This window comes from Dunckerocampus dactyliophorus, chromosome 5 (assembly GCF_027744805.1).
Source record: "Dunckerocampus dactyliophorus isolate RoL2022-P2 chromosome 5, RoL_Ddac_1.1, whole genome shotgun sequence".
Taxonomy (NCBI): Eukaryota; Metazoa; Chordata; class Actinopteri; order Syngnathiformes; family Syngnathidae; genus Dunckerocampus; species Dunckerocampus dactyliophorus.
Window position 1 is genome coordinate 31498302 of NC_072823.1, and position 72089 is coordinate 31570390.

General features: G+C 44.4%; 2 protein-coding genes and 1 pseudogene across 2 annotated transcripts in view; 1 reads left to right on the forward strand and 2 right to left on the reverse strand.

Moving 5' to 3' along the window:
* Positions 1-2307: 2307 nt before the first annotated feature.
* LOC129181149 (acyl-coenzyme A thioesterase 2, mitochondrial-like) lies at positions 2308-13962 on the reverse strand. Its single transcript, XM_054775908.1, has 10 exons — positions 13767-13962; positions 13607-13706; positions 13344-13534; positions 13116-13285; positions 12931-13050; positions 12754-12836; positions 12496-12589; positions 12339-12419; positions 5873-6014; positions 2308-2414 (listed from the first exon to the last, which is right to left on the reverse strand). The coding sequence occupies exons 1-10, from the start codon at positions 13960-13962 to the stop codon at positions 2308-2310; spliced, it is 1284 nt and encodes a 427-aa protein (XP_054631883.1).
* A 41877-nt stretch (positions 13963-55839) lies between these two features.
* LOC129181153 (acyl-coenzyme A thioesterase 2, mitochondrial-like) lies at positions 55840-59319 on the forward strand (annotated as a pseudogene).
* A 7035-nt stretch (positions 59320-66354) lies between these two features.
* LOC129181154 (peroxisomal succinyl-coenzyme A thioesterase-like) overlaps positions 66355-72089 on the reverse strand; it is an 8059-nt gene continuing 2324 nt past the window's right edge. Inside the window, exons 7-10 of the mRNA XM_054775919.1 lie at positions 69668-69761; positions 69511-69591; positions 67552-67693; positions 66355-66497 (exon numbers count right to left, since the gene is read on the reverse strand). Of these exons, the coding sequence (XP_054631894.1) occupies positions 66355-66497; positions 67552-67693; positions 69511-69591; positions 69668-69761 (460 nt within the window). The remainder of the gene's footprint in view (positions 66498-67551; positions 67694-69510; positions 69592-69667; positions 69762-72089) is intronic.

Below are 72089 nucleotides of genomic sequence, written 5' to 3' on the forward strand. Positions count from 1 at the left end.
TTACAAATTATATATACTCTTTAGTACAGCGTGTAGCAGTGTAGTACAGCGATTTACATCTAGGACATTTTTTATTGGTCTGACACTTGCTAGCCATCTTTTTGGTGTTCGGATGGCATTTTTTCTCGCGATGATGTTCGTAGCATTGTCTATTTGTACAGAATCGATTGCAATCAGCACAGTAGTTTTTTTTAAATTGGAGCCTGTTTACAATCTGTGCAACAGATGTTGCAGCTTTTTTCACAGAAATGCTTATATTGACACTGATAACCTGTGTGACAATGTTTACAGAAAAACTTCACACCTACAAATCCCTTAATATTATTTATCCCATAAAAATGATTATTGTGTAAAAGCAGGTAGTGTATTGTGTCCCGTTCGGGTGTTCCTGTTTGAAATGTAACCAGGTTGTTTCTTTTTCTCTGTCAGACGACTGGTAAAAGATAACAATTTAACACGTTGACAGCTCTTCATCGCATGTGACCATTGTATCAGCAGTCAGACCTGCTCTGGTATGGATGCCACAGCCTGCATTTATGGCTTCCATAATCGTCAACTTTGGATTTGTCAGTAATGCCAGATTTACAGCAAAACATGTTTGATCAGGATTGGGGAGTACAAATAAATGTTGTGCTTTTTTCTTCACAATTTCGCTCGCAAGACATGACTCAATTCGTCTCTTACCGCCTCCCCGCGTAGCCTTCACTAAATTGACAATTAGCTCGAGCGATCCATCGATGAACAGACATATTACTCTGGACTAATCTGTCTAAAAGTTCCTGGAATTCTGACACTGTCCCCTCTCCATAACTCATTGAGACATCATCTTGCAAACGATCAGCACGCAAATTAACTTGGATAACGTCCTTTGGTTGGACATTAGCTCTTTGAATCATGCTTGAAATCCTTTCGCGAAAACCATTTGTGACATTCAAATAAAATTCACGAAAATTAGGAATTACAGATGGTGTTGGAAAGCGAAGGAAAGAGCGAGTCTCAACATTATTAAAGCTTTCACGGTTTGTGACATGCATGTCATCACTAGTGCTAGGTGCTGGAAAATTAACAGCGGCACTATTTGTGTTGTTTATCCACGTAGATGTAGATTGACCCTCATCCGCCTCTTTCAGTAGAATCATGTCGAGGCTGAAGTGGATTATTTCGGGGAGAACCCTGATTAGCCACGTCTGCAGCTCTTTCTCGGTTTATCTCAGAGATCAACTGGAGAAGATGTTCTCTAATTTCAGGGGAATTGATGTGATCTGGTTCAGCCGTTTGTCTTTATCACCTGATCAAAAATTAGTCTTCAAATTGCAACCTGCGATGTACTCTTTGTGACAGTGTTCTTTGTTCACGAGTGTCACGCCTAGGGTTAGCTGGATGTGAATTGACCAGTGGCCTGCTGGAGGTCATTTTGTAGGGGTCTGGTGGTGCTCATCCTGTTCCTCCTTACAAAAAGGAGCAGATACCGATCCTGCTGATGGTTGAAGGACCTTCTACGGCCCTGTCCAGCTCTCCTGGAGTAACTACCTGTCTCCTGGAATTTCCTCCATGCATCCAGGTACCGCAGTGATGCCCTGGTCCAGATCTGGGAGGAGATCCCCCAGGACACCATCCGTAGTCTCATTAGGAGCATGCCCCCACGTTGTCAGGCATGCGTACAAGCACGTGGAGGCCACACAAACTACTGAGAATCATTTTGAGTTGCTACAATGACATTTTAGCAAAATGGACCAGTGTGCTGCATCATTTTTTCACTTTCATTTTTGGGGTGTCTTTGATTTCCCCCCACTATAGGGTGATCATTTTCATTTCTATCAAATTATGTGGCATCATTTTGTTATTAATACATCACCTACTTATTATCAGGAAAGATATTCAACATAATTTTCCTCCCAGTTTAGATCTGATGTGTTTTCGAAGTTTTCCTTTAATTTTTTGAGCAGTATACATACTGCAAACACCCACACACACGCACACACACACCAGTCCCCAGAATCCTCCCATTACCCCTCCCCTTCCGCACCCTCTAAGACCCATCTTCTCACAGTTTATAAAAATGATCTCATCACGTGTCAAGTCATCAATCAATTTTTGACAGTTAGTATTATTTTTAATGATTAAATTTATATGACATCATCACATTTTGACGTCATAACAGAGACCTGTGTGGAGTCATTCTTCCTTTGATTTATTTATTTGTTTCACACCAATATCGGATTGCTTGATACGTTAATTAGCTGCTTATCCTTGTGCTGCTTCAGGTGCTGATCCAAACTTAGTTGTGAGTCGGGTCACAACGGGTCACTAGCAGGCGACGTACAGATGGTGGTGCAAGAAGGCCAGCATCTTCTTCCAGGAGTCTTCCTGAGCATACGCATGGGCCACGCATTGTCCTCCCCACAGAGCTGTGACTGCAAACACACGTCATGAACACACTACTTTCATGCACATGATGAGTGAACAATGGCAGTTATACCGAGAAGGGGAGCGTTCTGGAGCTGAATCTTGTCTAATATTTACAGTCACTTTTATTGAAAATGTTGATCCAAAGTCAGAGAAGAACATCAACATATAGCTTGCATGACTTTGGGTTGATGGGGAAGACATTTTTATATGCAAAGGTATCTCTACTGTATACTTGCTAATAAATGACCATGCGGTCACAGAGAGTTACATTTTTCCTTTCCACTTTCTCATGCACTCAAAACAATTGTTAAAGGTAAAAAACAACTTGTTATATATAACGACTGCGGGGGTTTGGTACATTTTGTTTTACAGTTGAGGGCGGGCTTCTGGGTGACCTGATCTTCAGTGGCCAAATCTGGTTCTTGGGACTTGCAACATCACTTCTCTGGTGGGGAAGGACCCTGAGCTTTTGCAACAAGTGGAGACATATGACAAAAACATAGTCGGACACCCCTGAACACACAGAACGGGTGGAAGCAAACTCCTTGAGGGGGGCTGGACCTTCCTCTGCAGTTGCTGCAGAGGAGAGGTGCCCGGCTGGTGTGTAATAGTATTAATAGCCTCCCAGTTTGGTGTTGGAGTCATCCCCAGTGAATGAGAGGGTCGATTCCCTACGCTTTTGTGTAGGGGAAAAGGTCCTGCCTGTGGTTTGTGCGTACAATGAGGCAGAGCATCCATTAGAGGGGTGCTGGACAGCATCCCCATTGGAGACTCTGTAGTTCTACTGGGAGATTTCAATACCCAGTGACAGTGTGACCTGGAGGGGCGTGATTGGGAAGAACATCCTCCCAGATTGGAACCCTTGTGGTGTTATGTTACTGGACTTCTGTGCAAACCGTAGTTGGTCCATAACAAACACAATGTTTTAACATTAGGATGTCCATAAGTGCACATGGCACCAAGACACCCTAGGCCGCAGATCTGTGGTTGACTTTGTATTTGTCTTATCATAGCCGGATCCACGTGTTTTGGATCCTTGATTTGAAGAGAGGAGCCAAGCTGTCAACTGACCACCACCTGGTGAAGAGGATGCTGGACATACCCGGCATACCCAAACATAGAGCTTCACCTGCATCCCGGGGGAGGATGAGGATATTGAGTCAGAATGGGCTGTATTCCGTGCCTCCATTGCTGAGGCAGCCGATTGGTGGTGGTTGGTGCCTGCCATGGGGGCAAACACCGGAGGTTAGAGCTGCTGACAAGCTGAAGGAGTCTTTCTGAGCGTAAATGGCTTGTGGGACTTCAGAAGCAGCTGACAGGTACCGGCAGAGCAAGCGACATGCGGCTTCAGTGGTGGTCGAAGCAGAGGAGTTTGATGCGGCCATGGAGCATGATTTTTGGTTGGCCTTGAGGTTCTAGCACACCGTCTGACAGCGTCAGAAAAACCGTCAGAAGAGGGAATCGGTGTCCAGTCCAAACTGTTTATGGTGGGGACATAGGACTGCTTACCTCAACTGAGGATGTAGTCAGACAGTGGAAGAAATACTTTGAGGCTCTTCTCAATCCCACCGTAACACCTTCCATAGAGGAAGCAGAGTATGAGGACACAAACGTGGACATGTCCATCACTATAGCTGAGGTATCTGAGGTAGTCAAAAAACTCCTCAGTGGCAAAGCACCGGGGTTAGATGAGTGGTTTCAACTGCAGGGGATCATACTCCTCAGCCTCCCTAGGAAAGTCTATTCCAGAATGCTGCAGAGAAGGTTATGACTGAACCTCATCTACAGGAGGTGCAATGTGGTTTTCGTCCTGGTCATGGACCACTCGAACACTGGACCAGCTCGACACCCTTGTAAGGGTACTGGAAGATGGGAGTTTGCCCAACCAGTCCATATAGGCATTATGGACTTGGAACAGCTATTTGATTTTTGCCCCTTGCAGTGTCCTGTGGGGGGTGCTCCGGGAGTATGGCTGGTGGCACGCTATTACATGCCATTCGGTCCTTGTACATCTAGAACAGGAGCCTGGTTCGCATTGTCAGCAGTAAGTCCAGCCTATTCCTGGTGAACGTTGGCCTCTGCCAAGGCTGCCCTTTGTCACAGATTCTTTTCATAATTTTTATGAACAGAATTTCTCGGCGCAGCAAGGGGTTGAAGTCGTCCAGTTTAGGGGCCTTAGGATCTTGTCTTTGCTATCACAAATGATGTGGTCTGAATGGCTGTGACCATTAGCGTTTATTGAGGCGGAGTGGAGTGTGAAGCTTCTGGATGAGACTCAGCACCTCCAAATCTGAGGCCATGGTTCTCAGTCGTAAAAGGGTGGCTTGCATCCTTCGGGTTAGGAGGTAGAGACGAATCTTGGGGTCGTGTGCACAGGTGAGAGAAGGCTGGAGCTCGACAGGCGCAGTATCTGTAGTAACAAGATGGTTGTACCGGACTGACATGGTAAAGAGAGAGCCGAGCCAGAAGGCAAAGCTCTCGATTTACCGGTTGTTCTATGCTCCCACCCTCACCTATGGTCATGAGCTTTGGCTCGTGACCAGAAGAATGAGACTGTGGATACAAGCATCCGAAATGAGCTTCCTTCTTGGGTGGCTGGACACATCTAAGAGAGAGAGGCGTTCAGAACAGAGCTGCTACATAGTTGTGGAGAGCAGCCATTTGAGGTGGCTTGGGCGTCTAGTCCGGATGCTTCCTTGACGCCTCCCTGGTGAGGTGTTCCGAGCATGCCCAGCATGGAGGAGGCCCCGAGGCAGACCTAAGACACGCTGAAGGGATTATGTCTCACAGCTGGCCTGGGAACGACCTCGGTGTTCTCTCTATGGAACTACAAGAGGTGGCCTGAGACCTGGAAGTCTGGGCTTCCTTAGTGAGACTTCTGCCCCCGCGACCAGATAAGTGGAATGAAATGGATGGAAGGAAATAACAGCATCTATCCAATTGTCACCTTCGTCAATTAACAACGGGCATCTGTGTGCTCTAGCTAAATAAACACCCGCCTTTAATTACATTTGCGATAGAATTTTTGAAAGTGTCTTGTCATACAACTTGTCATTGAGCACTTTTTGTTGATACTTCGAAATTACAGTGAATGATTGGGTGTGTTGTAATGCTCTCACACCACCTGCCAAACTATTAATGTAATTGTGTTTGTGAGTTAATTCCAGTGTCCACACGTTTATTCAGATCCTCACCAAAATGAACGAGCTTGTTCTTCTGTCAAGTGCCACGCATCTTCAAAGTTTAGTAGAAATTTGATTTGCATTTTGGCATTCACCATTGGTGTTTAGGTGTCTTCTTCAGGCTTCTGGTTGGCTAAAAATGACTAACAATTATAGTCTATATAGGGCCACCTGTGGCTGTGGCGTGACCTTGACAGCCTGTCAGTGTGTTTGCAAGTGACCCCATTCTCTCAAAATGAATCGTTTTCTAAATTAGTGACGTGGTGTCCTCGACCACGTACCCTTCCGCAGGCTGGCGACAGAGAGGAAGAAGCTCGCTTTGCTGTGTGGTGAGTACGGAGGCTCAATCAGGTGACCAGCGTCAGGGTAAGACAGGATGGTCAGCAGGTGGCTGTTCCCCGCCTGCTCCATCATCTCCTTCATCTGGAAGAAAGAGCACTCTTATTATGTATGCATGATGTGTTTATCAAGCCATGACATGAGTCTTGTAATCATGTGTAGTGCACATCAGGAGATCATGCCCTAATGAGAACCGTGTTGACTTTACCAAGCATCTCCTATTCGTCACTTTTGTAGTTTATTTAGGGGTGACTGGAGAGTGTGTTCCAACTATCACGGGATCACACTCCTCAGCCTTGCCGGTAAGGTCTATTCAAGGGTTCTAGAGAGGCGGATCCGCCGGTTAGTTGAACATTGAATTCGGGAGGTGCAGTGTGGTTTTCACTATGGTCGTGGAACTGTGGACCAACTCGACACTCTCAGCTGGCTACTTGAGGGTGTTCGTTCTCTGTATGACCGATGTCAGAGTTTGGTCCGCATTGCTGGTAATAAGTCGGACCCGTTTCCAGTGAGGCTTGGTCTCCACCAGAGCTGCCCTTTGTCACAGATTCTGTTCATTACTTTTATGGACAGAATTCCTAGGTGCAGCCAGGATGTTGGCGGGTTGTGGTTTGGTGGCTGCAGGATTGCGTCTCTGCTTTTTGCAGATGATGTGGTCCTGCTGGCTTCATCAAGCCGTGAACTTCAACTTTCACTGGATCGGTTTGCAGCCGAGTGTGGTGCGGCTGGGATGAGAATCAGCACCTCCAAGTTCGAGTCCATGGTTCTCACCCGGAAAAGGGTGGAGTGTCATCTCCGAGTCAGGGATGAGATTCTGTTCCAAGTGGAGGAGATTTAATACCTTGGGATCTACTTCACGAGTGAGGGAAGAATGCAACACGAGATCAACAGGCAGATTGGTGCGGCGCCTGCAGTGATGTGGACTCTGCATCAGTCGCTTATGGTGAAGAGGGAGCTGAGCCGAAAGGCAAAGCTCTCAATTTACTGGTGAATCTACGTTCCTACCAGGAGAAGCCAGGGTTTCCCCTAGGATTTTTTGAAACGGTGGTGGTGGGCTGTGTTGGAAGGCGGACAACATTTTGTACTATTTGACACAAACCTACATTTAATTTGGTGTCTGTTTTAGAGTAAAATGAACACATGGGAAATTATTGTGTTATAAAACCTACTAAGAGGTGAATCAAATATTCTTTGGTGAACTACTGAACATCAGCTGGTGAGCTACCTGTCGGAGACTCCTGTGATCGCGTAACTGTTTAAAGTTGCCCGGTAGACTACGTTTTTTCTGTTGAACAACTTTGACACACAACTAGTGTTTTGAAGACAAGCCATAAGTATTATAATGATAATAAGAGAGCAAGATTGTTAAGTGACACTTTTAAAAAAGTAAGTTGTGTTGATGATCGATGACTGATGTATCCCATGAAAGCAATAACCACTTGGAGCTCCGAGCTAGTTAGATGCCGCCAGTCAGGCTTGTAAACAAAAATGCCAGAAAGTGGAATGAGATTGAAACGTGAGCCATCACAATGGCTGGCATAGACAGGCTTAGCATGTGACAAGCTGTCGTTAATTGGCTACACATTTTACAGGCTATTGTTCATTCTCCCGATAATAACAAACAAAGTGAAAGTCAACACAAAACTTGTCGCATATCTGGTCACATGCGCAATTTCCAGCAAGGCAGATAGGAAATTCCAGTGCATGCTTATCAAAATGAAGTGCAGTGAAACATTTTTATATTTAAAATTGTTTTATTATCCCATTCCGTTCCATTTTCCTCAGCTTATCCGGGTCCGGGTCGCAGGGGCAGCAGTCTTAATAGGGAAGCCCAGACTTCCCGGTCCCCGACCACCTCCTCCAGTTCCACCGGGAGGAGACCAAGGCGTTCCAAGGCTAGCTGTGAGACATAATCCCTCCAGCGTGTCCTAGGGGCCTTCTCCCGGTTGGGCATGCCCGAAACACCTCACCAGGGAGGCGTCCGGGAGGCATCCGGACTAGATGACCAAGCCACCTCAACTGGCTCTTCTTGATGTGAAGGAGCAGAGGCTCTACTCTGAGCTCCTCCCGGATGACCGATCCCCTCACCCTATCTCTTAGGGTGAGTCCCACCACCCTACGAAGAAAACTCATTTCAGCCGCTTGTATCCACGATCTTGATCTTTCAGTCATGACCCAAAGCTCATGACCATAGGTGAGGCTGGGAAAATAGGTAAATTGAGAGCTTTGCCTTCTGGCTCAGCTCTCTCTTCACCACGACGGTCCAGTACAGCGACCACATTGTTGCAGACGCTGCACCGATCCGCCTATCGACCTCAAGCTCCAACCTTCCCTCACTCGTAAACAAGATCCCGCGATACTTGAACTCCTCCACCTGGGGTAGGACCTCATTCCCAACCCGGAGGGAGCAATCCACCCATTTCCGACTGAGAACCATGGCCTCAGATTTGGAGGTGCTGAGTCTCATCCCAAAAGCTTCACACTCAGATGCAAACTAGCCCACTAAACCTTGCAGGTCACAGCCCGATGAGGTCATCAGGACCACATCGTCCGCAAATAGCAGAGATGAGATCCTAAGGCCCCCGAACTGGACTCCCTCGACACCTTGGCTGCGCCTAGAAATTCTGTCCATGAAAATTATGAACAGAATCAGTGACAAAGGGCAGCCTTGGCGGAGGCCAACGTTCACCGGAAACAGGTGCCAGGGGACCACCACCCCAGTCTGCCAATCCAGAGGTACTGTTCCCGACTTCCACGCAATGTTGAAGAGATGTGTCAGCCAAGACAGTCCCCCAACATCCAGAGCCTTGAGGAATTCAGGGCCAAACTTGTCCACCCCTGGAGCTTTGCCACTGGGGAGCGTTTTGACTACCCCAGATAACTCAGCCACGGTGATGGAACTGTCCGCGTTCGTGTCCTCAGCCTCTGCGTCCTCAATGGCAGGTGTGTTAGTGGGATTGAGAAAGACCTCAAAGTATTCCTTCCACCGCTCACCTATATCCTCAGTCGAGGTCAGCGGGTCCCCGTCCCCACTGTAAACAGTGTGGACCGGGCACTGCTTTCTGAGGCGCCGGACGGTTTGTCAGAACCTCTTCGAGGCCGACCAAAAGTCGTGTTCCGTGGCCTCACCGAACTCCTCCCACCAGAACTACCTGTTTTACTGTGCATATGACAATAAAACTCTTGAATCTTCTTCAGCTTGATGACAGCCCTGACCTCTGGTGTCCACCATCGGGTTCGGGGCTTGCTGCCACGACTGGAACCGACCACCTTGCAGCCGCAGCTCCGATCGGCTGCCTCAGCAATGGAGGCACGCAATTGAGCCCATTTGGACTCAATATCCTCGTCCTCCCCTGGGATGCAGGCGAGGCTCTCTGGTGAGAGCTGGAGACTCGACGAACAGGAGACTCTGCCAAACTTTCCCAGCACACCCTCACTACACGTTTGGGTATCCCGGGGCTGTCCGGCATCCTCCCCCGCCATCTAATCCAACTCATCACCAGGTGGTGATCAGTTGAAAGCTCATCCCCTCTCTTTACCCGCGTGTCCAGAACATGCGGACGCAGGTCTGATGATACGACGCCAAAATCGATCATAGACCTGCGGCCTGGGGTGTCCTGGTGCCATGCGCACTTATGGACATCCTTATGTTCGAACATGGTGTTTGTGATGGACAAACTGTGGTTTGCACAGAAGTCCAACAACAACACAACGCATAGGTTCCGATCGGGGAGGCCGTTCCGCCCAATTATGCCCCTCCAGGTCACACTGTCATTGCCCACATGGGCGTTGAAGTCTCCCAGCAAAACGATGGAGTCACCAGTTGGGGTGCTCTCCAGCACCCCTCTGATGGACTCCAAGAAGGCTGGGTACTCTGAACTGCCGTTTGGCGGATACGCACAAACAACAGTCAGGACCCTTTCCCCAACCCGAAGGTGTAGGGAAATGACCCTCTCGTTGTTGGGATGACTCCACAACAGAGGCACCAAGCCGAGGGCTATTAATAAGCCCACTACAGCTCGCCGTCTCTCCCCAGCAGCAACTCCAGAGTAGAACAAGGTCCAGCCCCTCTTGAAGAGTTTGGATCCAGAACCCAAACCATGGGTCGAGGTGAGTGCAACTATATCTAGTCGGAATGTCTCAACCTCTCTCACAAGTTCAGGCTCCTTCCCTGCCAGAGAAGTGACATTCCATGTCTCAAGAACCAGATTTGGCCGCCGAAGACTAGGTCGCCTCGGCGCCAGCCCTTGACTGCCACCCAAAGCACAATTCACCGGACCCTTATGCTTGCCCCCGCAGGTGGTGGGTCTATGGGGGGGAGATCCCATGTGGCTTGTTCGGGCTGAACTCGGCCGGGCCGCACAGGTGAGAAGCCAACCACCAGGCGCTCGCCTGCGAGCCCCGCCCCCAGGCCTGGCTCCAGGGTGAGGCCCCGGTATCCCACGTCGAGGTGCATATATTCATGGAATATATTACTTACTTATTGTTTTGAAGTGTTAAAAAAAACAACCTAATTTTTAAAGTGTGGCGGCTTTTATTTTGTAGTGGCGCACCACCACGATCAATTACATGTAGCGGAAACCCTGGAAGCACTGTCATCTGGGAGAAACTCGGAGACTGCAGCTCGTTTCTATTGACAGGAGTCATATAAGTTTGTTCAGGCATCTGGCCAGGATGCCTCCTGGACACCTCCCTGGGTAGGTGTTCAGAGCACCTCCGACCGGGTTGAAGGTCTCGGAGAAGACCCAGGACATGTTGGAGGAGACATGTTGTCTCTCAACTGGCCTGGGAATGCCTAGGGATCCACCGGAAGGAGCTGGATGAAGTAGCCGGGGCTTCCTTGCTTAGGCTGCTACCTCCGCGACCCGACCTCGGATAAGCGGAAGAAGATGGCTGGATGGATATTGTTATTATTACAGCATTTCCCATACAGTTACCATACACATTTATTTGTGGTGGACCGGAAAGATAGATTTGCGATATCTCGCTCAAAAACACATTATAATGGGACCATCCATGAATGTAGCTTCTTTTTCCAAGTCTGTACACTAGATGGCATCCTTACTCTGCTTCTTAATGCACCTCATACATGCCTGGTCTGCCAGAGAATAAGACGTGGCAGGAGGGATCAGTGTTTCCAACTTACCCACTTTGTCTCAATATTTAGCAAATATTCAGACCCTCTAGATCAGGGGTGGCCATTCCGTCAATCGCGAGCTACCGGTACGTACATCGCCAAGGTAGTTTGGGTCGATCGTGTAAATGGCACTTTGTAGTTGTCATATGACATCAGCTCCCCTCCTGATTCGTGCTTGCTCCCCCGCAGCGTTTCAAGCTACGTACACACGAAGATCCAACTTTCATCTTTATGATTGTGATTATGGTTGAACTAACTCTGCGGCAAGATGTCTATATCTATAACTAAAGTTATCTCTTCACTTGTAGCGGCTAGTTACGTAGAAAAAAGTATATTGTTAACTGGCTTTGCTTGGCGTCATGAACTCTACTACAGAAATCAGTGTTTTCTACACGTTGGCTTCTTAAACTATTATTTAATGATGAAATTAAAAATGTGCCCATTGGTGAAACCTTTTCAACATGTTGCCTTGACTTGGGCTACATTGTCTTTTGTATCATCATTTTAAATTCTTGCATATGGCTAATGTTTGTTTAATAACTGGATCTAATACATGAACTGTGTGCCCTAATGAACGTTACATAGCTAATGTGACTGACATATTACCCGTACTCACTCACTAGGACACAACTATTTATGAGTTATGTGGAATGATCTTTATTTCCATATTGAAGTGAATTATGATAGCAGCTACATTGATGACCTGTAAACTTTGAAAATGTGAATGTGAAATAGTAATCATGAATATTTACAATAGAATTTCAGAGTTTACTGGTTACATTTTGTATGTGTTCTATGTTTTATAGAAAGAGGTAGATCATGTTGACTTGTACTTGCATGCTGAGAAAGTGCATGCACTCCTGATATACATGTATAACCTAAATAAATACTGTACATACTCATTCATACTATATACTTTCAATATTTATAGTAGCAGGTAGATCTTTGTGACTTGGTCATTTTAAAAGTAGCTCACAGGCTAAAAAAATGTGATGACCCCTGCTCTCGATTCTGTTTTTCAAAGAAATGACGAGCACCAAATCTATCAACCGTTTCTCATCTTGTTGGATACTTTTGAAGACACTGACATGAAAGCACACATTGCTCTTCTCAACAATCAGCAGGTGCCATTAAAAACCCTCGCAGGCACAAAAAGAAGCGTCAGAAGAGTACAGTGGGAAATGCCATGTGAGCAGTATTATTTCAGTGGTCTGTGATCTGGATGGCATGGCGTACGTGCCAAGACGTGCTGCGCGAGGGAGGTGACTCACGTCTATAGCAGACTCGGAGGCGGGCCAATTGTGATCATCCTCGCCCACCACTAGCAACAGAGGACACTGCACACGTCCCACCTGCAAAGAGACACCGTGATGGACAACAGGAAAGAGTCACCAGAGAACCAGATCCAGGACCAGACGCAAGACTCACGTCCACTTTGAGGGTGGGGTCGCTGGTGATGGGCACCAACATAGTTTTTGTGATGGTCTCGTTCTTCTCATTTACTTGAATCTTATCTGACTGCCTAATTGGACACCAAGGACACACTTACATCATATTGTTACCTCTATACAGGGTCAACCATCTTTGGAGGAATAACCTCTGTATTGGAAGTGACTGCTGTCTTTATACATGTTAACTAATACTCATTCATATTTAGTCACCACCCTGAGTACAGGATAATCTTACTGACGAAAGAAAGCTATTATTTCCTCCTGTTTTTTGTTGACCTCCTGCACGTGACTTCCATTGATGCACACTGCACACGTGGGCTGAAACGCAAACACACACACACACACACACACGCACACGCACAATAAGTTAAAATGCAGATAGTATGTGACACAGGTGTGGTTCATGTGTTACCTTTACAACGTGTGAATAAGCTGCCATCCTGAGCGTGATGCTGCAGCCTAAGGAGAGGCCCAACATGGCGATGCGGTCGGCGAGCACCTGCGGGTGCTGCTGCAGGAACCTGAAGGCCTTCTGCACCCCCGCAGTGTCAGTTAGCATGAATACAACAAACGCTGATGAACACAACCTTAAAGTACCTCAAAGTACGACTCGCCCACCATCTTGTCCGTCTCCTGGCTGATTTTAGGGGTCAGGTAGTCAAGAGTCAGTGAGGTGAAACCGTGGGAGGCGAGCAGCGCGGCTCGATACTCCACTAGTTGGCCTCCACCCCCCCAGAGGTCAAGGATAGCGGGGAAAGGTCCGGGTCCTTGTGACATTTTGTCATAATCATCACGTAAGTTTTTTTTGTGTGGTCTGGACTGTACCTGAGGGCAGGAAGAGGGTCGCGGAAAGTCCGTCCTCTGTGACGGGGATCCTACGGACGCCAGGCGCCATGTACCAGCGTTCAACCACCTGAGAGGCCAGTGCCACCTGGTCCATGAAGCCCTCAGTTCGGTAACCCAGATGCACTGAGATGGTGAACTCCATGGGGGTCTGTACGTTCATCTTCCTCATCCTGATGATGAGGATGAAGCAAGCATGTTGACCAGGATGCTCATCACTGATGCAACCTATGCAGCTGGTCTACCTGAGTCCAGGTTTGCTGCCTGGAACTGGTCTGAGGCTCCACAGGAGACCCATCTGTTCCACCCCGGAGTACGTCCCCCCCATGCTGGCATCCTGGGAGACTGCAAAGACAAAGACGGTGTTTCGGAAAGTGTCCAAAGTGTGTCTCTTGGAGGGCGTACCATTAACAGATCCGCCGGCATCGGACACGTAGTGAGCGAACGCCTCCCAGCCGTGTCCGCCCTCGCAGCGGTGGAAGGCGTGGACGGTGAGCTGGAGACCAGGAGGCGCATTCTGGACCACGATGACAAACTTCTCGTCCACCAGACCTCTGGACGGATGGACCGACAGCTTGACTGCACGACGCTTCACCTCCATGCTGACCTGCACGTATGTGCACAACCCATGTTATGCCACATCATTTTTACATTTAATGCCATTAGCCCATTTTCCACCAAAAGTTCAGGAACTTTTTATTCCTGCCACCTATGAGCCCTTTTTCCACCACAGGAACTTGATGAGGAACCTTGCAATTTACCTTGGTAGTTTGAAACACTCCCGTTTCCAGCAAAATCTACCAGGCTAAAAAAGTTTCTCCAAACCAATAGGTATGTTTTGCAAATTCCTGGAACTACGGAGAGGCGGGCTGTGCTGATTGGTTGAACACACTGATAGTGTTTCTGCTCAGCTGCCATGTTTCAAACTGTGTGCATTTGCAAACGTTTTCACTTTAGGTACCAGGAACTAAATGTTCCTTAATGTTTGGTGGGAAGGGGGCTACTCTTCCTGGACCTTATATGTTGATGTGGCCCCGTGTGGTTGGCGTTTCCACCACATTTCAAAGTTCAGGGTAATTTATTCAAATCAGACTGACGACAAATCAAAACTAAAGTTTGAGTTTAAATAAGATAAGGTCATAGACTGATCAGGTCAGAGAGCATGTCATAATGGAATGGTTCCGTTATTAGTTAATCACCTCTGTTTGTGTAGGGGAGCAAGTGAGTATTAGAAGCTTGCACCAAATAATGGAACATGTACTTAGGTCATGTATAATGTGACACAAGTGAGAGTAAACCGAAACTTCCACATATTGACTTTTTTAAGCAAATTGGGGTGCCTGTATTTAAGCTGTTTTTCCAGGTTCCTGGTTTATTCCTTTTTCCTTTTTGAAAACTCACTTTTTCCTTCAGTTTGAAAACTTCTGAGGCACCAGTTGCGTGTCCCTCTGTGACCATGTGCGTATCCTGCCAACATCAGTTTCATCAAGAAGCCATACGCCTCGCAGAGGGAAAAGGTTATATTTCATTCTGACGATACCTAAACAAGCAGACAACATTGTATGCATTTTATGCATGTTGACATCGACTTGGTATCAAAGTACTGATTCTTGTGACAACCCTATTGTAGTATGAGCATTAGTGATAAGACAAAGGTGTCCTGCTGCTGGCCCAGCATTTTCTTCAGAGAGCATCCTGAAAACCCTCTGGTATCAAATAGCCATGTTGGTTTCATTCACCTACTCTAAATAATTTCACTTTTACAACAGTTCCTCGTTTGTTGTACTTGAAAAGATCTTTTCATATGATCAATTTGAACATTTAGGACCACAAATGAAAATATCCCTCAGGCTTTCGGAGGCTCCTTTTATTATTTTCTACATGTACTTGCAGTACAATGTGTTTTTTACACTTGTATGACAGGTGAGAATGTTAAAATGCAGCTTACACCATTACCTTTACACTTAACTCATTGACTGCCAGGCATGTTCAGAGCAGAGAGCTCCATACTTCCAGGGCATTTTTGCTAAACTTTCAAGACCCACAGAATATTGAGTTTTAGGACTACATAAATATTGAAACTACTTATGTAAAGAAACTTTAGACTCTCTTCTTTCATCAGAAAAAAAAAAAAACGTTTGTTTCTAGCCTTTTTGGGTCTTTAGGTTATGACGATAGAACATAGGGTAGTTTCAGCAAAAACACCTGATTTTGACCAAAAAACAGAGTAAACGAGCTTTTTCTGCAGAGAAGCAAATTTAAGCAGAGTGATGGTGGGGTCTGCTGGATGTAGGGATGAATCCTTGCTGCTGACCGATCCAGACAGCAGCCACTCGTCAGAAGAATCAGGGTCAGCTTCTGAGTAACCCGACTCTGAACTGCTTCAGGTCGGTGTCAGGCTACAGTGTTGCACCACATATCTCAGCAACTCTAACCACTAGCTTGTTGCTTCGGCTGTCATTGTCAACTGCATTAGTGTCTACGTCACCTACACTCAACAAAAATATAAATGCAACACTTTTGTTTTTGCTCCCATTTTTTATGAGAAGAACTCAAAGATCTACTTTTTCCACATACACAATATAACCGTTTCTCTCAAATATTGTTCACAAATCTGTCTAAATCTGTGATAGTGAGAGCATTTGTCCTTTGCTGAGATAATCCATCCACCTCACAGGTGTGCCACATTAAGATGCTGATTAGACACCATAATTGTGCGCAGGTGTGCCTTAGACTGCCCACAATAAAAGGCCACTCTCTCAACCCACAATCCATCTTCTTCATAGACAATCAGTCACTGTCGGTTGGAGGAAAAGAGAACTGTTTCCCCCTACTGGGACAGAACTACATTGCCTACAAGTCAGAAATTCACACACAAGAGGAATAAGACTTTAATGTGTAGCTCCCGCGAAAAAAAGCAAAAGACGTCCATAGAGTTAATAAAGTGTTAAAATGACTTTAGTCAAAAGTAAATGAGTCTACACATCATCGAGGGTGGTTTTATGCGGATATGAGGAGCGTCAATTAGCTGAGAGAATATTTAAGTTCAACTCAAGAGGCCAGCTGGCACGAGCTTTCAGACAACACAGAGTGATGAAGTCATCTTATCGGTAGTCAAGTAGTAAGCTGAGGCTCACCTGTAGTCTGTGTCGGAAGCAATTTTCCTTGGAAAAAAGACGCAAAAGAAGAAGTACACTGCAGTGATGACCGGTTCAGTTAGCTTGAGCATAGTTTGAAAGCATACAGTATTTACCTTCCTTCCACTAATTGTCTGCTTCTTTTTTTTTTTTTTTGCTTCCTCTATTTGCTTCCTCTATTTTGACACATATCCTCAAGCAACTGAGTCATTTGTGTGTGACCTGGGGCAGCTTCATATACTGTGCAGGAACAAAAGAGGGATTAGAATTTATCTACTTCCAACATAGATATAAGAAAGGAAAAGATTGAGCAATTTCTCCAATTTTAATAATGTTTTTTGAGAGTGGAGGGTGGGGTGACGTATACACTCTGTCATGGTCTGTGTTTGTTTTGCACTCTGCTGCCGCCTCTGTTTTGTCCTTGCAGTGTCATGGCTGCACTGATGAGTAATCAGGGACACCTGTGATCAATCTTCTGCTCTCCATATATACCTCCGCCTAGCCACGACCTAGTTGCCAGTTATTCCCTTGCCAACCCTGCTTCCTGTTCCTCATCCCTTGGCTCCCAACTGGTCCCCTTTGCTCGTGTATTTTCTGCCATTGTGATTTGTTACTTGTTAAGGATTCTCTTACCAATGTATGTATATGCTCAATATGTTGTTATCTGAAGTTGATCAAACATTAACTGTGACTTTTGTTTGTTCAATGGTGTTGTGAAGTGGACTGAGAAAAAGCAGTTGAGTGGACCTAAGTGCTTCCCCCCTTGCACCTTGGGTGTGAGATAAGACCATGGTTCAAGATTCAAGATTCAAGAGAGTTTTATTGTCATGTGCATAGTAAAACAGCAGTTGACCCCCGTGCATGGGCTTAGGGAAGAAATGGGCCATATAAAGGTCATGGGGCACATTCCACCAGCGTGTAAAGTCAGCTGTTTTCTCTGTCAGTCCACTTCTTGAACTGATCGTGACTGATAACGTAACTGAACACACTACATCCATTCCTGTGGTACCACCCACCTATGACAATAAAAGAAGCGCGAAGAGAGTGTCCCACTAGAGAGTGTTGCAGTGTGGCATGGACGCTCTCTCCTCACGCGCGAGAAAATCTAAAATCTTGTTTTCTGTGTCATTTTGTTAGTTCCTTGGTGGTTGGGGGCAAGTTCCCCTGACATTACTGCCTCTACCTGTTCTGCACCTTTTTTCCTGCAGCTCCTTTCAATCTTTAAGTACGTTTTTTCCTGCCTTGCAGTGTTTTTCGTTCTTTGTAGTTTTTGGCTCATGCCCTGTGTTCCTTAGTTATCTTTTTGTCGTTACCTTTTTCCTGCCTCGCAGTGTTTTTTGTTCCTTATAGTTTTTTGGCTCAAGCCCTGTGTTCCTTACTGTAGTTATCTTTTTGTAATTATTTTTGTATTGTTGCTATTTATTACTTTGTTTAATAAATAGTATTCTTACTTGTGCTGTGTCAGTCTGCATAACGGGTTCCAACCTTTTTGGCGTAAGCCACATCGTGACAGAATAACTGGCCAATTATGGAACCCACAGAATTAGAGCACCTGCGCTCCGCCCTTTCTCATCAAGGACAGCTGGTGGGTAATCATGAGAAGTCCTTACGCGAGATGATGGACGCCATTACGGCTCTCGCTACAAGTGTCGGCTCTATTGACCAGCGTTTGGAACAAGCACTCGCTGTGGGACCTCTTAGCTCCTCTGCACCTGCTGTTCCTGTCGTTAGTGAACCTAGCATACCCCACCCTCCTCGTTTTTCGGGTGAGTCCATGTCCTGCAACCAGTTTCTACACCAATGCTCACTGGTTTTTCACCAACAACCGTCCACATACGCTACTGACTCTGCCAGGGTAGCGTTTGTTATGAGCCTATTGACCGACGAAGCTGCCGCCTGGGCTGTGGCAATCAGCAACGCTAAACCCGCCGCGCGTTTGTCTTACCCCTATTTTCGTCTGAAATGCGGAAGATTTTTGATCACCCTGTGAGGGGAAGTGAAGCAGGGGATCGCTTGCTCGACATGAGGCAAAAGGGACGTTCTGTAGCCACCTTTTCAGTAAGCTTCCAGGTTTTGGCCGCCGAGAGCGGGTATGATGACGCCGCGTTGCGCGGAATTTTTCGCAAGGCTTTGCAACCGCGACTCAAGGATGAGCTAGCGGTACGTGAGACTCCTAAAACTTTTGACGAAGTCATCGATCTCACAATTCGCCTGGATAATCGTTTGAGGGAGCGTGACCGGGAGTTGCTCGAGGGAGACAAGCCAGCTGGGGATTCACGCACCTCACGCAGCAGGATCTATACGCCACTACATGACCCCGGCAAGCGCAAATTGGATACTTCACCGATCTCACGCCGGCTCCAACAATGGAGAGGTGCCAATGCAGCTGGGAGGACGATGCCTCACATCTGCTGAGAGGGCTTGCCGTCGCCGCTTCCACCTCTGTCTCTACTGCGGGGAACCGAACCACCATATAGCCAGATGCCCGGTGCGCCCAACCTGCCGCCCCACACCCTGCTCTGACGGCGAGGAACAACCTGTGAAGACCACGACTTCTTTCGGGGCTAAAGAAGGCAAACCTTCCACGGAGTGTGAGTATGAAAGGACTCACACGGACTGTCAGTATGACAAACAAAGACTACAAATTGAGGGTATAATCTCTGTAACACAATATAATTGCTTTGGTGGACTCTGGTGCTGATGATAGCTTTATCGACACTAATCTAGCCAAGGAATTGAACATTAAATTCATTGAGCTACATGTTCCTAAGGAAGTGCACTGGCTTGAGGGACTTCAACTCGCCACCGTCACTCACCAGACTGAGTCCATTTCGTTGCAATTATCGGGCAATCACGTAGAGGAGATCAGATTCTTTATCATCCCTTCACAAGCCGCTCCCGTAGTTCTTGGCCTCACGTGGCTCAAACTCCATAATCCATCAATTGACTGGAATAATAACCGCATATCTAATTGGAGCAACTTTTGCCATAGCAACTACCTACGTGCCGCCATGATCAAAACTTCCGTCATGGCTAAAAGCTTGGAAGAAATCGATCTGTCTAATATACCCTCCTGCTACCATGATCTCAAACCAGTCTTTAGCAAAGACCTAGCCCAGGCTCTACCTCCGCACCGACCCTACGATTGTGCCATTAATCTCCTGCCTAACGCCACTCTCCCTAGTTCCCGATTATACAACATTTCCGGTCCCGAGTTCGCTTCCCTTAAAGAATACATTTCTTCATCTCTCGCAGCAGGTCTCATCCGCCCATCCACGTCACCACTGGGGGCGGGATTTTTTTTGTTGAAAAAAAAGATAAATCTCTCCGTCCCTGTATTGACTATCAGGGACTCAATGACATCATCGTACGTAACAGTTACCCGCTCCCATTGATGGATTCAGCCTTCTCCACACTGCACAATGCTAAGTTTTTCACCAAACTTGATCTTAGATGTGCTTATCACCTGGTACGGATTCGGGAGGGAGAAGAGTGGAAAACAGCTTTCAATACGCCCCTGGGGCACTTCGAATACCTTGTTATGCCTTTTGGATTAACCAACACTCCAGCTGTCTTCCAAAATCTCATTAATGATGTTCTTAGCGACCTTATCAATAAGAATTGCTTTGGGTACCTCGATGATATTTTGATTTTCTCTCATGATTTGCAGGAACACGTACGACTGCGATTATTGGAAAATAGACTTTACGTCAAAGTTGAGAAGTGTGAATTCCACGCCAATTCTGTGTCTTTTTTGGGTTACATTGTGGAGAGCGGCAAACTTCGAGCCGATCCCGCCAAGGTTCAGGCGGTGGTCGATTGGCCATCTCCGACAGCAAGGAAGCCTTTACAGAGGTTCTTGGGGTTCGCCAACTTCTATAGGAGGTTTATCCGGAATTTCAGTTCTATTGCCGAACCTCTGACAAGGCTAACATGGGTTAATAAACCATTTGTATGGTCCGCTGAGGCCAAAAGAGCGTTTTGTAGACTTAAGCAGCTATTTACTTCAGCCCCTATACTGTCTCACCCTGACCCCTCTGCTCAATTTTTCGTTGAGGTTGACGCCTCGGATACAGGAGTGGGAGCGGTCCTGTCCCAGAGATCCCCGGCCGACCAGAGGCTCCACCCGTGTGCATTCTTCTCGCGTCGCCTTACCAAAGCAGAGGGAAACTACAACGTGGGGAATAGAGAGCTGCTGGCCATCGTTCTTGCGCTGAGGGAATGGAGGCATTGGCTGTAGGGCGCAGCCAAACCGTTAACCTTTTTCACTGACCACAAGAATCTAGCTTATATCAGATCAGCACACAGACTGAATTCACGCCAAGCACGCTGGTCGCTCTTCCTCTTCCTGTAGGTGATAGTGAAGTCAAATCTGGTTAGATTTGACTTCACTATCACCTACAGGCCGGGGTCCCGCAACGTCAAACCTGATGCTCTCTCCAGGATCTACGGCCCGGCGGAGGCAGACAAGACCTTGGACACCATCGTGCCCGTGGCTCGGGTGTTGGGGGCTCTCCGGTGGGAGGTGGAGAGAAAGGTTTCGGAGGCCAACTCCGGGACTACCATTCCTGACGTTTGCCCGGAGGATAAGTTGTTCGTGCCCGACGGTCTCAGGTCAGAGGTGTTACAATGGGGACATAATTCTAAGTTGGCTTGCCATCCAGGAGTTGGATGCACCAGATTTATCCTGGCACAAAGATTTTGGTGGCCCTCCATGTTTTCAGACGTCAAAGCCTTCGTCGCCGCCTGCTCAGTCTGCGCCAGAAGCAAGAGTTCCCACTAGTCGCCGGCAGGTCTGCTCCAACCTCTCCCAGTCCCATCCCGCCCTTGGTCCCACATTGCACTGGACTTCATCACAGGCCTGCCGGCATCCCGAGGACACACGGTCATACTTAATATCGTGGACAGATTCTCTAAAATGGCACACTTTATTGCTCTTTCCAGGTGGCCATCCTCTATGGAAACTGCCCGCCTGCTGGTCAAACATGTATTTCGTCCTGTTCTGCACCTTTTTTTCCTGCAGCTCCTTTCGTTCTGTGAGTACCTTTTTTCCTGCCTTGCAGTGTTTTTCGTTCTTTGTAGTTTTTGGCTCATGCCCTGTGTTCCTTAGTTATCTTTTTGTCGTTACCTTTTTCCTGCCTCGCAGTGTTTTTCGTTCCTGATAGTTTTTTGGCTCAAGCCCTGTGTTCCTTAGTTATCTTTTTGTAGTTATTTTTGTATTGTTGCCATTTATTACTTTGTTTAATAAATAGTATTCTTACTAGCGCTGTGTCAGTCTGCATAACGGGTTCCAACCTTTTTGGCGTAAGCCAAATCGTGACACACTCCTGATGGAAATCTTAGGACCAGTTGAAAAATTTATTAAATTTGCATTTTGCACACGTGCGTGTGTTTTCTCCGGGTACTCCGGTTTCCTCCCACATCCAAAAACATGCAGATTAGGTTACTCTAAATTGTCCATAGGTATGAATGTGAGTGTGAATGTTTGTCTGTACCGTAAATCACGGTGTATAAACTGCACATTTTTTCCACCGGTAAGAAGCAAAAAATCGGGGTGCGGTTTATACACGATGACAGGTCTATGACCAGACTCGGTACGGGGAGAAATTGACCAGAAGCCCATTTTAGAATAGCCGTCTGTGGGTCAGACAGTTGCTTTGACTTGAGCGCCCTCTGCTGTACAGTTGCTGAAAATGCTTGTGTATGCAATTTCTTTCTAACTTACCGGTATCTGACGGCTGTCTTTATTTTCACACAGTAAAACGATCTCTATATACACTGAAGCTAGACTAAGCTTCCATTAAAACATTGCAGATGATGTAAAATACAATACAAGGTTGGAGTTTATTCAAATTCACACTGAAGCAATGCAGCGTTATTTGTTACGTACAATACATGGATAACAGAGAAATTTAGAGTAACTAAGTGACAAAATGTGATGACGTCATATAAATTTAATCATTAAAAATAATCGTCAGAAACTAACTGTCAAAATATGATTGATGACTTGACACATCAGATGACATCATTTGGGAGGGGCGTGGTGAGGGGGTGTGGGGAAAAGGAAGAGGCGTGACTTTGTTATTTACATTAGAATGTGGCTATTATTCTAGAGGAGGGTTGATGGGCGTGGTTAAGGTGGTGAGGGGGTGTGGAAATATATGAGATGTCTTATATAACGAGGAGTGTTTCAGTCAGACTATGAGTGACTGCTGGAGAAAAAAAAAAAAATGGCGGTGTTCAGGAAAAAGAGTCTGCATCTTGACGGGGGACGTCTGGTGGTTAGTGAGTTTAGAGGTATGGGAGTAGTTCCCTTTGTGGATCTATACAGTTATGAATATATGGAACCAGAGGTTACGCAGCTGAGAATTTATTCTACTGAATTTGAAAAACTGAAGAGCTCCATTCAAGATTTCATCGATTACATGCAGCATGTGCATGATGAAGGGGAAGTAGGACTTACGAGAATGCCGCCAAGTGTAGCGGTGAGAACGGATTCGCTACAGCGTGAAGGGGAGGGATCTTTTTTCGTCGATTGTTCGAGATCACACATCTGGCTGCTGGTGAGATATGGCTCCTCTGATGCTAATAGTGTCAGACCAAGAACTGTTATGGAGAAAGAGCGGCATTTCCCAATTCACCTGGCGTTCAAGGTGGAAGACTTCCCAAAGCTGGGTGATCTCTTGAAAGAAATGAGTTTGTTTTTCACTCAAGATAGTGTGAAGCGGAGGCATGACCTGCTGGAGAAGAGGTTAACCACTCGAGCTGAAGGCGGTGTTGGAAGACAGAGGCTGGCTAGTGTTAAAAGGCGGATAAATCTGAACCCCGTTTTTGACAGAGAACTGGAGGCTGATGGATTGGCCGGGAGAGGCTATGTTTCTGAATTGGAGACTGATTCCGCGTAATCACGCATGCGGGTCTCCGCCTTCTACACAGACCTCCCAGTCCTGCTTCTCTGACCCCTCCCACCAGAACCCTCCTACCAGACCCGCCTCCCACTAGGCCCTCCATCTACAAGACACGCCTCTCAGACCGGCCTACCAGACACACCCACTCGTTTTAAAATATAAATACAGAAGAAGTGGGAATAGAGAAAGTACTTTACTTCATCATGGCTGATTTTTCCTCGGACAACGCTCTGACCTCTCTTGCTGGAAACAACGTCGGCAGCAGCAGCACCAGCTGCAGCAGCTATGAAATCCGGGATGAAGAGCTTCTCAACTGGCTGTCAAACATTTCTCAGACATCTTCAGGACACGCTGAGATGTATAGGCCACTTTTCCACCGCTATCATGAGAATGATTCGACCCTTGTCACGACGTGTGAAGCGCAAGAGTACCAGACCGATCCCTACGCGTGCATGGTGAAGGGGGACATGGCGCTCACCCCTGGTCGGATCACTGGAGGATCCATAGCCAGCTCCGGTTCTCCACCCAAGGTGACTGAGCGAGAGGTGCCAGAAGGCTCACCGATGTATACAGTCGGTTGTTTTTCCCAATCCCTCGACAATGGACAGAGCCATGGCGAGCTACCATGCGGACCTCCATCCTACTGTCCATACTGGGGGGATAATGACAGCGGGGAAGAGGCAGCGCCTGCTCCAGTCTACTCCGTAGGAGCACACAAAGCGGTCCTGACGCCTCCAGACTCGCCCGCGCCTCAGTCTCCGATAGCGGCGAGTGGCGGATTTCTAGACACTGTAAAGGCGTGCGTGGCTAGTGCCGTGCAAGTGGTGGTGCAGGAGCAGATAAAAAAAGACTGTTACGGCTGTGAAGTCGATCACCCTTCTCAACGTCAGCATCCCTGTCTCTATCCTCCAGAACCTGGATATTTCAACACTAACTTTAAACTGTTAACAGAGAATCTGATGACATGGGAATTTCTTCCAGCTCTCAAGTATACACTGGAATTACTTGGGTTAGACATACTGGATGCTAGAGTGGAAGGAGCAGCGGAGGCTTTTCTTTACGATCTGAAGCCTGAAGAAAACATTCTGGAGAAAGTTGCAGAGATCAGGCGCGCCTACATAGAAGACGACACGGATAGGGAAGACCTGCTGCAGCGTTTCCTCGGTTTCTGGAATCCTTGATTCATCAAAATGGGAAATTATTATTTTAAACCACCCCCTAAACCAGTTGACAGTTTTCTTTTAAAACATGCAATTGCTAATCGGATCAATGATGCATCGTTATATCTGGCAAGCGGGGATGTCGATACAAAAGACTTGGAGCGTTTTGAAAGAGTGATGGCCATTGTAAGGGATAAGGGTCCTTTAGACCACTGGGAGAATCTGGTGTATCTCGGGTCAGACTTAAACAGCGATGGTTTTGAAGCAACATTACGGGGCATTATCGGGAATATTTCTGTGTGTAGTCTCAACTCTAGTCTCATGCACGTCTTGTATACCTATGTAGTCGATGTAGCGGTGTGTAAACTGAAGAATGGAGATAAAGTTGATGTTGATCAGTTGCTAAATGTATTACATGCTTTACACGCTTCAATTTTGAAAAAAAAAAAATAATTTAATATAAAACATGTATTGTAATCACTAACTGTGTAATCACTAATCATGTGTGGTCATCAATAAAGTCGAAGTCAAAACATTGTCGTATGATCTTTTCTGTTCACTAGTAGACATGGCTTCAAAGAAGACAGAACGCATGCTGAAGAGTATATATTATGATCCTGCAAGAGCTGGATCTTATGGTGGGGTTGAAAGACTTCAAAAGGCTGTCGAAGAGCAGACGGGAAAAAAAGTTAGCGGGGATGAAGTGCGAGACTGGTTGTCAGCTCAGGATGCATATACCTTACACAAAACGGCACGAAAAACTTATGCTAGAAATCGTGTTTTTGTTCCTCGTCCTTTGTATCAATTTCAAGCCGATCTTTGTGATATGAGTGCTCTGTCTAAAGACAATGATCGGTTTAAATTCCTGCTTACAGTAATAGATGTATTTTCCAAGAAAGCTTATGCACGACCACTGAAAAACAAGACAGCCTTTGAAGTTGCAAAGGCTTTTGCTTCAATTTTAGACCAGAGTGGTATTCCGGCTAAAATTCAAACGGATTCAGGGAAAGAATTTTTTAATCGACTCTTTGAAAAACTAATGAAGAAGTACAACATTCAACACTTTGCAACAGGAAGTGAACTGAAAGCATCAGTGGTGGAAAGATTTCACCGTACGTTGAAGGGAAAAATGTGGCGGTACTTCACTGCAAAAAACACTCGTAGGTATATAGACGTAATTCAAGATTTACTTGATAGCTATAACAACAGTTATCATAGTGGAATAAAAATGAAACCTGCGGAGGTAACCCCTAGCAAGACCTCGCAAGTGTTTGAAAATTTATATGGGACACTATCTCTGAGCGCAAAACCATCCGTATTTAAATTCAAAGAAGGAGACATTGTACGGATTTCAAAATACCGTGGAGTATTTGATAAAATGTATGAACAGTCATTCAGCGATGAATATTTTATAGTGAACGAACGTATCCCCAGAGTCCCCCCTGTTTATAAGTTAAGGGATATAAGAGGTGAAATTCTGAATGGGACATTCTATGAACCAGAACTGCAGAAAGTGATAATTGGTTCTGACACTCTTTTCCGCATAGAAGAAATTTTAGACCGGAAAATTAAAAATGGTCAGAAGATGGTTTTAGTCCGGTGGCAAGGATGGCCTCGTCAGTTCGACTCTTGGCTAGCTGCTAACGAGGTCGTTGAGCTCAGGAAGAAGAGAAACAAGAAAGACCAGGAAACAGCACAATGACAGGACGAGAGTCTTTCTACGTGACACTACCGTCGAATGCCTGTAATGACATTTTCCCGAGCAATACCAGCTCGAACTATATGACAACATTGTCACAACCTATAGAGCTGGATGGAGCTTACGAGGTCGCTTTAGCTGAAATTATGTATTGTCATACATGGAATAATATACGTGGGGGTGAGAATGGTTATGAATTATTGGATCATTCGAAGCCAGCGAATCCTCCAATGTATATGAAAATTCCTAGGGGACATTATGACAGCATTGATCTAATACTGAGGGAGATAAATGCTTTATTTAAGTCAGTAAACATTGATCTAATTTTTCATTACAATTCTATAAACAGAAGAATTTATATATTAGGGAGTGCTAAATATTCTATCAAGTTCGAAGCGCCGCTGTCCTACATGCTGGGTTTTGAACCCGGTCAATGGATTAAAACAGAAGGAAATCCCGTGAGTAAATATCCCTGCGATATTAACGGCGGTCAATATAATTTTTTCGTCTATACCAATATTGTGGAAGCACAACATATCGGAGACTATGTTGTTCCCCTTCTAAGAATTGTTAAAAAGGAAGGATCTTACGGTGATCTGATCACTTTCTCCTACAACCGCTTACACTACGTTCCTGTCAATAAACAGCGCATACAGGACATCCAGATTGAATTAAAAACAGATTTAAATACCCCGATTCGATTCACATACGGGAAGACCATCTGCAAACTACACTTTAGACCGGTATCAAAGATCTTGATCTGAATTCAACAGAATAACGCAGAATGAATTCGCAAAGATTTGTGGATTATTATGTGAATCAGGCTGGAGGCGGATCACTCAACGGATTTGTTGGTGCCCCGGTTCTTTACGGCAGGGGATTTGGTTCTATGCTGAGTAGGGCATTCAGATTCGTCTTGCCTCTTCTTAAACGTGGAGCTAATATTGCCAGGCCGCATTTGAAATCTGCTGTGAGAGGGATAGCATCTGATGTTGTTGGAGCTGTAACCAGCCATATTGCCAATCGTCGACGTGACGAAACTCAGGACGGATCGGGACTACTACGAATAGCACGTGGAAGAGGAAAAAGAGCTCTAGCAGCATTATCACACGCTATACCAAAAAAGAAACGTAAAACCTCATCGAAAATACACCGGAAAGTTAAAAGTCAACGAGGCGGAGGGGATATATTTTAACCATGTCTCTTACACATCACCTCTCGTCAGAGTGCACCAAATCAGAGCTCGACCTCTTTGCTCCTCCGATGACACAGCTATCTATAGATCAGACCAATTATGTAGAGATCCATCCTTTGAACTCTATTGCTGATCAAGAAGTGTTAGATTTCCTGATACCTGGAAACGGGAGTTTCTATCTAGATCTAAACTCAACACTACTCTATTTACGCCTCAAGATTACAAACGCCGATGGGACTAATCTCGGAAATGCTGATAACTGTGGAATAATACAGTACCCTCTAAATACTATATTTTCACAGGTAGATGTCAGTCTGAACGATGTTCTCATTAGCTCTTCATCCGCAACTCATCCTTACAGATCTATTATTGAAACCCTCCTCAACTTTTCACGACAAACATTGGAGAGTCAGTTTTCAGCAGGTCTGTGGTACAAAGACGATGGCGATGATTTAGATTCAATTGACACGACACCTGGGGGCCCCAACAAAGGCCTTATCAAGCGTACAAGCTTCACTCGTGGTTCGCGACCATTCGAGTTAATTGGTCCCCTGCACAGTGACATTTTTTTTTCCGAAAGACTCCTGCTAAACAATGTGGATGTGCGATTGAAACTTGTAAAGGCTAAAAGTGCTTTTACACTGATGTCCGCTGCAGCTGACGAGTTCAATTTAAACATTCTGAGTGCTAGCATTTTTGTGAAAAAGGTGCAAGTCTCGCCGGATGTCATGCTAGGACATTCAGCCGCTTTAATGAAATCCAACGCAATTTACCCGATAAGTCGTGTTGTTGTTAAAAATTTTAGCATTCCAGCACAGTCACGTGTATGTTCACAGGACAACTTGTATCTGGGTAGACTTCCAAAATATATAGTCGTCGGAATTGTCGACCACAGAGCATTTGTCGGAGCAAGGGAGCTGAACCCATTTAAGTTCCAACATGCAAATCTTGAATACCTCTCTCTCAGTGTAAATTCACGCTTTATCCCGGCGAAACCTTACCAACCCAACTTTAATACACATCAGAGTGTTCGCGAATTTTACAATCTCTATCTGGGAACAAACAGACACCTCAGAGACGCTCCCCTGAGTATTGACCGCGAAAACTTTGAAAATGGTTACTCACTGTTTCTGTTCAATCTGTCAAGAGACGATGAAATGGACGCTGAAGCTCTCTCTCCTGCGCTACATGGAACATGCCGTTTGGATTTAAGATTCAGAATGGCGTTACCGAGAACTATGACATTGATTGTGTACGCTTGTTACGACAGTGTCATAGAGATAAACTCGAAGCGTCAGGTTCTGATCGACTACTAAAACTGGAGAAATGAACAACCATCAAATAGATTCTATCCTGAGACCGATCTTGGGCGAGACGTTTGGAGGGGTTTGGCCTAGTGATTTACTGCCAACTAAGATTGATAAACGACCGTGCTATCTCGTCGTTAACACCCATGACCAAACCCGTGAGGGTGAACACTGGGTGGGGATGATTATTGAAGCTGAACAAGACAAATCATGCTTCTTCGACAGCTATGGCCACGAACCGGATTTTATATTTTATCCTGAAAGTTTTATAACTTTCCTCACTAGAAATTCTCATGAAATACGCTACAACAAACTCCAAGTACAAGATGACAACTCTTGTACTTGTGGCGCCCATGTTATTTTTTTCCTCTGTCAACGCTTTAAAGGACTCTCTTTTCAAGAAGTAATGAGGCTGTATTCTGATAATTTAAAAAAGAATGATGCTCTTGTCACCAAGTTTGTCAAGAAAAATGTTAAATGTATTTCACATGTGAAGACCGCTAAAACCTGTAATCAGAAAGCATGCTCTTTAAAACTATTTAATGAGTGTTATATCTGTTCTGAATAAATGCTCTTACTCCGATGTATAATTCCCAATAAATTTTTATTGGTAAAAAAAAACATACAGTCTGCATGAATTCATTTGTATCGAGTGAAATCTAACCAGTTGGAGGGGATCGGTGTAGACAATCGCCATTCAGACGCTGTAGGTGTATACAGTTGATGAACGAGATTCGGGCTGTCATAATCTCTGTCTAACGGTGATGCCGCCCCAGATTTTTTCCCCCCGCGTTTTCTCTTACTCCGTCGTATCTGAGGGCGAGGTTCACTCGTGGTATTGGAGGGTTTAAGTCGTAATTGCTCGCGTGCGTGAGTGTTCATAACAGTTGTGATTGGAATATTTAATTCAGAAATAGTTTTTAAAAATGTATCCCATCCGCGAGGTACGGTCCGTCCGTGGAATCGACGGTTTGTCAGAGTTTTCATTAAATCAAAAATATGAGACCCTTTAATGAGGTTGTCCTGCACAATTATCTCGCCTGAACGGTTCCATCTTAGAAGGTCTGAATTACGAAGCTTCTGTAGAATATATGCCGCATTTTTCCGATTGCGTGATCCTATGTTGTCTAAAATCTCTTTTTCAATGTTGTCAGGACGTTCTTCCTCTTCAACCTTGACATAGTCACCTACATCTTCACCTCCTTTCTCTGTGGGTGTAGTAGGTAGTTTCAAAAGTATTTCACGACTGCGACTCTCCTCCTTTCTGAGTAAGGCCAGATATTTTTCAAGTAGATCGTTATAATGTAGTGACTTGCTGTATGCCGGTCCAGGTTGTTTTAACAGACGTTCCATTTTCTCTTCCAAAACATGCTGAGCTTTCTCGCTGATGTTTTCTGCATGCGTCTTCTTCTGGGTTAAAGTCTCTAGTTGATGGGGGGAAATCATGTACATTTTACTAAATGACGCCATGACGATGGTCTGTGTCTATCTCCCACCGGTAAACAAACTGGTTAGGAGTGGGATTGCTGCTCCTAATAACGCCCCAAGGAAACCACCGGACTGTGTCAACACCTTACGCTTATGTTTTATGGCAGTTTTACGGTTAGCAAAGAGTTTGATGATTTTTTTCTGCTTTTTTAACCTACTGTACTGCTCGGAGGATAGTGGGATGTTCCCCTTCAAAACATTCAAAGCTATCTCACAGACTGCCAGGACGAGATCTTTCGATGCATGGCTTAGAAGGCCCTGTCTCTCTTTTGGTTTTAGACTGAGCAGGGCTTTTAAAATGGGGAGGTTTCTTTTAATCCGCTTTGACATGGTTTAAATCACTTTTTATACTGATACACTACAGGCCACTCGTGTGGAAGTATGCCGCTTCTCAGTCGGAAATGTTCTGGACAGTCGGGTCTTAAGTCCACGATTAAATATGAGTAGGGGTCTTTAGTCGCGTCATTAAAACTCTGAAGAAAATATTCTCTTCGTCCGGGGAACATTTGCTGAGCCAGAATTCTAATCTGCAGTTTATCACGAGGCGATTTGAAAAGGACCATATAATTAGTGTTTAAACTAATAGTTCTGCTATGTTTTCCTTGATGAAACAAGTTTTGAACTAGAAAGATTACAGATAATTTTCGATGATGTCTATACATTGTAAATGCCTTCATTAATTCATCATGATTCGCCCCAACGTCCATGCAATCATCGACAACTAAAAGACTGTGCTGATTTGATGGAAAAATATTTTCATCCGTCAAAGAGTCAGGGATTCCTTCAATAAATTTAATCTTTACATCTCTAGCCAATTCATCATACATGGGTTGGTAGGATGAATAGCTCCAGATGATTCGATCGGGAACTCTGGAAAAAGTATCCTTCATATTTTGGAGTACATGTTTCACAAAGAACGACTTCCCACTTCCACTTGCCCCTACAAGGAGAGCTGTGAATGGAAGTTTGAAACGAGGATCAAAATATACTTCTTCCATGTTACGCATCTGCTGTTTCTGTAAACTGGCAACCTAAATAACCAGAACACTGATTTTATTCACAGACATCAAGATGTAAACACAAACAAATGAAGAAGGGTTTATTGATATAGCATATGTGCATATATGATTTACTACAGATTACATCATGACTAAAAATACAGAATACATCTTCAAGAAAAACACAGAATACATGATAAAAAATATAAAAAACAGAATAGAATTACAAAACAATGATATAATTCTAAAAAGGTCTGGGTAGAAAAGTCATCAGGTCAAACCGTCATAAATCTACACAGTCCTTTTCAGAAATTGCTGCCGTTTCATCCTGGAACTAATAACCAAATGGTAATGTTTTTCCATCTGCAAGGAGTCGTCTTTTATCATAGACAACTGCGAAGTTGATTATGCGTTGTTTATTAGTGAGTTCAAAGGCTTTCATATTGCGAGTAATTTTATTGTAATGTGTAGAGATTTCACGCCGATTGTCCGGCTCTCTGAGATATCCCTCTACCAGATCTGTGAGGCTGTCAAAGTTAATTTTTTTACAGTTTTCATAATTTTGTGTAATCCCTTTAGCACGTAAAGTCACCTTACCCTGTTGTGTGAGATAGGCATACGATTTGGGACCCGCAGCGCTCCAATTGCATATGTAGTCTCCATGATCTAATTCTGATGTCAAATCTCCGAGATAATTACCGAGTGGAGGGTTATATTGATCAGAGGGGCTGCTTGTGTAAACGATAGAATCAGTGTCACAGTACAGAACACGATCTTGGAGCAAATCTAATTGCTTGTAAAGTTCAAGTCGTGCATAAGAAGTTGTGAACGCCGCTAGAAAAATATTTGCGTCGCCTGGGGGTAAGACACACCTAGAATTATGGCGCCATTGAACAAGTGCAATATCGTCATTTATGAAGTGAAACTGTGAAATGTCGTACTTGCTAGAAAAGAGAAATTCAAAAAAGCGTTGCGGTGTGCTCACCAGACTGGTTGAGAGCTGGTTTGATCTTTGTGCTAGTTTTCCCCAGAGAGAATTTAGCAGTAGTTTGGCAATCTGTCTTTTTGCGGGGTTGTAGACAATTTTCTCCGGATCGAGATCGATACCTTGCTTCTCTTTATAGTCACGGATGTAACCCTGTTTAGTCTGAAGAGTTTCAACTCCGCTAGGGTAGCCCGACGCCTCTTGCTTCTGTTTAAGGAAAGTGTAGATATAGTCTTTAAACAGCACATCTGATTTCTCTTCGAAGTTCCATATTTCGTAAATTTCAGCCAGAAAATACCCCTTTCGCACTGCCTCGATTACTTCTATCGTTACCCACACCCCTTGGAGGGCCCGTTCTTCATCATTGTGTGTACAGTCAGTAGTTTGATTGTTCACGAGTGCACATAATCGACACAGTGTGAAAATTAATTTCCCTTTGTCGTTTCTAATAGGCAGTACAGGGAAAAACAGTTGACGTGGAGGGTAAACTTTAGCATGTATTAATCCAAAGTAATTTTCAATGCTGTCAAAATCCTTTCGAATTATTTTCGGATGCCCTAATGGGTAGTGAAAATGTGCATTTACAAACGGATACAACGATGTGAAATCAACGTAATTTACACGCTCACCTGGGCTGACAACATGGCGGAGACGGATAGCAGCCGTACGGCCTCCATATAAGGCTGCTCTGGGATCTAACGGAATTGGTTCTTGAAACCTCTCTAAGAAAGATTTAACATTCGGGTCTGTTTTTTTCTGTACACTCCATTCGTGTTCCCACTTGATCACCACAGTTTGCACCTTGTAATCGTTTTGTAATCGATCCAGCCTTTTCAAAGTCTCAGAGTACACCTCACTAAAACAAGTCTTTGACAATGGAGAAACATCACTTCCCATATAACACTTTGGACAGCCATGAAAATAACAGCCTAGAAATTCAAAGACAACTTTCCCTCCATTTAACTCTCCATATCCATCAACTGAATAACGCCCAAATTTAACTTCACCTCCGTTCAAAGCATGTCTTATTGAAATCCCCCGTGAGAAGGCCTCATACTCAAGCCACTGTATAGACGCATGTGAGAAAGCCTTGCTGTTTGTTTTGTAATTGTTAGGACAGGGAATCGCGATTGTATTGGGTTTTAAAAATTTTGTTTGAAAGACATTCAAAGCTGCTGAAGCAATGGTCACACTGTCAAAAGGATCACAGTCGGTTGTTTTTATGAATTCATTACGGAAATTGCTTGCACCCTCGGCTAAGATTTCAACATCGTTTTCACAGTAAGATACTAACTCTGCATCATAGTCAAACTCTTGATCTTTGACAGTCTGATACCAGTTAAGGAAATCCTCTCTTTGTTTTGGACTCATTTCGTCAGGTGAGTACATCTCGGCCGGTGGATAGCTTCCTCTATAGCCATTTTTTGAAAGATCGGTAAATCTGTGTGGGAAGTAGCCTTTTTTAAGCTGTGTCTTACATCCCAACGCCTTGGAAAAGTCTCTGAGTGGGATAGGAATAAATGAGAACGAGTCAATAAATTTAAGTTGAAAGTCATTATCCAGGATCAGGATTATTTTACTCCCTTGTGCTATCACAGACGGTGACAAACCTTGAGTTACATAAGCATTCAAGATGATATGATGATCAAAACCTTTGCCAAAATGGGAAATGAAAGTTGTCTGTTTATGTTTTTTCTGTCGGAAATGGAGAAGAAATTTTAAAGCGCATGAATGCCCCTTCCAGACACGGCGCTCACCATTAAGTGACTGAGCCACCACAAGCACCGGAAGATGGGTTCCAGTGGTTTGAGAAGTCTCAAAATCAAAAAATACAATCTTTTTTTCATGTATTTCTTTTTCAGATTTGATTGGTTTTGTACGCATGTAACAGACATGTTTATCTTCGCCGCTTTCAATCATAGAGTTATTAGCTGATGTCTGCTCTAACTCATTGTTACGAGACGACAATGTTGTTTTAGGTTGTTTACAAATTGTGCACATCTTGATAGCACAAGTATGCTCTTTAGGATCTCTGATAGATGTGTAGTACAATGATTTACATCTAGGACATGTTTTATTGGTCTGACACATGCTGGCCATCTTTTTGATTTTCGGATGCCATTTTTTCTCGCGATGTCGTTCGTAGCATTGTCTATTTGTACAGAATCGATTGCAATCAGCACAGTAGGTTTTTTGAATTGGACCCTGTTTACAATCTGTGCAACAGATGTTGCAGCTTTTTTCACAGAAATGCTTATATTGACACTGATACCCTGTGTGACAATGTTTACAGAAAAACTTCACACCTAGAAATCCCTTAATATTATTTATCCCGTAAAAATGATTATTGTGTAAAAGCAGATAGCGTATTGTGTCTCGTTCGGGTGTTCCTGTTTGAAATGTAACCAGGTTGTTGTTTTTTTCTCTGTCAGACGTTTGGTAAAAGATAACAATTTTACACGCTAACAGCTCCTCAAATTTGACAACATCATCGAATGTGACCATTGTATCAGCAGTCAGACCTGCTCTGGTATGGATGTCCCAGCCTGCCTTTATGGCTTCCATCATCGTCAACTTCGGATTTGTCAGTAATGCCAGATTTACAGCAAAACATGTTTGATCGGGATTGGGGAGTACAAATAAATGTCGTGCTTTTTTCTTCACAATTTCGCTCGCAAGACATGATTCAATTCGTCTCTTACCCCCTCCCCGCGGAGCCTTCACAAAATTGACAATTAGCTCAAGCGATCCATCGGTGAAAACAGACATATTACTCTGGACTAATCTGTCTAAAAGTTCCTGTAATTGTGACACTGTCCCCTCTCCATAACGCACGCTCATTGAGACATCGTCTTGCAAACGATCAGCACGCAGATTAACTTGGATAACGTCATTTGGTTGGACATCAGCTCTGTGAATCATGCTTGAAATCCTATCGCGAAAACCATTTGTGACATTCAAATAAAATTCACGAAAATTGGGAATTGCAGATGGTGGTGGAAAGCGAAGGAAAGAGCGAATCTCAACATTATTAAATCTTTCACGGTTTGTGACATGCATGTCATCACTAGTGCAAGGTGCTGGAACATTAACAGCCGCACTATTTGTGTTGTTTATCCCCATAGATGTGGATTGACCCTCATTACTCTGATTGATGACGCTCTCTGTCTGTTCACCCTCGCCCCCACCCCCCACCTGATGGCCTCTTTCCAGAATGTTGAGTGCATCACAACACTGACTGTCTGATGGAGACCACGGGTCATCTATTTGACTGTTGAGTGCATCACAACACTGACTGTCTGATGGAGACCACGGGTCATCTATTTGACTGTTGAGTGCATCACAACACTGACTGTCTGATGGAGACCAAGGTCCTGAGTCAACATTGCTTTGCGATACGGGCGAAGGAACGGGGGAGGGGTATCTGTACATTTGGAGTAAGGAAATTAGCTCATCAGGGGATGGAAGAAAAACTTCTCCCCCTCTTTCAGGTGAATCATGCTGAGGCAGAATTGGGCTATTTTGGGGAGAAGGCTGATTAGCCCCGCCTTCGGATCTTTCTCGGTTTATCTCAGAGATCAAGTGGAGGAGATGCTCTCTAATTTCAGGCGAATTGTTGTGATCTGGTTCAGCCATTTGTCTTTATCACCCGATCAAAAATTAGTCTTCAAATTGCAACCTGCGATGGACTCTTTGTGGCAGTGTTCTTTGTTCACGAGTGGCACGTCTAGCGTTAGCTGAATATGAATTGACAGAATGCCTGCGTCTAACGTTCTGTCTAAGTTGATTATATATATTCTCAATCATGCGGCGATTTAAACATGCTATATCATACATGTATCTTCTGAACACTTGTTCGACAATTAGCACAGAGGTGTTGAAATCCACTGTTTCAATTCCATCACTGTCTGAGACTATATCCCTCTGATTTAGAGCTTGCATGTCAACATATTCACTTTCACTATCTGGAAAATAATGAAATCTTTCCTGGTTGTAGACTCCAGCGTCAGATGTCTCCTCCTGTCCCGTTTCTTGTCCCACATCGGACTCTGCTGTGTTTTCCTCGAATTCTGTGTCGTTTTCTCCCTCTGTCACATCCAGCGTTGAGGGGGTCAGTGGCGCAATCCCTATAACAGAGCAGACTCTGTTATTCATCAACATTTACACAGTACATACAGAGATAATTGTTGACATAAATATGAATTCATTAAAACCGACAGACATTTGTTTAACTTACCGTGACTTGAGTTTGGACTTGTAAACCCCACAATAAAATGTAGTGGGTTTTGGACCGGCGGTGTTAAAGTGTTTTCCACGAATCCCGAAGTCTGTCCCCAAACTCCCCCGTCTATCGTAGAGCGATCGCCCTCTGCAAATCCTGTGTCAGAGAGGATCTTGTTAGTCATCAGCATTTACACAAAACATAAAGAGCTAATTCCCGACATCATCCTGTATTAAACTAAACCTACACACGATTGTTTACCTTGTGCCTGGTTTTGAGGCGTTATAAAGTCCACATTAAATCCCTGCATTGGGTTTTGGACCGGTGACACTAGGGCCACTGGTGGCGGTGAAGTCAGATCGATCACTGGAAATCAAACATGCTCAATTTATTTTATTTTCCCCAATATATATTATATAATCAACATCCTTGCTCTCTCTCTCTCTCTCTCTCTCTCTCTCTCTCTCTCTCTCAGAGGTAGAGAGACATGCGCACACACACACACACACACACACACACACACACACACACACACACACACACACGCAGACAGGCACACAGGCACGCACGCACACAGGCACGCACACACACAGGCACGCACACACACGCACCCTGAGAAACATAAACCTCTAAAAGAAATTTCTTTCAGCTACATGATTTGAAAACGTACCTTCAATTGGTGAAGATGCAGCTCTCCTGTAAGTAGAAAAAAAAATTTACCTTTCAGGCTAAACACCCTAGATAAATTATATACAATATGAAACTTACGTACATGCAACAGCCCATGTCAATGTCCGATGTCTTGTAGTCGTCTCCAAGCTCTGTGTTCAAACTCTCTGTCTTGACGTTGTTCGCTGATTTTTGCGAGTGATCTGGAAACCTACCGTCGACACTTGCCTTTTATACCATTTTATACAATAGGGGAGGAATGTTTAAGTGCCAGATATGTTTTTTAAAGCCTCAATCACATTGTCTTTTTTATACAAACCATGAGGCCCCTAGTATTGATTAGAGCTAGCTAAAAAAGACCCCGCCACGGATCAGTCCAAAGAAACCCCCATCTACTATAAAAATGGTATTAAAATGATCTCATGTGAACCATGGGCCCCCGCTATTGACACGGGAGCCATGAGGCCCCCGCTATTGATTATAGTTACCTAAAAAACACCCCCATGAGATATGTTTTTTAAAACTACAAGCACATTGTCTTCTCCCGTGGGAAAACGAGACACCCTATTGATATTATATATTTCACACACCCGAGACAGCACCCCACCATTCTTTCTTTTTGCTTGAGAGACCCCCACAGATCACGCCCAGGAAATCCCCATCTACTACAAAAATGGCGCGAGTATTAAAATGATCTCATGTGAACCACGGGGCCCAACCTAATGATCATAGTTAGCTAAAAAACACCCCCCATCAGATATGTTTCTTCATCGCCCCAAGCAGATCCTGTTCCCCAGGAAACATGAGACCCCCACCATTCTTTCTGCTTGAGAGACTCCATACACTAAACCCAGAATGCCCCCACATACCCCCTCCCCTTCCCTCCACAGCCAGTGAGAGGTGTCTCCCACAAAAATGGCGCGAGTATTAAAACGATCTCATGTGAACCATGAGGCCCCCGCTAATGATTATAGTTAGCTAAAAAACACCCCCATCAGATATGTTTTTTAAAACCACAAGCACATTGTCTTCTCCCGTGGGAAGTCGAGGCCCACCTTATTGATATTATATATTTCACACACCCGAGACAGCACCCCACCATTCTTTCTTTTTGCTTGAGAGACCCCCATAGATCACACCCAGGAAATCCCCATCTACTACAAAAATGACGCGACTATTAAAACGATCTCATGTGAACCACGGGCCCCAATCCCCATCTACTACAAAAATGGCGCGACTATTAAAACGATCTCATGTGAACCATGAGGCCCCCGCTATTGATTATAGTTTCCTAAAAAACACCCCCATCAGATATGTTTTTTAAAACCACAAGCACATTGTCTTCTACCGTGGGAAGTCGAGGCCCACCTTATTCATAATATATACCGCACACACCCACACACTCAAGAGTCACACACACACACACACACACACACACACACACACACACATCAGCCCCCAAGAATCTCGCCCACACCCCCCTCCCCTTCCGCAGCCCTCTAAGACCTCTCTACTCACAGTTTAAAAAAATGATGTCATCTGATGTGTCAAGTCATCAATCATATTTTGACAGTTAGTTTCTGACGATTATTTTTAATGATTAAATTTATATGACGTCATCACATTTTGTCACTTAGTTACTCTAAATTTCTCTGATAACTGATCCGCTTGCGCAGAACGCCGCTCTATCACTGCTCGCGTCACAGCTAAACCAACATTCGCTACCGTTAAATCAAGGCTAAAGCAACGCCGGCTTCAGCGGTACACCGCCAGGACAACGCCCGTGTTTTCTATTTTTTTTCCCCATTTTGTACGCGGTGACGACGGTTGTCGAAATTTGGCCCCCTCTTCCTACCTGTTCAAGGGACGCTACAGCAAAGTTCGGGCGGTGTGACCGTGCCTGTGCCCTCTCAAAATGCCACGACGATCTTTCACCCCAGCGTTCAAACTCTCCGTCTGCCGGTATGCAGAAGAGTTTGGGAACCGGACAGCAGGACGGCAGCACAGTGTGGACGAGTCAGTCATCCGGCGTTGGAGAGCGGACATCATCGGCAAGTTGACGGCAATCTTTTCTTACATGAATTCCATTGCAGATGAATTGATGGGCGGTAGATTTCTCCTTTCTTCTTCTTTTTGAAATTGCTTAGTACCTTTACGCATGTTGATTTGAGATGAAAGAGTTGGCAAGCATTTATGAATTAAATGGGGGTGCGGTTAATACACGGGTGCGGTTTATACACCGTGATTTACGGTATGTGCCCTGCGATTGGCTGGCAACCAGTCCAGGGTGTACCCCTGCCTGTCGCCCGAAGTCAGCTGGGTTAGGGTCCAGCATGCCCTGCGACCCTCAAGAGGAGAAGCGGTATAGAAAATGGATGGATGGATGGATGGATCTTAATGAGGTTTTAAGTAGAGCTACAATACCCAAAAACAAAAAGGGGGAGTGAGACAAAAAATTTGGAGCTTGTTGTTTATCACCTGATCAAAAGTTTAAGAGCACAGGCTATAAAAGCCAAAATCTGCAGTCAGGCATTCCCACTGTCATGCCCTCCTGATGGTAAAGCTAAAAAGCTTTCTCTTTTTCAACATAGTGGGATTGTGGAGCTGCATAAGCAAGGCCTCTCGCAGCGTGCCATGGCTGCTGAGGTCGGGAGAAGTAAATCAGTCATTCTAAGTTTTTGGAAAGATCCTGAGCATTATGGAACAAAAAAGTCAAGTGGTAGACCCAAAAAAATCACACCTGCTCTGAGCCGGAGGATCCGATTGGCTGTCCATCAAGACACAGGGCGATCTTCCACCCACATCAAGGCCCTTACTGGTGCCAACTGCAGCGCAATAACCACCAGACGCCATCTGTGGGAAAAGGCTTCAAAAAACAAAAAAGGAATTCAAAGACCTCGTCTTCTTCAACGCCACAAAAGTGCCTGTATAGACTTTGCCAGGGAGCATCAAACATGGGACATTGAAAGGTGGGAAAAAGTTTTATTCTGATGAGAAAAAATGTAACATTGACGGTCCAGATGGCTTCCAACATTACTGGCATGACAAGGAGATCCCACCTGAGATGTTTCCTACTCGGCACAGCGGAGGGGGGTCCATCATGATCTGAGGTGCTTTTTCATTTAGTGGAACACCGGAGCTTCAGGTGGTGCGGGGTCGTAAAACGGCGTCCGCTTACATGCAGATGTTGCGGCTGGCATCCCTCATGACCGAGGGCCCTCGTCTGTGTGGTAACAGCTGAGTTCTTCAACAGCACAACGCTGCAGTTCACAATGCTGGCTTGACCAAGGACTTCTTCCGGGAGAATAACATCACTCTTTTGGACCATCCTGCATGTTCCCCTCATTTAAATCCCATAGAGAACATTTGGGGATGGATGGTAAGGGAAGTTTATAAAAATGGCCATCAGTTCCAGTTTTTTGAGTTTTGTGAGTTTTTTGTTATTTTTTTGAGCAATGGTCTTAAACTTTTAATGAGCTGATGAACAGCCTATTTCAGTTTAAGATTCAAGATTCAAGAGTTTTATTGTCATATGCATAGTAAAATAGCAGTTATACTATGCAATGAAATTCTTATTCTGTTCATTCTCCCAAGAAAAGAAAGAAAACACAAGAAAGAATAAGAACATAAGAAACATAAATGCCAATAAATTAAGCAACAACAACAGAAGAGACATTAATACAGATAAATAATACAAATAAATAAATAAATAAAAGTGCTATGAGTGTGTGCGTGTGTTGCGTGCGGTGTGTGTGAGTGCTTCGTTGAGAAGTCTGATGGCCAGTGGGTAAAAGCTGTTTGCCAGCCCTGTGGTCCTGGACTTCAAACTCCCGTAGCGTCTGCCTGACGGTAGGAGTGTGAATAATGAGTGTTGTGGATGTGTGCTGTCCTTGATGAGGTTGTGTGTTCTTACTAGGACTCTAGTTTTATAAATGTCTTGCAGTGAGGGGAGGGCTGCCCCAACAATGTTCTGTGAGGTCTTGATCACTCGCTGGAGTGCCTTCCTATCATGTGTGGTACAGTTACCGTACCAAACAGTGATGGAGGCGGTAAGGTCACTTTCCATAGTGCATCTGTTGAAGCAACTCAGGATTGTGTAACAGTCTGCTGCTGAAGGAGCTGCCCAGGGAAACAAGTATCATGTAGCGGGTGAGAGGTGTTGTCCATGATAGATGTCAGCTTAGCCAACATCCTTCTCTCCCCCACTTCCTCCACGGAGTCCAGAGGACCGTCCAGGACAGAGCTCGCTCTCCTGATCAGCCTATTGATCCTGCTCCTGTCCCTGTCTGTGCTGCCCCCTCTCCAGCAGCCCACAGCATAGAAGATGGCTGAGGCCACCACAGAGTCATAAAAGGTCCGTAAAAGAGTCCTGCATCAAAGGACCTCAGTCTCCTCAGCAGGTGGAGGCGACTCTGGCCCCTCTTGTAGAGGGCGTGGGTGTTGACGGACCAGTCCAGTTTGTTGTTAAGGTGAACACCCAGGAATTTGTAGCTGTCTACCAACTCTATGTCCGCTCCCTGGATGTTCACCGGTGTGAAATGGGATGTTTTCCTCTGGAAGTTAATGATCATCTCCTTTGTCTTGCTGGTGTTGAGTTGCAGCTGGTTAAGCTCACTCCAGCTGACAAAGTCCCTGATGACCGTCCTGTATTCCAGATCGTTCCCCTCTGAAACACAACCCACAATGGCTGTGTCATCGGAGAACGTCTGGATGTGACACTGTGTGGAGTTGTGTGTGAAGTCCGAGTTCCATGATTGACTTTGTGGTCGTATCATCGGACTTGCGGCCATATATTTTGGACACTCAGGTCAAGAGAGGGGCGGAGCTGTCAACTGATCACCACCTGGTGGTAAGTTGGCTCTGATGGTGGGGGAGGATGCCGGTCAGACCTGGCAGGCCCAAATGTATTGTGAGGGTCTGCTGGGAACGACTGGCAGAGTCCCCTGTCAGAAGGAGTTTCAACTCCCACCTCCGGGAGAGCTTCGACCATGTTCCGAGGGAGGTGGCGAACATCGAGTCTGAATGGGCCATGTTCCGTGCCTCTATTGTCGAGGCAGCTGATCGGAGCTGTGGCCGTCAGGTGGTCGGTACCTGTCGTGGCGGTAATCCCAGAACCCGTTGGTGGACGCCAGTGGTGAGGGATGCCGTCAAGATGAAGAAGGAGTCCTATCGGGCCTTTTTGGCTCATGGGACTCTGGAAGCAGCTGACAGGTATCGGCAGGCCAAGCGGTCTGCGGCTCTGGCAGTCACCGAGGCAAAAACTCGGACATGGGAGGAGTTCGGAGAAGCCATGGAGAAAAAACTTCCGGACGGCTTCGAAGAGATTCTGGACCACCATTCGGCGTCTCAGGAGGGGAAAGCAGTGCACAGTCAACACCGTGTATGGTGGGGATGGTGTGCTGCTGACCTTGACTCGGGATGTTGTAGATCGGTGGAAAGAATACTTTGAAGACCTCCTCAATCCCACCGACACGTCTTCCTATGAGAAAGCAGAGCCTGGGGACTCCACGGTGGGCTCTCCTATCTCTGGGGCTGAGGTTGCTGAGGTTGTCAAAAAGCTCCTCGGTGGCAGGGCCCCGGGGGTGGATGAGATCCCCGGGAATCTCCGGCCATCCATTGCTTTAAGGAGGCCTTCCTTAAGGCCATGGATGCTGTAGGCATGTCTTGGTTGACACGACTCTGCAGCATCGCGTGGACATCGGGGGCAGTACCTCTGGATTGGCAGACTGGGGTGGTGGTTCCCCTTTTTAAGAAGGGGGACCGGAGGGTGTGTTCCAACTATCGTGGAATCACACTCCTCAGCCTCCTTGGTAAGGTCTATTCAGGGGTTCTGCAGTGGAGGATCCGCCGGATAGTTGAATCTCGGATTCAGGAGGAGCAGTGTGGTTTTTGTCCTGGTCGTGGAACTATGGACCAGCTCTACACTCTCAGCAGGGTTCTTGAGGGTGCATGGGAGTTTGCCCAACCAGTCTACATGTGTTGTGTTGTGGACTTGCAGAAGGCATTCGACCGTGTTCCTCGAGGAATTTTGTGGGGAGTACTCCGGGAGTATGGGGTATCGGACCAGCTAATTCAAGCTGTTCGTTCCCTGTATGACCGGTGTCAGAGTTTGGTTCGCATTGCCGGCAGAAAGTCGGACCTGTTTCCAGTGAGGGTTGGCCGGTTTGGTGGCTGCAGGATTGAGTCTCTTCTTTTTGCAGATGATGTGGTCCTGCTGGCTTCATCAAGACGTGAATTTCAACTTTCACTGGATCGGTTCGCAGCTGAGTGCGAAGCTGCCGGGATGACAATCAGCACCTCCAAGTCCGAGTCCATGGTTCTTGCCCGGAAAAGGGTGGAATGCCATCTCCAGGTCGGGGATGAGATCCTGCCCCATGTGGAGGAGTTTAGGTACCTTGGGGTCTTATTCACGAGTGAGGGAAGGATGGAACGCGATATCGATAAGCGAATTGGTGCGGCGTCTGCAGTGATGCAGACTCTACATCGGCCTGTTGTGGTGAAGAGAGAGCTAAGCCAAAAGGCAAAGCTCTCAATTTACTGGTCGATCTACGTTCCTACCCTCACCTATGGTCATGAGTTTTGGGTAATGACCGAAAGGACAAGATCGCGGGTACAAGCGGCCGAAATGAGTTTTCTCCGTAGGGTGGCTAGGCTTTCCCTTAGAGATAGGGTGACAAGCACTGTCATCCGTGAGAGACCCGGAGTAGAACTGCTGCTCCTCCGCATTGAGAGGAGCCAGATGAGGTGGCTTGGGCATCTGGTCAGGATGCCTCCCGGATCGTCAGAATTTTCTTGTCTTGTCATGATCACGGTGACGTAAAAGGGCGGGATAAGCAGCAGATGATAATGTGGGGAGAGATGCTGGCTAATAGCAGTTTGGCTAAGTCACGTAATGGTGTCTGCCATGATGAGTTGGGCCCATAGAATCCCAGGGCTTTGAGCTGTGTACTATCACCCTGCATCACCATATCCATTACTTTTGGACATCTCAGGAAGAGTTCAGGTCCTGAATCAGACCCTCAAAATACACCAGTAGTAGTAGTACATCAGCTTACAGGCCATGGCAGTGGACGGACATGATCTCAACCCTAACCTATCAGAGGCTCTGCACTTCTGATTAGGGTAGCACGCAACTCTTGAGAAGGAAGCCCAAACAATGGGCCTCATTCACGAACATCTTCTTAAAAGTCTTCTTAAGAACTGTACTTAAGAAGGCTTGGGTTGGAAACTGCGCCACATTCACGACACGTTCTTAAGTAGGGATAATCGTTCGCACCGGTGTTCTTAGGTTGATGAATGCCAACTGCGATGCACGTGCATGTAAAGCCTAATTTGCATAGCTCACCGCCTATTATTTCCTATATCAGGTAAAAAATGTGCCGTGCGCAACAGGCAGCTGGAGGCGGAGATGGCAACGTGCAAGGGCAAGACTGAGAAGCAGCTGAAAAACTTCAATTCTACTGAAATAGAGGTGCTTTTACAAGGAGTGACCGAACACAAGACCACCTTATTTTCAAGTGTATCCACCGGTTATCAGGCCATCCAAAAAGAGCCGGCATGGAGCACCATTGCAGGCAACATAAATGCCGTTACCACGGAGAAACGCGCCACCGCAGAGGTTAAAAAGAAGTGGTTTGACTTAAAATAGACTCAAAAAAAAAGATTGCACTGCACCGGAGGGATCTGGAGGAAACGGGAGGCAGGCCATCACTCAGAAACCAAACCATTTCGGAAACTCTAGAAAATATTTACACAATCATGATGGGAAAATAAAGTCAAAATACATAGTTTGTGTGTGACAATTTAATTTTTCTGTGGTTACATTTGATTAGACGCTGCCTAATTAATACAGCAGCCCCGTTCTCTGGCTCAAGAAGTGGCTGGGGGCGCATGTCGTTACCTGGGGGTGCTACGTGCGCAATAGGCACACCACGTTTCATTGCGATGTTATTCTGATGATCCTGCACACCTGCAAGAACAGAGAGGGAAGCCTGAAGCCTGAAGAGGGACATCAAATATTGGTGGCTTTCAGCAAATAAATCTAATGGTCCCTTTACATTCTCTCTCTGCGCAGCGCACGTCCAGCCAGGTACTTTTTTTTTTGATGAATTGGGATTTGAATATATATTTATCCATGGAGTATATTTTAGTTGTTTTGATGATAAATAATTGTTGGGATATTTTATGTGCACTACATTTTTTGGGATCAGGTTGCAAAATCCATCTTGAGGGCGATTGCGCATTGAAAGTGCAAGCTTTGCTTGTGCGTAAGAGTCCTCCTGAGTGTTCGGAGAATTTGTTCTTAGATCTAAGAACTGTGAGTTGAGAACACGTTTCGTGAATGCCAAAAATCTTTGTAAGAAGGCTTTAAGAACACATTTGTGCGTAAGAACGTTTCGTGAATGAGGCCCAATGAGTGCAAATCATGGACCGACCTGTGAGACCGCATCCAGGCTGTGTTCAGCTGCACCTTGCAGTACACTGAGTGCTGGGGGGAGTGCCAGGAGACAAGTTTATGTCGCTGTTTGATGTGTGTGGTGTGGTGTGTGTGGCAGTGTGCTAGCATGAATTAACTTGAGGTTGTGCACCGTACAAATATGCATTAGCGTATGTCTGGGACCCCGGGGTCCCCGGCTCCGCTGCTCCTTGGGTTACCAACGGGGGATAGGGTGGGGCTTCCGGGTGTCGGGCAGTCGACCACTGTGTGTGTGTGTGTGTGTGTGTGTGTGTGTGTGTGTGTGTGTGTGTGCGCGCTTGAGTAAGTAAGAGTGTGTATGAGCGTGCGCATAGGGGTGTGTTTGTGCGTAGGAGTGTTTATGTGCGTGTGTGTGGGTGCGTAGGAGTGTGTATGTGCGTGCGTGTGTGTATTTTTATTTATTTATTTATTTTAGTTATTTATTTTTTTGGGGGGGGGGGGGCATACAGGGGTTTGCTCCGTGGGGTCAGGTGCTGGGCGATACATCTCTGCCGCCCGTGCCTCCGCCGGGTGGGTGGAGGGTGTGCCTCCTGCATCCCTTGGCGGGGCGGCCCTGTGTCGGGGGTCGGGCGGGGGTTGGCCCGGGGCGGGCCGGGCTCCGCTCCCTGGGGGTGGGGGTGGCGGTGGGGGGGAATTGGCGCTTCCGGCGCGGGCGGGCTTCTTTCCGGCTGTGGAGGCGTCTCTGGGCCTGCCGGTTTGTGGCCCCCGGTACCCGTCTGCCTTTGTGGGGTGTGATCTTTCGCTGGTCTCAGGGGTTGGCAGTCCTCCGGCCCGCTGGCGCCCTGTCCTTGGCTGGGATTACCTCTCTTCGGCCCCTTACTGGTCTTCCCGGGGGGGGGGGCTCTCTGGGCTGGCTCTTGGGGCACTGATCTTTGTGCTGCCTGCCCCTATGGGCCTGGTGGCCTTCTGGCGGCCGGGGCCCGGCCTTGCTATTTGGGGCGGGGCTCTCTGGGAGGTGGAAGGCGGCCCCTTTCCTTTCATGCACTCTCAGTGACAATCACACGCCCACACATTCCTGCACCTTTATATATATATGAAGTCTTCCTTACATACAGAGATACCTGTACATATGCACACTCACAGTACATACGTACTTCCCCACATTACTCACTGAGTTATCCAGGGTCTTATTATGTTGTTGGTTTTATTACAGCGACGGTGATTTCAGCAGTATGACTATATATATATATATGTGTGTATGTGCGGTATATATGTGTATATATATATATGTATATATATATATATATATATGTATGTATGTATGTGTATGTATGTATATATGTGTGTATATGTATATATATTTTTTTTTTTACAATGATGTGCATTACAGTAACTTTGATTCTATTCACTATCATGGATAATCATGTCATTACTACAGTTATGTGTGACTGTTTCAATGCGGTATTATCATGGTGATCACTATCATAATTCATCATTTCATGACTGCTATTGTGTGCGACTGTTTCAATGCAGTATTGTCATTGTGATCACTGTCATAGGTCATCATTTCATGACTGCTATTATGTCTGATTGTCATTGACAGCTTTGTCATTGTGGTTGTTGATATTGATTTGTCCTTTATCCTTGTTCGTCTTTATAGTTGTCACGGACATTTATTTGCTGATGTCGTTCTGTATGTTTCTGTTGTTCTGTCACAATTGTTGTTGTTGCTGCTGTTGTCCTTGTCTCTTGTCTCTCTTTTTTTTGTTTTTGTCCCCTCTCGCCCCCCCCCCCCGTTTCCTTTTCTCTTCTTCTCTGTCCCCTCCTGCTCCGGTCCGGGCGCTCCAAATTTGCTTTATAACAAGCATCAAGGTCGAATAAATTTTGTATGACAGGGGAAGTGTATATCACACTTCTCTCTGGCAGAGTAAATCTGTTGAGCACTTGACGGCATTTAGGTATACAATTCTATCTGCTTTAAAGGCTGGACAGGACAGGGGAAAAAAAACAAACAAAAAAAAAAAACAAATATGCATTAGCACACTGTAGCACTCAGTAACATCATCAAGTCTTACATTTATGCATTCCCACATAGTATCAACATTTGGTACCAAATGTGAGGTGAAAGGAAAAGGGGAAAAATACAGTATAGTCGTCAATCTGTGCAGCGTGGGAGAAAGTTAGCAGAGGCACAAACTATGGTGCGTTCAAAGACTGTTGAACAAAGTCGGACTGGTTCCTACTCGCTGAAACCAAATGAAATAAAACAACATAAACTGTGGGATTTCTAAATGGATATTATTTTAAAAGTGATATCTATTTACATACAATAAAATGTAGGTATTATATAGGTAAATGTAGGTATTTACAATTCTTTTTTTAAAGTTTTTATTTTAAATTTTTATCATTGCACCTGATCCAAGGGTCGTAGTCATGTGGTTACAGGTTGACTAACATGAACTATCCTCATGAAAATCATAGAGAAAATCGAAAGGCATTTGCCTGATCTCTGCAAATCCTTACTTTGAACTCTTGCTATCTGTGCCGAATCGGAGCGACCGATGTCCACAGGGTTGTGATGACACCATTTTTCAGAGACAACTCATTGGTCAGTGAGCAGGGCTTTTATAGCGTGATCTCTTATTGGTCAGTGGGTGGTACTGTTATTGGCTCTGATGTTGTATCTTGGTTTAGTTTATTTGAACATGAAGGTTCCAATGGAATACATCTCATGAATCATTCTTTCACAGTTCCACATGTCCAAAAGGAGTAGGAAGATGCAAATCTTATTTAATCCTACCCCCCATCCATTCCACACATAGTACAGTACATGTTGTTCACTTCCTGTATTCCATATCATATTTTCTATAATAATCAGAGAAATAATAAATAACAGTAAGAAGACAAAAAAAAATATATATATATATAATCAATATAAATTTAAAAAAGCTAAACTAAAAAAAAACGCCTGACAGAACAATCATTGTGATGATCAAGACTCTTCTTCCTTGTATTTAGCAAACACCAACTGCTTGTATTGTTTGTGAATGTGCTCATCTCTGTACTTTGTTTGAGTTCCTTACTCAATCCCTTCCATCATTTAATTCCACACTCGGAAATGCTGTGGGTTTTCAGCGTTGTTCTCGCGTATAAATGTTTTAACTTTAATTTTCCTCTTAGATCATATTTCTCCTCTCTTATTGAGAAATACTTTATTAGGTTTTTGGGTAACAAGTTATTATTAACTTTATGCATTATTCTAGCGGTTTGAAAGAATACTAAATCTGTTGGTTTAGTTTGGTTTAGTTTAGTTTATTTGAACATGAAGGTTACAATGGAATACATCTCATGAATCATTCTTTGACAGTTCCACATGTCCAAAAGGAGTAGGAAGAAGCAAAGCTTATTTAATCCTACCCCCCATCCAATCTACCTCTTGTACAGTACATGTTGTTCACTTCCTGGATTCCATGTCATGTTTTCAGTGATAGGATAACACATAATAGATAACGGTGAGATAGCCCTCCCCCCGAAAAAGAAAGAACATTCATAATAATGATAATAATGATGACCATACTAAATAAATAAATAAGAACAAGGCTTTTTTTTTTTTTTTAACACAACAAAGAAAATAAAAATAAATAAATAAATAAATAAATAAAATTTCATTAATAAAAAAAAATAAATAAATAAATAAAATAAAATAACAAACCTGACAGAACAATCAGGACTCTTCTGCCTTGTATTTGGCAAACATCAACTGCTTGTATTGTTTTTTGAATTTGCTCATCTCTGTACATTGTTTGAGTTCTTTACTCAATCCGTTCCATAATTTAATTCCACACACGGAAATGCTGTGGGTTTTCAGCGTTGTTCTCGCATATAAATGTTTTAGGTTTAATTTTCCTCTAAGATCATATTTCTCCTCTCTGATTGAGAAATACTTAATTAGGTTTTTGGGTAACGCGTTATTATTAACTTTATACATTATTCTAGCGGTTTGAAAGTGTACTAAATCTGCGAATTTTAATATCTGTGATTTTAAAAATAAAGGGTTTGTATGTTCTCTATACTTGGCATTATGAATGATCATCACTAATATGTGATATTAAAAATAAAGGTGTGTATGTTGTCTATACTTGGTATTATGAATGATCCTCACAGATCTTTTTTGCAGTACAGTGAGTGAGTGAAGATTGCTTTTGTAATTATTTCCCCATATCTCCACACAATACATTAGATATGGTAATACTAAGGAACAGTACAGAGTGTGTAGTGATTTTTGATCAAGAACATATTTTGCTTTATTCAATATAGAGATATTTCTCGCCACCTTTTGTTGTATATATTTAATATGAGATTTCCAACTCATTTTTTCATCTATTATAACCCCAAGGAATTTATATTCTTCCACTTTTTCAATATCCGTTCCATTAATTTGTATTTGGTCGTACGTGTCCTTTCTACTATTACCAAATAGCATTATTTTAGTTTTACTTAAATTCAGAGATAATCTGTTTTTGTCAAACCATGACTTTAATATGACCTTTTCATTCTTGACCTTTTTAATGAGTTCTTGTGTGCTTTCACCAGAACAGAAAGCGGTGGTATCATCGGCGAATAAGACCAATTTTAATTTGTTTGTTACTTTGCAGATGTCGTTAATGTACAAGTTAAACAGTTTTGGTCCCAGTATGGACCCCTGTGGTACTCCACACGTATTGTGTAGACTCCCAGATGTATATTCTCCTAGCTTTACAAATTGTTTCCTCTTTGCTAGGTAGCTTTTAACCCAATTTAAGACCAAACCTCTAATTCCGTACCTTTCTAATTTTGAAATTAAAATAGTGTGATTAATTGTATCGAACGCTTTTGTCAGATCCATGAATACTGCAGCTGCGCATCTTCTGTTGTCTATGGCAGTAGTGATTTCCTCCGTGATTTCCATCAGTGCCATAGAAGTTGAAATGTTGGCTCTGTAACCACATTGACTGCTAGCAAATAATTCATTCTTATTAATAAATTTGTCCAACCTATTATTAAATAGCTTCTCCACAATTTTCGAGAATTGTGGTAACAAGGAAACTGGTCGATAATTTGTAAATTGGTGTTTGTCTCCTTTTTTGAAAATTGGAACCACCTTGGCTGTTTTCATTTTGCTTGGAAATATTCCAGTCTGAAATGATAAGTTACTAATATATGTTAACTGGTCTGCGATCTCATTGATGACCCTTTTAATTGTTTCCATTTCGATTCCATGACAATCAGTTGATGTTTTTGCCTTAAAATGGTTAACAATGTCAGTGATCTCCTTTTTGGTTACAGCAGTGAGAAACATAGAATTAAGATTCCTATCAATAATATCAATCCCTTCATCAATTGTGTCTTGTTTTGGAATTTCTTCTTCCAGTTTTTGTCCAATATTTACAAAATATTCATTAAACATTTCAGCTACCGCATTCATGTCCTTCCTGTTGGTGTTTCCAACCATGAAATAGTGAAGGTAGTCTGCTTTCTTAAAGTTGTTCTTTATAATACTATTTAAGATGCCCCAAGTTGCTCTCATGTTATTTTTGTTCTTATTTAGTACGTGACTATAATATTCCCTCTTACACACTCTCAAGATAGTTGTCAACTTATTCTTGTAAGTCTTATACTTTTGTTCTGCTTCTTTAGTCTGTTGAATGATAAATGTCCTGTATAATGTGTTCTTCTTCTCACAGGCGTTTTTTAGTCCTTTTGTCATCCATGGCTGCTGGTTTTTCTTTTGCTTCTTGGGCTTTTCTTGCCAGGGACAGTTCTTATCGTAGAGATCCATATAATTACCAAGGAAGCTGTCATATGCCTCGTCCACGTCTATTGCACTGTAGACACTCTCCCAACTTTGTTCTTCTAGTCCTATCTTGAAGGCACGGATGTTGTCCTCAGTACGCAATCTTTGAAAAGTCTTTTTTGCCTCCACCTGTTTTTTCTTATAATGTTCATTGTAGATTGTAAACACTGGAAGATGATCACTGATGTCACTAATTAGCAGGCCACTGATGGTGTTGTTATCCAAGTCATTGGTGAATATATTATGGATGAGGGTGGCACAGTGCTCTGTTATTCTACTTGGTCTGATGATTTTAGGATATAAACTCAAGCTATACATTGTATCTATAAAGTCATCTATTTCCTTGCACTTGTGTGAGCTCAAAAGGTCAATATTGAAGTCTCCACATATGAAAATAGTTTTTTGACCTATGTCTGTAAACGTTGTCTTAATCCAATCCTCAAACATTCCAATCTTTGACTTTGGAGTTCTGTACACACAACTTATTAACACATTTTTGCTTTTTTCTTTACAGATTTCAATTGTTATACATTCTAAAATGTTATCAATGACAAATGACATATTCTTTACCATTTTGTAGTTCAAATGTTTGTCCACGTATACGGCCACACCTCCTCCATTTGCGTTGTTCCTGTTTGCACACATCATTTCATATCCTTCCAGCTCGAAGTCCATTCCTTTGTTAGCATTAATCCAAGTTTCTGAGATTGCTATAACTTTGAAAGGTTCTTTGAATTGATTCAAATATTGTTTAATATTAGTAAAGTTTGCGTTCAAGCTTCTGCTGTTTATGTGTATGATGGATAACTTGTCGTCGTTGCTGAAACTGTTGTTGTATTGCTCCTCCGTATAATAACGGCAGTCGTTTGTAATGTGAGAGAAAAAATTTGAGTCTGGATCAATATCTTTTTCCATATCCAATTGTTTGTGATCTGTAAAGTAAAAAGTGTCCAATTGTAGATCTTCTTGTAGCATATTGAAGCTGTTTTCCTCCATGTTGGGAGACCTCAATATCTTTCTAGGTCCTTGATGTCTTTGACAGCAAGAACTCTGGCCTCTGGTCCTCCATTTGCTTTGATGAAGATTTTGCAGTTTGCACTCCATGTTCCTTGGATCTTTCCTTGCTTCCTCAGATCACGTGCTTTCTTCGCAATCTCAGCGTTGCGCTTGGTCAGGTGGTCATTCATGTAGACATTTGTTCCTTTCAGCTTCTTTCCCTGTTTCAGCAGAGCAACCTTGTGTTTCCTATTAGTGAATTTGACGATGATGACGGGTGTAGTAGGTTCCTCCCGTACAGTGGGATGCAAGTATCAATAGATTGGATGTCTACATCCACCTCCTTCGATTGCAAAAAATCAACAACTTGTTGCTCTGTTGAGGCGACATCCATTTCGTCTGGTTCTTCAGTATTCGCCACTGCTCTGGCATAGGACCTTGGTTTGATTCGAAGTCCCGTCACGACCACGTCGTTCATTCGTGTGTTCTGATCCATGTCATCTATGGTGTTTTTCAGCTTCTCAATGATTTTATCCTTTTCTTCACATTCATTTTTGAGAGTGGCTCCCAGTGCATCATAACTTTCCTGTAATTTTTTATTCTCCACTCTCAGCCCTTGCATTTCCTTCCTTAATATCCCCATTTCATTTTGAAATGCTTCTCTCTGAACTTGAACTTCATCTTTCATACCTTGCATTTCTCTTTGTATGGCGTTGGTAGTCTCTAGCAAACTGTGAATTAGTCTATGCAGGGAGTTGGAACTCTCCACAAGTTGCTGCATCTGTTTTCCATAATCCTCCGTGGTTTTCGCCATGGCATACTCACTCTTTTCCATTGAACTTCTTTCTTGCTTTTTTGCGCAGTGTTTAACCTTCTGCAAGGCTGTCGCTGTTGCTTTGTCTATATTTCCACTCAGGTGTGTCAACTGGTTAATTGTGTCATCCCTGTAGGGTCTCGGCAGCGGTTGTGTAAATCTGTAAATTTTTATATCTGCAATTTTAGAAATAAAGGGTTTGTATGTTGTCTATACTTGGCATTATGAATGATCATTACTAATATGTGATATTAAAAATAAAGGTTTGTATGTTGTCTATACTTGGTATTATGAATGATCATCACTAATATGTGATATTAAAAATAAAGGTGTGTATGTTGTCTATACTTGGTATCATGAATGATCATCACTAATATGTGATATTAAAAATAAAGGTGTGTATGTTGTCTATACTTGGTATTATGAATGATCCTCACCCATCTTTTTTGCAGTACAGTGAGTGAGTGAAGATTGCTTTTGTAATTATTTCCCATATCTCCACACAATACATTAAATATCCTAATACTAAGAAACAACAGTACAGAGTGTGGAGTGATTTTTCATCAACAACAAATTTAGCTTTATTCAGTATTGAAGTATTTCTCACCACCTTTTGTTGAATATATTTAATATGAGATTTCCAACTCATTTTTTCGTCTATTATGACCCCCAGGAATTTATATTCTTCCACTTTTCTTCTTGGACTTTTCTTGCTTATCTTATGAACCTAACCTGTGTCCTGCTAAGAAGTAAGCCAGCTTTGTAGTACAGCATATCCGGGCATAATCCTCAACCTTATCCTGGATAAGGAATAATCCGGCTTTGTAGTACAGGCCCAAGGTCACACACAACCTAAGAGGACACTGCTTGAGGATCTGTGCCCAAATAGAGGAAGCAGACAACGAGTGGAATGAAGGTAAATATGCTTACGAGGATAAATATTTAAAACGATGCCCCAGCCAACTGAACCCGTCATCACGGCAGCGTGCTTCTTCTTTTGCGCCTTTTTTCCATGGACAATTGTTAAACCTTCTTCCAACACAGACTACAGGTGAGCATCAGCTTACTACTTGACTACCGATAAGATGACTTCAACACTGTGTGGTGTTTGAAAGCTCGTGCCACCTGGCCTCTTGAGTTGAACTTAAATATTCTCACCACCACCCGATGTGTAGACTCATTTGCTTTTGACTAAAGTCACATTTTAACATTTTTGACTGTCATACGAGTGTAAAAAAGGAGCCTCCGATATTTTCATTTATGGTCCTAAATGTTCAAATTGATCATATCAAAAGATCTTTTAAAGTACAACAAACAAGGAACTGTTGTAAAAGTGAAATTATTAATGAAACCAATATGGCAATTTGATACCAGAAGGTTTTCAGGATGCCCTCTGAAGAAAATGCTGGGCCAGCAGCAGGACACCTTTTGTCTTATCACTAATGCTCATACTACAATAGGGTTGTCACAAGAATCAATACTTTTAACACCAAGTCGATGTCAACACGCAAAAAATACATTGTTGCCTGCTTGTTTTAGGTATCGTCAGACTCAAATGTAACTTTTTCCCTCTGCGAGGCATATGGATTCTTGGTGAAACTGACGTGGGCGCATGAGCATGGAGGTAACTAAACAGTCCTCACCGAAAAACAACACCTGCTGTCTCGGTTTACGGATAATCCAGGTAGTAGGAGTCGCGTGTGGAGATACTTTGCATTGGACTGACATGACACGAAACCAAAGGAAAAAACCTGAAAGACAGGGGCCTGTTTTAGAGGTGCAGGATTCTAAAAACTCACTTGCTCCCTGAAGCAAACAGAGATGATTCACTAATAATGTAACCATAACATTATGACATGCTCTCTAACAGTCTGTGACCAGGGGCACACTTACCATTAGGCAAACACAGGCAATTGCCTTGGGCCACAAGATTTCCAGGGGCCCACAAAGGTCTCATAGAAACTGCTTTTTTTTCCTCAGTTTAAAGTAAGCTACATGTTACTGTTTTGGTCTTAATTTACTCATTCTGAGAGCAAGTGCGGGCAAGTGTGTTGTGAAGCTAGTCGCTAGCCGGCTAGTAGGTAGCCAGTGTGGTGTGTGTCTCTGACCTTATCTTATTTCAAGTCAAACTCATTTGTCATTTTTCATTTGTCGTCAGCCTGATTTGAATAAATTACCATGAACTTTGAAATATGGTGGAAATGCCAAACACATAGGGCGACAGGAACATTTTATTTCCAGAAACAGTAGCCCCCTTCCCACCAAAAAATTCAGGAACATTTAGTTCCTGGTACCTAAAGTGAAAACGTTTGCAGATGCACACATGTTTGAAACATGGCAGCTGTGTAGAAACACTATAAGTGTGTTCAACCAATCAGCACAGCCCGCCTCTCCGTAGTTCCAGGAATTTCCAAAACGTACCTATTGGTTCGGAGGAACTTTTTTAGCCTGGTAGATTTTGGTGGAAACGGGAGTGTTTCAAACTACCAAGGTAAATTGCAAGGTTCCTCATCAAGTTCCTGTGGTGGAAAAAGTGCTCATAGGTGGCAGGAATTAAAAGTTCCTGAACTTTTGGTGGAAAAGGGGCTAATGTCATTAAATTTGAAAATGATGTGGTATAACACGGGTTGTGCACGTACGTGCAGGTCAGCATGGAGGTGAAGCATTGTGTAGTCAAGGTGTCGGTCCATCCGTCCAGAGGACTGGTGGACGAGAAGTTTGTCATTGTGGTCCAGAATGCGTCCCCTGGTGTCCAGCTCACCGTCCACGCCTTCCATCGCTGCGAGGGGCGGACACGGTGGAAGGCGTTCGCTCACTACGTGTCTGATGCCGGTGGCTCTGTTAATGGTACGCCCTCCAAGAGACACACTTTGGACACTTTCCGAAACACCGTCTTTGTCTTTGCAGTGTCCCAGGATGCCAGCATGGGGGGGACATACTCCGGGGTGGAACCGGTGGGTCTCCTGTGGAGCCTCAGACCAGTTCCATCCTGGTCAACATGCTTGCTTCATCCTCATCATCAGGATGAGGAAGATGAACGTGCAGACCCCCATGGAGTTCACCATCTCAGTGCATCTGGGTTACCGAACTGAGGGTTTCATGGACCAGGTGGCGCTGGCGTCTCAGGTGGTGGAACGCTGGTACATGGCGCCTGGCGTCCGCAGGATCCCCGTCACAGAGGACGGACTTTCTTCCTGCCCTCAGGTACAGTCCAGACCACACAAAAAACCTCACGTGATGAATAATACAAAATGTCACAAGGACCCGGACCTTTCCCCGCCATCCTTGAAATCTGGGGGGGTGAGGGCCAGCTAGTGGAGTATCGGGCCGCGCTGCTCGCCTTTCACGGCTTCGCTTCGCTGGCTCTTGACTACCTGACCCCTAAAATCAGCCAGCAGACAGGCAAGATGGTGGACAACTTGTACTTTGAGGTATTTTGAGATTGTTTTCATCAGCGTTTGTTGTTTTCATGCTAACTGACACTGCGGGGGTGCAGAAGGCCTTCGGGTTCCTGCAGCAGCACCCGCAGGTGCTTGGCCACATCGCCATGTTGGGCCTCTTTTACAGCAGCAGTTTCATGCTCAGGATGCTGGCTTACCTGGATGTAGCAGGTAGCAGATGAACCACACGTGAATCACACACTATCCACATTTTCACCCCCTGTGTGTGAGGAACGGAGCGTGCCGCGGCTTGGATCCCAAGATGCGGGAGGCGACGTGTGATTTGGACAGATGTTTTATTTCCAAATCAGCAAGTAACAAAAGCAAAAGTACAACAAAGATGTAAAAAGACAACTAAAGAAGTAGCAACAAAAGGAGACCCGGATACTACACGGGAAAAAGGGGTAGAACAGAAAGAGCTACCAAACGGGTAGGAAGATAAACAAAAAACACTGCTGAATACTCAAAGCAGGAAGGCACAGAAAATTGCTAACGCTGCCGGAGTGGCCGGGCAGGTAACAAGGAAAAAAGGTAGGCAGAATGGCTAGCAGACAGAGGGTAACTGCTGAGCAAATGGAGCCTGAGTCGGGAAGCGAAGGGCAACGATCTGGCAACGTCGGAAGGTGTGCTTGCTTCTTAAGTGCTGCCGTTGCCCATTAGTCCCAGGTGTTCCTCATCTGTTCATTATGGTGGTGTGGAGCTTGTAGTGCAACAGAAACACAGGAGAGGGCAGTATCGCAGCACACGAGACACCACACTGTGTGTGCATGTTTCAGCCCACGTGTGCAGTGTGCGTCAGTGGAACTCACGTGCAGCCAATCATAGCCAAGCAGGAGGATATATTTGCTTTCTATAATCAGTAAGGTCAATCTTTACTCAGGATGACGACTAAATATGAATGGATGTTAGTTCACGGGGGTGTCACGAGACGAGACGATACACCATATTGCATTCATGAGACGAGACGGTATTTTAACATTACTTTTAGGAATACTTCAATAACAAAATATAGGCATGGACAAACAGACCTTTTCCACGTTCCACAGATGGCCCTTGCGCCACACTTTGGACACGTGCGTGTTTCGCCAGGAAGCTGAGCTGCTGCCAGACTATGGAGGAGTGTGTCCAAGCTCTGCCATCTTGGCTCTGTCGCTGGTCAGGTGTTGGGTTGCATTGTGAAGGGGTTTGTGTAGCTTTCAGACCAGCATTGCACGGTGATACTTACCTACAAATCGGGGGTCAAGCTCTTGTATTTAATTACTGAATAAATGCATGAATGTGGAAACACTTCCTGTCTTTCATTGTTAATGTGCACGCCTACTCGCTAAATATAACGACAATGTAGCTAAATTGTCAACATGGATCTTTTCTTAGTATGAAGTGTGTTATGGAGCAGAGTTAGTTGCCACAGTGTCATTATTAATGAAGCAAGATGTCTATTTAACCCTTTATCTTCCAGTACACCGTCACCAATACGCTGTACTTAGATTTCTGCGACCAACTTGGAGCATTACGATTCTAACTTCCACTGTGATCGCCCGTGCTTGTAAAATTGGCAGTCAGCCAAATGTAACGAGCATAAATAAAACAGTTCAGTGGTGGCGCGTGCGGACAAATCCGAACAGCTTTGTGTTTTGATCTCTTATGTATGTGTGTGATATAAGCGTGTCCTTGGTGTCCAATCAGGTACTCAGACAAGATTCAAGTCAACGAGAAGAACCAGAACGTCATGAAAATGGTGTTGCTGCTCATCACCAGCGACCCCACCCTCAAAGTGGACGTGAGTCTTGGTTCTGGTCCTGGATCTGGTTCTGTGGTGACTCTTTCATGTTGTCCATCACGGTGTGTCCTGGCAGGTGGGACGTGTGCAGTGTCCTGTGCAGCTGGTGGTGAGCGAGGACGATCAGAACTGGCCCTCTTCCGAGTCTGCTGCAGTGAGTTCGCTACCTAACGCACCACGTCCTGTCACGTACGCCACGCCATCCGAGTCACAACAACACCCGAAATAATAATTATGTCACAATACTTGTGTCTGAATATTCACTAAATAATATGGGTGTCACAAGATCTTGCAAGATTAAAATGTGAAACAAGAACAGGGCAGCCAGAAGCCAAAGAGACGGTGAACTATGGCATCGCTACTATGAATGACAATAAACATAATATGGAAGTGACAGTGTGTGAGGCAGGATTGGAAGCACCAAGTGCGTTGCACACACTATAAACCTTACACTCCAACCTACCTCGGTGTTTCCAGGGTCAGTGGCAGCGAGTGACGTGTGGATATTTTATCCATCGGTGTTGAACAGCTGCGGTGCGGCTCTAAGAAGTTCTTGCTAGGGTCTGAAGGGTCATCGTCGTCCTCCTGATTTTTGTCAGAGTTTTCATAGTGGACGTCGTGGTTGTAGTCCCTATGTCCAAACTGAAGCTGTCGTAATTCTACGCTTGATCAATGTTACTTAAGATGTGTCAGATAAAACACGTAGATGTTCAGACTTCTCTGCACCCTGAATCACTGTTACCAATAATCACCATCAACATTAGTAATGGCAGCACCAGGTCTGCTTGGAACAGGTTGTCCGACTACAGTACACCATGTACACCTGACCTCCGGGGCACCAGAGAGGCTGCATGTGTCCGACATGAGGGCGTACTGTGGCGACCATAGCATCATAACATACCTCATACGTAGATGAGATCTGTGTTGACAATTTTGTGGCATGGTCGCTACATTTAGCGAGGAGGTGTGTGTGTTAAAAGTGAAAAACGGGGTATTTCTTGCATCATGCATTTATTTGTCAATTAAATACAAGCATTAACAAAGGGGATGTCCACCATTGTGTCTGAATGCTCAAGAACGCAGAACTTGGACACACTCTTATGTCGCCTGGCAGGATCGCATTCCTGGCAAAGCCCGCATCAATGTCCAAAGTGTCCAAAATAAACAAAAACCCAGCAAAAGTGGACAAATACAGCAAAAAGGCATACAACTATGAATAAAACAATTTGTCTTGAAATATATCTATAATGTTGTTGTTTTGTAATTATATATATTAAAGGACAGCTGGACAGTCCTGATAGAAATGGACAAAGTCCAGCAGATGAGAGATCTAGTTTAATGTATGTTATTTATTATGCATTGTGTAAAACTAAGACATGAACAACATCAAAAGCACAAAATGGATGCCGACCCCACCATCCACCAATTCAAGCTTTTTTTCCAGAGAGATGATTACATGGCTGTTTGACGTGTGTGGTAAAAGGCAGTGTGCTAGCATGAAATAACTTGACACAAATGTGCACATTAGCACTCGATAAGTCATCAAAACGTACCTTTATGCATTCCCACATAGTATCAGCATTTGACACCACATATGAGGTGAAAGGAAAAATGGTAAAAATACAGTAGTAGTCTATCTGTGCGGCATGAGATAAAGTTAGCACACCCACAATGGACATGCGTCAAGTGAGACGGATGTAACAGAGAGAATCCGGACACTTTTCAAAATAAAACATTATTAAGACTACAAATTTTGTGGAAAAACAAATAAAATAATGGAAATTATTTTTTCTTTCTGTGCGGCCCGGTACGCGGCCCGGGGGTTGGGGACCATTGGTTTATCCGGTGTAAAAAGTGTTGACAATTATATTTTTTCGCATCAATTTGTGGGGAAATAAAGATATCAAAACACACCTGCATTGTTTTGTGACTCGGTTAAATTTAAAAGTTTGTTTGTCGTGTCATATTTTTTCATCGTTTCGTGCATCGTGGGTGTCTCGTGACCAAGTTGGCAACACCGATCCTTCCTGCTACGTCTTCTTACTCTCTTCTTATGCCAATGCGGTGCGTATGAGGTGCGATAAGATGCTGAGTTAGGATGCCATCTACGGTGCGGCGTTTGAATGACAATCTATGTTCACAGACAGTTCCATTATCATGTGTTAATGAGCGAGGGCACTAAGGTAGCACCAAATCTATTTGTGGTGCTCCAAATTTGAATGAATGTATGGGAAACAATGTAGTGATAATAACAATAATAACGTTGGTTACAAACGACAAAAGTAGACTTGGCAAAATCAGTAGGGTTCTTGTTAGGTGTTCCGAGCATGCCCAGTCAAAAGCAGAAGACCGAGGACAAACTGGAGGGGTTATGTCTCACAGCTGGTTGGTGTCCTCCTCGTGGAACTGGAAGAGGTGGGCAGAGACTGGGAAGTCTGGACTTCCCTGCTGAGACTGCTGCCCCCGCGACCCAGATACGTGGAAGAAAATGGATGAGGCAACTATGGTGCGTTTATGGACCAGAGTACACAATACGAAATTTCAATGCACTGTAGTAAGAGGATGCCTACAGCCACGGCAGTTTTTTGACCCAAATTCGAGAATGTGGAGATTATTTGCTTATAGACCACGCATGTGGCGACTATCTGAGACTCTGTGAACTGCAAAGAGGCGTTAATTGGAGCCTTTCATGCGTGTGCATTAAAGTAGTGTGTTCATGACGTGTGTTTGCAGTCACATCTCTGTGGGGAGGACAATGCGTGGCCCATGCGTACGCTCAGGAAGACTGCTGGAAGAAAATGCTGGCCTTCTTCCACCAACATCTTGATGCCGCCCACTACGGCCCCCCATGACACGACTGACAACTAAGTTTTGATCAGCACCTGAAGCAGCACAAGGATAAGCAGCTAATTAACGTATCAAGCAATACGATATTGGTTTGAAATAAATGGAAGAATGACTCCACACAAGTCTCTCTCATCACTAAACCGTTCTTGTCTCTGAGCTTCTTGGCTGGTGGAGAAATGTAACCAGCTGACCGGGCAGTCGCTCGGTCAATGGCGCCACCTTGTGTCCCACTAGAGAAGTTGATGTCACCACCAAGGAGAATGTCAGGAGACATTCTCCTTGGTGGTGACATCAACATCAGACGCAAGCACAAGACTGCGCACCTGAAAGTGTGTGCAATGGAGCGTAGTCAGCAATGGAGTGGATCGTCTACCATGTTAGTAAGCAAGTGGGCGGCGTGGGGCTAGGCACATGGCACCGTGTGGTACAATGTAATCGCTGTCTCTGAGCGGAGTGTAAAATGAAGTTGTTCATTATTTATTCATATTACCATGAGTCATAAAAGTGGAAAAATCCATTATACTGCACACATATGACCAGTGCTATGGGCCACAATGGCACTTGCCTAGGGCGGCATTCTCTAAGGGGGCGCCGCCAGGAAAAAAGACAAAAAAATCCTATTCTTTTTCGCTCAGCACTCATATGCTCATCAGTTCAGGATATGTGTGTGAAATGGGCGCCATCTGCCCGTGCTGCTCAGACGTAGTGGGTCAAACCAACCCAAGTGGTGACAGTGGTGAGTTCATAAAAATAAAACATTTATTTCTTAATATTGTAAAATATTAAATATATCGCAGGCCGAGCGTCTCAAATATCGGTTATTTTGCCACAAAAATGCTCAATGAAAAGGAGGGAATTGTGAGTCAGCATGGGAAAAGAAAGTCAGAGCCAACAGGTGCACACTTTAGGAAGAAGAGGATAAAAGTATGGAGCTACATCATCACTTTACATACATGTAACTCACCCTGCTTCACACTGCCCGCACTGGGGCTCGAACACATGACCTTCGCAATGGAAGACGAAAGCGCTGACCACACGGCCGAATGCCCAGACTGTCGTCTCAAGGCAGAGGGAGTGAGGTTTACCAACGTACACTTGCGCAGCCTCACAGGCTGGCATCCGTTAAACTCACCCCCTCAAACCTAACTCCCATCCGGGTCACGGCACCAATGTAACCCCCGCTGAAGGCACTGTAGCTCTGGGTGGTGCAGGTCTCCTAAGCTCTGCGTTGTGTTTATTTGTGATAATGAACAGGAGACTTGGAGCTTGTTGCAGACAGTGACCCCGTTTATTTCCTGGTGTGAGACAATGTGCACTGGTAAATACCGTGAGGCTTGTTCCAGACTCGGGTCACAGGGCTGATGAACTAACATTAAACATTAACAATGTTTAGTATACGTTACATAAACAATAACAAGCGCGTACCTGCTGTGAGACAATGTGCACTGGTCAATACCGTCAGGCTTTGTTACAGACTACAATGACAATGATTTACATTAGCATCGTAGCTAACCATACAATTGCATAGAGGAGCGCTCCTCTACTCACCTCGGGTCACAGGGCTGATGAACTAAAGCTGTAATGACAGTCTTGCCCTATATATAGCCCACGAGTGAGAGAGGGCGCTATTGAGCCATTACTCCAACCACTGTTAGAACAAGTGGAATCACAATAACCAAAGTAAACCTGTTACATACCCTCATACAATATTCACGTGATCACATGCACGTGATCAAATAAGCTACCTTTACTTGGTGGCTATAGGCTAATTGCGCTTCATTTGTTTTTAATGATGCAAGTGCCATATTTCAAATGCAAATTAAGGGGCACTATATTTTGGAGCACCTTCTGCAGGTAGTCAGGATGAGGAGATGTCTACTGTACATCCTCCTCACTCACACAGGCCACCGCAGAAATTGGATCCTCAGCCCCAGGATGAGCAACCATCCGCCCTGCAGAACCTGCTTCTTTACAGCTCCACACTTTAGGTGTGTGTGTAAGTATCTGCATCTACATTTATGCTGCTGTATTGTCATACCTAGTAATGTCTATTATGAGCTTAGCTGGTTGTGTTGTGGCAGGAGCAGTTATTAGGTTGTTAAATGTCTGATTTTAAATGTAAGAATTACTGACAGTGGAACCTCGGTTAGTCTCATTAATTCGTCCCAGAAGGTGCGTCTCTAACCGAAATTGACACAAACCGAATCAGTTTGTCCCATAAGAAATAATATAAATCCAATTCACCTGTTCAGGAAATCCATAAATGTTAACACAAAACAAAACAAAAAGTTTTGTAATTTTAGGTTTACATGCAGCCATAATGTATGCAAACTGGAAGAATGTACACAAACCTAGGAAAACTTTTGGCGTACATTTTCGACGTTAACCAAAACACGCTAACCAAGGTCCCACTGTACTTGAAAACTGTGCAACACGCTGCAAAAGGAAATCAGACTAAATCCCACCACCATCCTCTTCCTGGGAGTGTGTGTGTGAGGTTTTATTGCGCCTGATTTACTGTCTAAACAGTCCAAAGTATTTGCTTTTGTTTATTGTTCACACTGCTAGTCCAACTCTCATCAGCAGAGCCTCACATACCTGAACACGTGGCGTTACACAATACATAGACGATAATGCAGTCTCATTAAACTAACAGATACTACACCACCTTCAATGTTTGGCTTGGTTAAGATGGAAAACAAAGAAGAGATCCTGCATAAGTAAACTTGTGTCATAGTGCAGGCCTCAGGTCATATGGTTTGTTGGTACAGTAGTTGTAGTAACAGTTGGGCCCACTGTGACTGTTCATCTTCTTATAATCTTGCTCAAGTTTCTTCAGGTTTCCACCAATTTGTTTGGCCGTGTGTCCTACGTTTAGACCCATCAGCTGGTTGGCGATTCTTCCCCAGTTGCCACCTTAAAGTCATTTGTAAATACGTTCAAAAGAGTCCGTCCAGCTCTCGCCGCATCACACATCTACATGAAGCTTGTAAAATTGATTTAACAGGTTTGCCCACTGGCGGCCAAGTAGAAGTGATAAAGCCGTGTTCAACCAATGAGTGTTTGTCAGCACAGCCCGCAGGAACTTTTTCGGCCACTAGAGGAACCATTTTACCTGGGTAGATTTTTGTGGAAACACAGGTGGGTACAGTATTTCAGGGTAAACCAGAGTAAATAGGACCAGTCCTGAAAATGTCCTTCTGGTGAACAAGGGGCTATTTAGTCCAATACTCTCCTGCATGGTGTTGCACAACTTTCAAGTACAGTGGAACCTCGATTAGCATAAGCCCCGGTTAGCATGTTTTGGTTCATGTTGAAAATTTTTGCCTAGGTTTGCGTACATTTTGCAGTTAGCATACAATATGGCATGCGTTTTGTCGTGTTACAAATACACTACACTTTGTGTGTCCGACTGTGTTCTTCATGTATTTGTATCACAAAACGTCTTTGTTTACATCCTGTTAGCTAATACGTGGAAAAAGGAAGCGCAAGTCAGCTCCGTCGCCCCGTCTATGATGTCACCAGCGGTTTCCTCTGTAGTTCTTTACCATCTAACAGGGTTAAACCACAAGTGTCCCAAAGGTTAATACAACACAGGTTTTATAGTTTTACAATGATAGTATTACGTACAATTCTAAATGCATATAAATGACGAATGGAAAACACTAATTACCCACTAATGAGAACGTGGGCTGGCTTTAGACTGTCGTGAGACAGGTTTAGTTTGACCCTGCTGATGATGTGTCGTCGCCGTCACGAGCAGGCACGGTCTCCATCCCAAGATGCAGAAGAAGGAGCAGAGTGCAGGTGAAAATCTTGAATGATCATATCGTGCAGAGCAGAAAAAAGGGAATATACAAAAAACACACAATGACCCAACAAAAGAAGCTACCAGCTGAACTAAATACAGTCTCCCCTCGCATATCGGGTTTTTTCAGAAATTTATGAATCAATGATGGCTGTTTGGTGGTAGACTATGGTCTATTATGAGTCAAAACATGTTGGAACGCAAGTGACATGTAGTATTCTGGCCACTAGGCAGCATCAATGTTACATGGATGAGGCATCCACCCTTATTACATTACCCTATGTCAGTGGTTCTCAGTTGTTTTCTGTCATACCCCCTATCTATTTGTCTGTCCTGAACAGACTGAATTCAAAACTGAAACGAGCAAAATGGAGAGCAGTGAAGCATGCAAGCGTTTTCAAGAGCCAGAGTACGGAGGCCATCAGCAGTGGTGGTTCTGGTATTCCATCCGTCCATCCCAGACTTTACTCCACCCTCCCCGGCTACTTCGTCCAGCTCCTCTCCCGGCGGATCCCGAGGCTTTCCCAGGCCAGTTGAGAGACATACAGTAACTGTAGTCACATGTGTCCTAGGTCTTCCTACAGGACAGACGTGCCCAAGCCACTCACTTACTTACTAACATGGCAGACGTTCTGCTCCATTGCGTACTATGTTCTATTGCACACACTTTCATGGAGGACAGGGGTCACCAACGTTTTTCCTTGTGAGGGCTACTTTTACAAAATGAATATGGCCAAGAGCTACTCATTTTTGTAAAATTCATTTTCAGAGCTTATTTGAAACCCAAACAAAGCAAATATGCTTGTTTTACCAGAACATGAACAAAACTCACATTTTGTATTTCAGAATGCATTTCTTTCTAGTGTTCTCACATTATTAACTGAAAACCTGAATGAAAAGCAGGCTTGCAAGCGCAAGTCTGCCTACATCAGGGGTCACCAATGTACAGTAGTGCCCACGGGCACCTCATGTGGTCGTGAGGGGCTACCTGATGGCCGCGGGCACTACGTTGGTGACCCCTTATTTAGGCAGTCTTGTGCTTGCACATTTGATGTTGATGGAAGTCTGCTCCTCCTGACATTACTTCTCTAGTGGGACATAAGGTGGCGCCATTGACCAAGTGACTGCCGGGTCAGCTGGTTTTCGCCACCAGCCAAGAAGCTCAGCGACAAGAACGGTTTAGTGATGAGAGAGACTAGTGTGGAGTCATTCTTCCAATTTATTTCAAACCAATATCGTATTGCTTGATACGTTAATTAGCTGCTTATCCTTGTGCTGCTTCAGGCGCTGATCAAAACTTAGCTGTCAGTCGGCTCACAGGGGGGCTGTAGTGGGCGGCGTACAGATGTTGGTGGAAGAAGGCCAGCATCTTCTTCCAGCAGTCTTCCTGAGCGTATGCAAGGGCCAGGCATTGTCCTCCCCACAGAGCTGTGACTGCATACACATGTCATGAACACACTACTTTCATGCACAAGCATAAATGCTCCAATTAACGCCTCTTTGCAGTTCACAGAGTCTCAGATAGTCGCCACATGCGTGGTCTATAAGCAAATAACCGCCACAGTCTCAAATTTGGGTCAAAAAACAGCTGTGGCTGTCGGCAACCTCTTACTACAGTGCATTGAGATTTCCTATTGTGTACTGCGGTCTATAAATGCAACACAGTTGCTTCATCAATTTTCTTCCACGTATCTGGGTCAGTGTTGCAGGGGCAGCAGTCTTAGCAGGGAAGTCCAGACTTCCCGGTCTCCGGTCACCTCTTCCAGTTCCACCCCACCAAGGCGCTCCCGGACCAGCTGTGAGACATAATCCCTCCAGTGTGTCCTAGGTCTGCCCCAGGGCCTCCTCCTGGCTGGGTATACCCGGAACACCTCACCACAGAGGTGTTCAGGAGGTATTCGTAGTAAATGCCTGAGCCACCTCAAGTGGCTCCTTTCTATGTGAAGGAGCAGAGGCTCGACTTCAAGCTCCTGAGTCCAGCCACCCTTCGGAAGAAACTCATTTTGGTCGCTTGTATCTGCAATCTTGTTCTTTCGGTCACGGCCCAAAGCTTGTGACCATAGGTGAGGGTAGGAAAATAGATGAACTGGTAAATTGAGAGCTTTGCTTTCCGGCTGACCTCTCTCTTACACAACGGTCTGGTACAGCAACCGCATTACTGCAGATGCTGCGCCGATCCGCCTGTCGACCTCACGCTCCAACCTTCCCTCACTCATGAACAAGACACTGAGATACTTGAACGCACCATGAAAGTTTAGTTGACATCTGATTGTAATTTTGGTGTAATCCATTCACCGTTGGTGTTTAGGTGTCTTCTTCAGGCTTCAGGCTAAAATGGACTTACAGTTAGTCTATATATCGCCCCCTGTGGCTGTGGCACGCCCTTGACAGCCTGTCAATGTTTGCAAGTGACCCCATTCTCTGAAAGCCAGCGTGGAGAAAATGAGTCGTTTCCTAAATTGATGACGTGACGTCGTCGACAACTTACTCTTCTGCTGGATGCTGATGGAGCGGAAGGAGCTGGCTTTGGAGTGCGGCGAGTACGGAGGCTCAATCAGGTGACCGGCGTTGGGGTAAGACAGGATGGTCAGCAGGTGGCTGTTCCCCGCCCGCTTCATCATCTCCTTCATCTGGAAGAAAGAACACTCGTATTATGTATGCATGATGTGTTTATCAAGCTATGACATGAGTCATGTGACCACAGGCCACCAATCGGAAGACATTACACAGCTCGTCAGGGGATCATGCCCTAACAACAACCCTACTGATTTTGCCAATTTTGCTTTTTTTGTCGTTTATGATCAACGTTATTATTGTTATTATCACTACATTGTTTCCCAAACATTCATGAAAATTTGGACCGCCACAAATAGATTTGGTGCTACCTTCGTGCCCTTGTTCATTAAACTTGATAATGGAACTGTCTGTGAACATAGATTGTCATTCAAACGCCGCACCATAGATGGAATCCTAACTCAGCATCTTAACGTTGCTCATGCGCACCGCATTAGTATAAGAAGAGCGTAAGAAGGCGTAGCAGGAAGGATCGGTGTTGCCAACTTGGTCACGAGACACCCAACTCACGAGACGAGAGGAGATTTTAACATTAATTCTAAGAAAAGCACAATGAAAAAAAATTTACACCAGATAAACCACTGTTATGAAAAAATTTAATAATAATAATAATAATGCAGGGCATGTAACGACATGAACTGTCTGTCAGACGTTTGAAGCATTTCCTAAAATGCAAGCCTTTCAAGCGTTTACATTCTCAGTGTCAACATTAACAGCTCCGGCCTGTAGTTGCACAATGCCAGCTGTCCAGCTGTCCTTTGATATTTATAATAAAAAACACAATGTTATAGATATACAGTATTTCAAGAAAATTTTTTGTTTTTAAAAGTTTTCACTATCAACATGTTATTTTTGTAGTTACAATCTGCCTTTTTGCTGTATTTGTCCACTTTTGCTGGGCTTTGTTTATTTCGGACACCTTGGACATTGATGCATGCTTCACCAGGAATGCAATCATGCCAGGCGACAAAAGAGCGTGTCCAAGTTCGGCCTTCTTGAGCATTCAGAAACAATGGTGGACATCCACTCCCACTCACCTGTGCGGTGGATACTAGCCATTTGTTGAACACTTGCATTTAATTGACGAATAAATGCATGATGCAAGAATACTTCTTGTTTTTCAGTTTTAATGCACACACTTACTCACTACCATGCCGCTAAATTGTCACATACAGATCTCCTCTGCGTATGCGGTATATTATGAAGCGGAGTTATGGTCATATGCTAGGGTCATATGCTACAGGCAGCGCCTGTGCCCCCGTGGAGGTCAGGAGAACCAGTGTGGCCGCCATGGTGTACTGTAGTGGGACACCTACTCTGAGGAGACCTGGTGCTGACATTATTAATGTTGATTGTGATGAAAGGTCGCGGTGATTAAGGGTGCAGACAAGTCCTAACACGTACGTGTTTTGATCTGACACATCTTAAGTAACTTTGATCTAATGTAGAATTACTACAGCTTCTGTTTGGACATTAACACGTGCCGCAGCGGTTCAACTCCAATGGAAAGAATAGGAACACATCACTCGCTGACGCTGGGAACACAGAGGTAGGTTGGACTGAAAGGTTTATAGTGTGTGTGCACTTCCAATACTGCCTCGCACATTGCCAATTCCACGTTTCTTATCATTCATCGTAGCGTTGCCATAGTTCACAATCTGATTGGTTTCTGGCTGCCCTATTCTTGCGAGACAACTTTTCTCCCAACGAGAAATCTCATCACGTTTTAATCTGGGAAGATCTTCTGACACCCATATTATTTAGTGAACATTCAGACACAAGTCTTGTGACATAATTATTATTTCGGGCGTTGTTGTGACTCGGATGGCGTGGCGTACATGACAGGACGTGGTGTGTTAGGGAGCGGACTCACATCTACAGCAGACTCGGAGGAGGGCCAACTCTGATCGTCCTCGCCCACCACCAGCAACAGAGGACACTGCACACGTCCCACCTGCCAGGACACAACGTGATGGACAACATGAAAGAGGCACCAGAGAACCAGATCCAGGACCAGAACCAAGACTCACGTCCACTTTGAGGGTGGGGTCGCTGGTGATGGGCAGCAACATTATTTTCATGATCTTCTGGTTCTTCTCGTTGACTTGAATCTTGTCTGAGTACCTGATTGGACACCAAGGACATACAGGGTCAATCATCAGCTATCTTTGAAAGGAATAATCTTTGTATCGGATGTGCCTAATGAAGTGGCTGCTGTCTTTATATCTGCTAACTAATAGGGGTGTCACGAGATCTTGTGACGATAGCTGTGTCGTGAGAACAGGGCAGCCAGAAGCCAATCAGATGGTGAACTATAGCATTGCTAATATAAATGATAATACAGGCAATATGGAAGTGTCAGTGTGTGAGGCATTAAGTGCTTTACACACATTATAAACCTTGCAGTCCAACCTATCTCGGTGTTCCCAGCGTCAGCGTCAGCGAGTGACGTGTGGATATTTTTTCCATCGGAGCTGAACAGCTGCGGCATGTGTTAATGTTAATTGGATCAAAGTTACATAAGATTTGTCAGATCAAAACACATAGCTGTTCAGATTTGTCTACACCCGTTATCACTGAACGGTTCTATTTATGCTCGTTACATTTGGCCGAGCGCCAATTTTACAACCACAGACGATCACTCGGTGGAAGTTAGTTAGTAATGCTCCAAGTTAGTATCAGAAATGTAAGTCATGTGTATTGGTGACGGTGTACTGGAAGATAAAGGGTTAAGTGGGTGTCTTGCTTCATTAACTCATTATGGTTGTCATGAGCTATGTGTGCTGCTCTGCTGCCACCTAATTGTCATTTGTTGCAGCACACCTACTGACCAGGGGAGGAGCTCAGGCACACCTGTTTGCAATCAGCGATAGACTATTTTGACCCTGCACTGCCTCTCACTCTTTGCGAGATTGTCTTCCTACGCATATCTGATTCCCATTGCCGTTTTTGCCTGGTATTCCTTGTTTCCTAAGCTTCTGGTCATTTCTTGTACCCTACCGTGAGTAGTATTGTCTTTTGCCTGCCGGTAATGCAGTGTTTTTTATTACTTCTAGTGTAGTACTCTGCTTGGTTTTCAGCAGCTTCTTTTGTTTGTAGATTTTTACCTATCACTGTTTATGATCGTGTTTTTTTTGTTTGTATATGTTTTGTCTCCTGCTAACCGTGTGTGCAGCGTTTTTTGTGACCGTTTTGTCTTACCCTTTTTTTTCGTGGCTCGGCCCGGTGTTTATGTTCTGCCTTTTGCCCTGTGAATATTCTCATTTTGATTTTTGTACTGCTTCAAACTGTAATTAAACTTTTTGTTACACAGAAGTCGGTGGTGTCTCCTCTGCATTGGAATCCTATTAGCGGCCACGCACCATTTTGTGACAATTGTGTTCTATGGCTATATTAAAATGGAACCTACCAAAAGAAAAATGTTGTCTTTCATCAGGGAAAAAAAAGTTTGTTTCCACCTTTATCCATTTTCAGGAAAATATCAGTTCCTGACTACAAAAGAGAGAAAAACAGATTTTTCTGAAAAGATACATTTCAAGCATAACTTTCACTTTAACACAAATATGTTTTGCTTTTTTTTTGTTTTGCTTTGTAGAACTAAACTAAGATAAAACTGTGTGTGCGCGTGCGTGCATGCGCGTGCCTGCGTTACAATTTCTCTACATTGCACAACCTTCTGCACGCTACACTCCTCCACGCTCTCTCACTTCCTCCTTCCTGTCATGTGTGATTCTTCCATTGAAATGATCCCTGCAAGCTCTAAGCAAATAATAAAGCCATAATCAAATTTTTATGGCTTAAAAATGCTCTGAAGTGTTCATGTATTAGTGCAGAGTTGCATCATCACCTCTTTTTGCCATAAAAGATGTGTAAATACGTACGTAAATACGTAGTTGGGATCGTGCGTTCAGGACTCTAAAAACGTGTGAATACGTCTTTGGTATTGAAAGACTTAATAATGATACTGCGGAGACTAACTCCACTTTATAACGCCTCATCAGTAGAAGAGATCCGGATACACAATTTAGCAACATGGTGGCTATATTTAGCGAGTAGGGTGCACATTAAAAATGAAAGACAGGCAGTCTTTCTTGCATCATGCATTTATTCAGTAATTAAATACAAATGGTCAACAAACGTGAAATATCTGCCATGCAGGCGAGCGGCAGTGGAGCTTCACCTCCTATTTGCAGCTAAATATCGCCGCGCAGTACATTAAACTGTTCAAATTGAGCTATCGTTTCCAAGACATATTTGGAGGCGAGGGCTGGGCGATATGGACCAAAACTCATATCCCAATATATTTAGCTTGAATATCGATATACAGTATATATCCCCCTATATTTTTTGCAAAGTGAGTTTAGACAAAATCAAAGCCAAATATGACTCCAGTTTGTTCAAAACACAGCTGCTCGCCTCCTTCCGAAGGCTCCAAAATACGCCCATATCACT

Coding starts and splice junctions, on each gene's coding strand:
- LOC129181149 (XM_054775908.1), bottom strand. CDS start 13,962: ATGGAGGTGAAGCGTCGTGCAGTCAAGCTGTCGGTCCATCCGTCCAGA. Junction 13,286..13,343: donor GACCCTCTTCCTGCCCTCAG/GTACAGTCCAGA, acceptor AAATGTCACAAG/GACCCGGACCTTTCCCCGCT. Junction 6,015..12,338: donor CCTCCGAGTCTGCTATAGAC/GTGAGTCACCTC, acceptor TCTTTCTTCCAG/ATGAAGGAGATGATGGAGCA.